This window comes from Tamandua tetradactyla, chromosome 9 (assembly GCF_023851605.1).
Source record: "Tamandua tetradactyla isolate mTamTet1 chromosome 9, mTamTet1.pri, whole genome shotgun sequence".
NCBI classification, from domain to species: domain Eukaryota; kingdom Metazoa; phylum Chordata; class Mammalia; order Pilosa; family Myrmecophagidae; genus Tamandua; species Tamandua tetradactyla.
Window position 1 is genome coordinate 1,026,913 of NC_135335.1, and position 59,283 is coordinate 1,086,195.

At 62.9% G+C, this 59,283-nt stretch overlaps 1 protein-coding gene across 1 annotated transcript; it reads left to right on the forward strand.

The window, feature by feature from the left end:
- The first annotated feature begins 10,268 nt into the window (after nt 1–10,268).
- On the forward strand, nt 10,269–49,148 carry MUC5B (mucin 5B, oligomeric mucus/gel-forming). Its single transcript, XM_077115195.1, has 47 exons — nt 10,269–10,536; nt 10,676–10,937; nt 11,214–11,328; nt 11,538–11,628; nt 11,898–12,004; nt 12,863–13,064; nt 13,264–13,389; nt 13,824–13,941; nt 14,018–14,156; nt 14,387–14,494; nt 14,656–14,725; nt 14,975–15,112; nt 15,225–15,389; nt 15,725–15,819; nt 16,305–16,431; nt 16,633–16,888; nt 17,607–17,662; nt 17,849–17,949; nt 18,162–18,313; nt 18,522–18,660; nt 19,181–19,294; nt 20,334–20,513; nt 20,882–21,121; nt 22,305–22,461; nt 22,931–23,059; nt 23,364–23,508; nt 23,609–23,652; nt 23,728–23,925; nt 24,313–38,403; nt 38,695–38,963; nt 39,354–39,525; nt 40,965–41,218; nt 42,007–42,193; nt 42,485–42,710; nt 42,819–42,997; nt 43,391–43,460; nt 43,931–44,031; nt 44,276–44,307; nt 44,411–44,591; nt 44,923–45,027; nt 45,126–45,163; nt 45,794–45,919; nt 46,498–46,584; nt 46,666–46,791; nt 47,352–47,397; nt 47,563–47,671; nt 48,381–49,148. Exons 1-47 carry the CDS (start codon nt 10,269–10,271, stop codon nt 48,580–48,582), a joined length of 20,643 nt encoding a protein of 6,880 aa, XP_076971310.1. The 3' UTR covers nt 48,583–49,148.
- Nucleotides 49,149–59,283: the final 10,135 nt, after the last annotated feature.

The following is a 59,283-nucleotide window of genomic DNA, read 5'->3' on the forward strand; positions in this document are numbered from 1 at the left end:
GTGCCTGAGGGAGGGTGAGGGCCGCCTTGGCCGCTTACAAAGCACATCTGCCTGGACGCATGCTCTGATCATTGGCTGGGGGCAGGGAGTTGGCATGGATTCTGGACCCCTGCCTGTCACCGTCCTCCAAGTCCAGGCCACAGTGGGTCCCCAGGTGTCACCCCAGGTCTCTCCCTGCCTGCTGTGTCCCCTCCGTCACTGGGCCCTGGGTCAGAGGCTCCCACCAAGGGCAGCTTTGCAGTTCTGTGATCAAAGGTCTAAGGTCAGAGGTGCACCAGCCAGAGGGGATCTGGGGTGCCCGGCCTCTCTGGGGGCCAGCAGAAGTTGCCCCTGGGCCTGCAGGGGTGAGGGGGGTCTGACTCCGTTGGGCAGAGAGAGGCTGGGCGACCGGTGACCCTGTGAGCCCCCTGCCCCCGGGATTCTGGGACTCGGCGTGGCTGGGTGGAGGCTGGGCTCGGAGCTGGGGGGGGGGGTGCGGGGAGCCACGCCCCCCGGGAGCAGGAAGCCAGCCGGTGGGGTGGACAGGCCTGTCCCGCCCGCTGGGCTGTGGCTCTCAGACATGTCTACCCCCCCAGCGGCTCGGGTGTCCAGTGCTGACTAATCCCCACCCCCCGGAGAGAGGGCCAACGTCCGTGTTGCTGCCTGGAATTGGGGCTGAGAGCAGGAAGTAACCGGATCGGGGTCCCGAGGGGGCCAGCCGCCCCCAGCAGCCCGGCGGGTTATGCAAGCCACAGTTCCGGAAAGGGCCAGAAAGCTGGGTGTGGCCCTCAGCCTCCTGGCACCGGCCACTCGGCCCACAAGTGGGCACCTCCATGGCTCCCATGGGTTCCCTGCATGGGGGGAGCAAAGACCAGGCCTTGTCTGATGGGAGGGGTTCTACCTCAGGTTTGCAGACCCCACGTCGAGGGACAGCTGACCCCAGAAAGAGGGAGCTCGGGACCCTGGGGCAGAGATGGGGGTTCTGGGGTGACTTCAGTAGGCGGCTTGGGGTCCCAGACCTCCTACCCCCCACCAGGTGTCCTTGGGGCCGGGAGGAGGCCCAGCCCAGGGAGAAGGCTCCGGGGTAGTCAGGTGGTCCTGGGACACAGGGTCTCAGCTCGGAGCCCTGGGGGTGCAGGGAGCTCCACCTGGAGGCAGCAGGCTGGACACAGTGTCCTCAGGGACTGGAACCTGAGCAGGACAAGTCTAAGAAGACTGCGTGCCCGGCTGGGCCTGGGGACAGCGCTGGGTGCTGGGCTCAGGGCAGGCGCCTGAGATGCCGACCCTGCCGGGGGGTCCTTGCCCTGGGGGTCCCTGCCTGGGGCCCCTGCCCTGGGGTCCTTGCCTGGGGTCCCTGCCCTGGAGGTCCTTGCCCTGGGGGGGTCTCTGCCCTGGGGTCCCTGCCCCAACCCCACGCCGGGCCCTGCCCTCTGCCCCTGCCCTGGGACCTGCACCCTGCCCAGCTGCCATGGCCCGAGTGGGGCTGCTCCCTCCCCACCACAGGAGGGTGGTGACCCCGAGCCTCGTATGGACGTGCTGCCCTGCTTTGACTCGGTTTCCCTGCAATGTGGGAGGGGCTGGGGAGGCTGCCGGGCCCAGCGGCCTCTGCCTTCGACCCCGGGGGAAGGGCTCATAGCAGGGAGACGATGTATCAGGATGCGGTGACAGAGCAGAGGGGCCAGGGACGGTGGGGAGGGGCTGGAATTCAGGGTCTAGGGCCTGAGTGGCAGGAGGGACCCCAGAGACCAGGTGGAGGCCGTGCAGGGGTGCCCAGGAGGGCATGGCTGGAGTGGGGGTCCTGACAGGTGGGGCCCACCTGGCCCTTCACAGGAGCTTCAGGAAGAATAATGGAAAGTGGGGGCTGGGTGCGGGCAGCAGGGCAGCGGAGGGGACACTCCTGGGCCTGGACAGCCAAGGATGGAGCTGCCCTCCGTGACCCGGGGTGGCTGGACAGGCACTCGGCGGGCAGCATGTGTGGCCATTAGACATTAGCTGGGGCGCTGGGGGGTGCCATGAGCACACAGGCTCCTGACTCGGGAGACCCCCAAGGGAGTGTGGCCAGAGAGGTAGAGGAAGGGGAGAGGGGAGGGGAGAATACAACAAGGTGGGGAGAGAGGGGGAGAGGCGGGGAGGGGGAACAGGAAGGGAATGCCCCGTGTGGTCCCCCCATGGCCTGTGACATGCGGCCGGCGGTTGGCCTTGTGTGAACATCCAGGCCGGAAGTGAGGGGAGGAGACTGCAGGGCGCTGTGGGGAGCTGGGGACGCCCGGGCCGACTCTAAGGACAGCGGGTGGAGGGGTTGGCGGTGCGGGAAGCGGCGCCATCGGTTCTCCCCGGGACAGAGCAGAGGGTGGGGGACGTCCGTGAGGCCAGGAGGCCTGCAAAGCCTGTGTGTCCCCGGGGATGAGGGGAGGCGCCAAGGCCCCAGGGCCCCTGCAGGTTGCTGTCCACAAATGGGTGTCCAGTGGGGGAGGGGGATCGAGGGGGGGCAGCGGGCATGGCCACGTGGGCTGCTGGAAGAGTCCTGCCCCAGGACTCCCCCCAGCCAACAAACAGGGACCTCCGCGTGCCCCCCTCCTTTCCCCTCCCCCACCCCGCCTCACACACATTTTCTTGCCGTCCTCTGTGACCCAGTAGTGACTCAGTTTACCTCGCAGTGACTTGCGCCCTACAAGATGGTTCCTGGCCCCACCCCACCTTTATGAAACCAGGTTCCCCCAGAGCCCTCGCCCAGGGTTCAGTCCCCCAGCCTCAGCTGTGAGCATGTGTGGGGCTGGGGGGCCCCCAGCTGACACAGGTAGGGTCATGTCTCTCCAGGGAGAGTGGGGGAGGCACCCCATGGGGTACCGGGGGGCACGACCCATGGGGGGAGAGTGGGGGTCACACCCCCTGGGGAACGGGGGTCTCGCCTGCCCACGGATGCTGCGGCTGAGTCCACGCCCCCAGATGATGTGAGGCCTAGCGCCTGCCACCCGGTGGTACCATGTTCCCCCCACCCCAGCACCACCCTGAACCTCAGACCCTACGAGGCTGGAGAGCGTCAGGCAAGCAGGTGGGGGCAGGCAGGATCAAACACGACCAAGGGGCCTGGGGTCTGGCCACTGCCCTGTCCTCACCCTCACCCCCTGGGGCCCCTCCACCCTCTCCACCGCAGGGCCCCACCCCACCTGCCCCCTCCGCTGAGCACCTGGGGCCCTGCCCGCCTGGCCCCAATCAGGCCTGGGGTCAGCGGGAAGCCAGCACGGGCTCCCTCACTGGGTGGGGGCCACAGTGCAAGGCGGGGGTCCCCCAAGGCCCGTCCAGCGCAGGCAGGCGCAGGACAGGGCACGTCACAGAGCAGGCCCTGGCAGCACCACCCACACCCCAACCCCGGGCGTCGGGGTCGCTGCTCGCGGGACGTTCACGAGTGTGCACGTCCGTGTGTCTGCGTGCCCGTGTGTGCACAGCTATCAGAGCCTGTCCAACCCTACCTGTCAAAGACACTGCCGGGTCCCAGATGGGCCAAGTCTGCGGGTAGAGGCGGGTGGGGGTTCACCCACCGCCCCGGGTGTGGCCTCTGGCCCCACACTGCTCCTGGGAGTGGAGGTTTGGGGGTGGGGGGCGCCGGGCACCCTGGGTGCCTCCTCTTTCTTGTCCCAGTGGTCTCTGGTCTTGCCCCTCCCACCCGGGTCCCTTGCAAGGGTCTGAGCCCAGCGCAGGGGGCTGCCTGCCCGCCCAGCGCCTGTCCTGACCCGGGACCGCGGGGTGTCCCCCCTTTCCTGGGAGGGCCCCAACCCGTGGTCAGATCCCCCACCCTGCCGACCCCTCCAGCCGCGGCCGCACTGGGGGGCGGGGCCAAAAGCAGCCGAGCCCCGAGGAGCGTCCCAGGCCGGGGACCAAACGCGCGGGGCGGAGTCGGGGGTCGCGAGGGCCTGCGCACTCCTCCCCCCGCGAGGCCCTGAGCCTGGGCCCTGGAGGCCCCGCGCCAGCCGGGCGGGTCCTGGAGGGAAGGGAGCGCCTGTTTGCCCGCTGACACTCGCTGACCCCCTCTGTGACCCGGACCGCCACGCCTGTTTGCTCGTGGCCCAGGACCCCGCGCGGCGGAGGCGCCTCTAATCCTCAGCAAACGCGGCTGGGCCGCGGCCCACGCCCTGCCACATCCTCCGCGCCCCACCCGCCACGGGCGCGCTCAGCACCCCGAGACCCCACCCTGGGGGCGCTACGGCCCGGGCTGCCTCTCCAGATCCCGCAGGCATGGGGGGAGGGGGAGGCGTAGGAGTGATGGGGGCCGGGCCAGGGAAACCCCACCTGCCTGAGGATCCTCTCCCCCTCACACATCCAGCAGGGCGTTGGGGGCCCCGACCTGCCTCCTCCAGGCCCCCCTCCCCTCATGGCACCCCACGACTCTCTGTGGAACTGTGTTTTGACACAATTTCAAATTTACAGACTAGTTGAAAAAGCAGTGCAGACGGCTCCCGGGTCCCCTTACCCAGATTTGCCAGCATGCCTGCTTTGTCAGCCTCTTACTGCTGTGGCTCTGCCTCACCCCACCCCACCCCACCCAGCGCCTGCATCTTGGTTCTCTTCTGAAACATCTGCATCTCCGGACGTGTGCCTACTCGTTTAGGGTGGGGGGGGGGGTGCCAGCTGCCACAGCTTTCACTCAGGGAGGGAGGCCCTGCACCCCAAGAGGGAGGAGTGCACCCTAGGAGGAAGGAGTGCTCCCCAGAAGGGAGGAGAGCACCCAGGAAGGAGGAGAGCTCCCAGGAGAAGGAGTGCTCCCCAGGAGGAATAGTGCTCCCCAGGAGGAATAGTGCTCCCCAGGAGGAATAGTGCTCCCCAGGAGGAATAGTGCTCCCCAGTAGGAAAGGTGCTCCCCAGGAGAGGCCCTGCCAATCAGGCCAATGCTGGGATGTGGACTCAGGTCGCCTGACTAAAGGGGTGGCCTCTCCTGGGAAGGGGACTGATACCCCTCGGTTAGTGAGAGAGTGAGGGGGTGGGGGTGTGGGGCGTGCTGTGGCCCCCGGCCACCCCAGCGTGGTAGTGCCCATCGGCGCGCCAACCCCCACGTTTATCTGCTGGGCTCTGCTGCAGGAGGAGACCCTCTTCTCAGGGCTCGGGGACCACCATGGTCCCAGGGGGCCTTTATTAGGGTTGAATCGTGTCCTGTCTTTTCCCTACTTTAAATACTCCAATACGTGACCCCCCACCCAGCTCAGACCCCTCTCATCATCTGAGCCTGCACAACTTCCACCTCCAGCCCCCTCCCCAGTTCTGGTCCACCAGGTGCCCTCGGACCCTCCAATGGGCCAAGTTCGCCCCACCCCAGGCCTTTTGCACCTGCTGCCCGCTCTGCAGAGCTGGTCCCAAGTTTGCAGAAGCCCCCTCCTTTCCAGCTTACAGCACAGACACACCCGGAGCGCTCGTCCCCCAACATGTATTGTCAGTTCCGAAGGGATGGGAGTGAAAGCCCCTCACTCACCTTGTTACTCCTCCCCCGGGGGCATGCACAGCACCAGGCATACGGCTTGAGAGAATTTACTGGAAGGAAGGGGGGAGGGGAGAGGGACGGAGGGATGGAGTCAGGCAGGGAAGGGAGGGAGGCAGAAGGGGGAGGGGAAGGAGGAGAGGGAGAGGGAGGAAGGGAGGGCTGACGGGGGAGAAGGGGGGGAGCCGGCAGAGCTCTTGGTGAAGACGGGGAAACAGGAGGAGGCGTGGGGGGTCACGGTCTTCCGGGGTGCGGCACCCCTCCACCTTGTGCGACAGGGCAGGGTGGTGGCTGGGGTGGCTCAGGGTTCGGGCAGCACAGGTGAGTGACCCGCCTGCCAGGACAGGCCCAGCCCTGCCCCGGCCACCCGCCCCCGCTCGAAGCGAGGCCATTGCGGCCTAAGCTGCCCACCCCACGTCTCCGGAACCCGGCACGGATCACAGGCCAGTGGGCCAGAGCTCAGCCACCTGTTTCGCGTGGACAGTGGCCTGGCCCCTTTGAGTGGGTCAGGAGGGACCCAGTGTCCCAAAACCCAGAAGGAGCGGCTGGGCCCCCAGGCATGGGGCTGGGCCTCCCACTGCCACAGCCCCCTGCACACAGCCCCTGGTCATGTGGGCACAGAGCTGCTGGACCCAGGCCCTCTGAGGACAGGGCGGGGCCGGCGTGGGGGCTCAGCACAAGCACCGCCCCCCTCGCAGGGATGGCCCAGGGCCAGGCTGGAGCCCGTGGGGCGCCCGGTGGTGCCCATGACCAGGACCCTCCATGGAGCCAGATGGGGTACTGGGCAAACAGCTAGCGTTCACTACATGTCTGTGAGCTGGTGACCGGTGCTCCTGTCCCCAGGCCTCCCCGGAGGGTACGAGCGGGAAGGGGCCGGGGGAGGGGGCTAGGAGACCCCAGAGGGAAGGCCCGGGGGTAGGGCTCTATGAGGCCCTGGGGTCCCCACGCGTGGTGCCAGCTTCCCGCACGCAGCTCGGGGCACCTGGCCACCTCTCTGCCAGCTGAGCGAGGGACAGCAATCCGACCGGGAGGCCACTGGGGCGGTGGGGGGGCCACGCAGGCGTTCCTGGCACCGCCATGCGCCCCTCCCGACAGCCCCCCTTCCCAGCAGGAACTGGCCTCCCGCGTCCCTTCCTTTCCCTTCTGTTCTCGGCTCCCTCAACTGTGAAGAGGTAAACGCGCCTGAGCAAACAGGCTGCATCCGGGATGTCCCACAGCCCCTGGCGGCATGGGGGGCCGGCCTGGCGCTGCCCCCACAGATCCCACCTGCGTCCCACCGCCCTTCATCCACTCGCTGTGTGGGCACGTGCCACAGGTGTCCGGAAGCACACAGAGGGGACCTTGCTCAGGAGCCTGGGCCCGGGAAAGACTGCCGGGCGGGCAGCGGCCTGGGTGGGCACTGGGGTATGGGCACTGCACCCAGAGAGGCCCACCAGGACCCCGGAGGCTGAGAAGCACCGGCCATACTCAGGGCGGGAGGACGTGCCAGTGGGGAGGCCTCGGGGCGGGCACTGTCGGGTACCTGCTTCCTTGGATGGAGGGGTCAGCGGGCGAGAGGCCACTGCAGCTGCCCCTGCAGGGGAGAGGGCAAGGCGGGACGGCGGAGGAGAGCAGGGGCCCGGGGAAGAGCCCAGCTCGCGGGCAGGGGTCCAGGCACCCTCCAGACAGGCCCGCGCTCCCTTTGGTCCGGCCCCCTTCGCCCGGGCAGGGTTGGAGGAACTGAGGAAACCCTCACACCTGACCTGGAAACCTGCAACCCGGAAATGCCTGGGGGGAGGCTGTGTTGGGATTCCTGAGTGGGGGGCAGCTCCCGGTTCCGGGGCAGGCTGGGGCGGAGGGGGGGCTGCCCCTCACCCTGCAGAGCCCCTCGGGAGGGAATGAGGCGGGGCAGGCGGAAGACACTCTGGCGCTCTCGGGGAGCCTGGGAGCGCCCCCCACCCTACCTGATGCCTGCCTGGCGGCACCCACGGAACATTCTAGAACACACTCAGAGGCCGCGTGCAGGGACAGTGACCACAGTGAGTGCATGTGGAAAGGACTCGTGTCCTGCCAGCCACACAGGGACATGTGGGGAGCAGCCTGGGCCCTGGAGTGACCCAGGAAAGCACATATGCCAGCCCAGCCCAGACACCTGGCCAGCTGGACGGAGCTGGGCATGGGGCTCCCCTTGGGTGAGCCCTGGAGGGCAGCACCCCCACCCCCACTGGCCTGTGTGCCAGGCAGCTCACGAGTCCTATGGAGTCAAAGCGTCCCGGAGCCCCGGGGGGCAGGGAGCATGCTGGACACATGCCAGCCGACTCAGGGCATCTGCCGCTGGCCTCAGTTTCCCCCTGTCCTTGAACTCAGGGACAGAGAAGAGCCCGGAGATCACAGGCTTCACTGGGGCTCTGGACCCCATGAGCCGCACAGACCAGTCCTGCTGCCCACCCCACGCGTCCACACGGCCAGCCTGCACCCCTGAACTGAGCGGGACCCCACACCCGCCTGCCAGGCCCAGTGAGGACTGGTGAGGAGGGGTCCGGCCTCCCAGCCCCTCCATATGCGCAGAGACCCACTGAGGCCCCGCCCCCTCCCCTCAACCCCACCCCTCCTACAGCGCATCCAAGGAGGGGCGGACGTGGGCCCAGGGAGGGCAGCCCAGCTGACCACCCCCCTGCCTGGGGCTACACGGACCCTTGCTTCCTGGGACCACCTACAGAGGGGCGCCCACATCGCCCGCCCCGGGGGCCGGCCCCTCTCCCCTCTCATTCTCAGCAGCTGCCGGGCAGCGGGGGTCCCTGTAGCCTAAGTCTTCCTCCCCAGTCTCTCCTGCCATGGCTCCTCCCCAAGAGCAAACACACGTGGCTGGGGGGATGGTGCCCGCGAGCCGGGCAGGAGGCACAGAGCCAAAGGCACCTGCTACATAAGCCCGAGGCCCCCGGGGAGCCAGTGCCTTGCCCGCCCGCCTGCGCTGCCAGCCCTGGGATGGGTGCCAGCAGCGGGAGCCGGGCCCTGGCCTGGGTGCTCATGGCGCTGCTTGCGGAGCAGGCAGGTAAGGAGATGCCCCTTCCCAGCCCCTCTGCGCTCCATCTTTGCAGACCCCTTCCTGCGCCCCCCAAGCAGCCCCAGGTGCCCGGTCACCCCGTGGTCCCGGGCTTCCGTCCGCAGATGGCACTGATATGGACACGGGCACCAGGGTGAGGGGCAGCAGAGCTGCTCCAGGGAGGTGGGTGCCATTTCCAGCCGATGGAGAGCCAACCCCTCCCCACCCAGGCCCCCCCGGGCTGCTGTGCAGGCCGCTTTAACCGTGTCTTGGGATGGCGGGAGCCCAGCCCACACCTCAGGGATGCCCTGCTTGGGCCCTCGGCTGCACAGGGTCCCAATCACCTTCTTGGGGATGAGCAGGCTGGGAGGAGGTGGGGTGCTTCCAGCAGCGCCCCCAGCGGAGGTCCAGCTGATGGCCACGGCATCCCTCCCCCGGCTGTGTGGCCCAGGAACTTTCCAGGCAGGGCTAGCCACAGACCACCATGCCCTCCCTGCCCAGTCCACGTCCTTCTCAGGGCAGGTTGGACAGCCCTGGCGGGCAGGTGGGCTTGGGTCCCAGGGGGATGGGTGCACTGTCCGGGGGGGACCCTGGGAAGGGAGGGTCTTCTGTCATTGCCGGACATCGGAAGAAGGGTCACTGCACACACGGGGTGAGGTGTGTGGGTGGGCGGGGGGCTTCTCTCAGCCAAGGGGTAGAGGACCAGCTCACGGGAGGCCACAACCCCTCCACTCCCTGTGTCCTCCCTGCAGAAGGGGCCACGACAGGGCTCCCAGATGTCAGAGGTCACAGGAGAAGGTCAAGCAGCAGCCACACCCCGGGGTGCGGGTGTGAACCGACCGCAGGCCCTGGGGACACCGGGCTCAGGCCCCCCGCCACGGCCTCTCACTGGGCGTCCGGCATGAGACTGGGGCAGATGCTCGGGGGCACTTCTTGGGTAGTGTGCCCGCTGAGCCCAGCAGGGAGGCCCCCGGGGGCTTCTGTGCCGTCCCCCCGGCCACCAAAGCAGCGGGAGGTAGTAGGAGGGTCCCAGGCCATGGGGAGGCCACCTGGGGGTTCGTGCAAGGCCTGAAACGCCCGCGGCGCTGGTCCTGGGCTCAGTCAGGTCGTGGCTGGAAGCGCCACCCCCAACCCCCTGCCACCTTCGCCCCGACAGAGCCGCTTTGTTCTTCTCCAGCACGCAGGACAGGGCGGGATGGGGGGAAGGGGCAGCAGGTTCTCGGACCACACTGGCCCCCGATCGCCTGCCCCCAGCTGGCCGTGGTGACTCCCATCTGCAGAAGAGAAGGGCAGGGTTGGTGCGAGGCTGCACAGCCCAAATGGGGCACAAGGGCAGCGGGGCTCGGCCACCGCTCGGTGCTCTCGGCCACCCTGGAGCTTTGGGGGCTGGCAGAAGCCTTGCTCTGTTGCCCCCAGTGATGGGGAGGTGCTCTGGGCAGGGGCGCTCAGTGACCGCTCACCTGCTTCCACCCCTGTCCCCACAGAGACCCAAAGCAGAGTGGAGCCGAGCTGGGAGAGCAGAGTGGCCACTGTGGACAGCCTAAGGGTGAAGGGCGGTAGGTGGCCAGGGCCCAGTGGGGGGGCTCTCCACCAGGCAGAGAGAGGGGGCGACCAGCAAGCTGGGGGACGAGGCAGGAGGGGTGGGGTCTGGGGTGGGGGCGGTAAGTGGCCCTTTCCAGAGCTGCCTGTCATGAGAGACCTGCTGTGGCCCACAGCCGGGCTCGGCGCTGACACTGGAGGGGCAGGGAGGACACGCGGCAGGCCCAGGGAGGTCCCTTGTGCACACACTCGCCAGGACAAATGCAAGCAGGGGACGGAGGAGGCCCAGTAGGGCCAGACAGTGGGGAAGAGAGATGGCAGGAGCAGAGGAGGGGCAGGACTGCCCAGCTCCCACAGTCGGCTGCTGGGTTCCGGTGCCTCCGCAGTCGGGCCACCAGCAGCCCCTGCTGCCTGACCAGCAGCTTCCAGGGTGACCCGCCACCCCCTCCCCCCGCAGCCCCACGGATACCGGCACCCGGCCGCCGTGTGACCTTCGTCCCGCCCATCACCATGTACCCCAGCGTGAGCCGTAAGTGGAGGGGCCACGGCCGCGGGGGCGGGCAGTCACAAGGCCGGGCGGCCCTGGCCGGGGTCCATTCCGGAGGCCGGGGCGCGGCGGGCGGGGTGGGGGAGGGGCGGCGGGACCCCACGGCGCGTGTCCCCCGCAGCCCTGAACCCCGCGCACAACGGCCGGGTCTGCAGCACGTGGGGCGACTTCCACTACAAGACCTTCGACGGCGCCGTGTTCCGCTTCCCCGGCGTCTGCAACTACGTCTTCTCCGCGCACTGCCGCGCCGCCTACGAGGACTTCAACGTGCAGATCCGCCGCGGCCTGGCCGGGTCCGAGCCCACCATCCGCCGCGTGCTGCTCAAAGCCGCCGGGCTGGTGCTGGAGCTTTCCCGCGGCGCGGTGCTGGTCAACGGGCAGCGGTGAGGGGCGGGGCCGTGCGGGACCCGGGGCGGGACGGAAACGTGCGGGATCCGGGGCGGGCCGGGCCATGCGGGGGGCGGGGCGGGGCAGTGAGGGACCCGGGGCGGGGCGCGGCCGTGCGGGCAGGCACAGAAGCCCCTGGGGCCCCTCTTGGCGTAGGCCCCCAACTGTCCGGTCGCCCACTCTGGGGTTCCATGGTCTGCTGGCCGGTCAGCGCCAGGGCTGGTCGTGGAGTCTAGCTGACGTCCGGGGCCCCGTCCCACCACTCTGCGCAGGGAGGAGCTGCCCTACAGCCGCGCGGGGCTCCTGGTGGAGCGGAGCAGCTCCTATGTCAAGGCCAGCATCCGGCTAGTCCTGACCTTCACCTGGAACGAGGAGGACAGTGCCCTGGTGAGGCCGCCCCGCCCCCCGACGCCCCAACACCCCACACCCCAGACCTCCCTACCCCTTCCAAAACACTGACCCCAGGGCCGGCAGGGAAAGTGGGGACCAAGCCCTAGGATGCCCTGGGCAAGCCGCCTCTGGGTCCCAGGGGTGCTGGGGTGGTGGAGCCAGGCGGGCAGAAGCTGGAGCTGCCTCTCCATACCCCCCCACCCCAGCTGGAGCTGGACCCCAAGTACGCCAATCAGACATGTGGCCTGTGCGGGGACTTCAACGGCCTTCCGGCCGCCAACGAGCTCTACGTCAACAGTGAGGCCTGCTGGGGACAGGGCAGGGGCCGGCCAGTTCCTGAGGCCAGAGGGCAGGGTCCCTGGGACCACAGGCCAGCTGGGGAGGGAGTGTTTGCTGCAGAGGGCAACACAATGCAGGGGGAGAAGGGACACCCCAGCAGGAGTTTTGGGGTGCTGGGCATGGGTAGCAGATCCCCTAGCAGTCAGCTGCAGTGAGCAGGAGTGCCCTCAATGCACATCAAGCTCCCCAGAGTCCTCACGTAGCCTCCTGAGCGCCTCCCTCCACAGACGTCAGGCTGACCCCGCTACAGTTCGGGAACCTGCAGAAGCTCGATGGGCCTACGGAGCAGTGCCAGGACCCGCTGCCCTCCCCGGCCAGCAACTGCACAGATGAGGTGAGCTCAGGGGGGTCGTAGGGTGGGGGAGGGCTGGGCTGAGGCAGAGGGACACAGTTTCCACCCCTGGAACAGGGGCCGAGAGGGCAGGACAAGGGTAGGGCAGGAGCGAGGTGGCGTCTGTGTGGGCCCCCCTCCCCCCGTGCCTGATCTGCTCTAAGTGTGTGGGTGACGCCCATGCCTGCGTGTGCCCCAGGCCCCACGTGCCCTGGCTGCGTGTGTGTGCATGCCACGTGCACCAGGCTGCCTGGAGGGGGCACCTTAGGGAGCTCAGGGCAGGAGCTCCCACTGGTTGAGGGTGGCCAGGAGACTCCAGGGCCCCCCAAAACAGCCAAACCCTGCCCCTTAGGTCACGATGGGTGCAGAAACATCAGCAAAGCCCCTCACCATGCCGGTCTGGGAGGGGGGCAGGGGGATGGGCGCCAACTGGCCTCCTGGGGGTGGGCCAGCGCCTCCACGTGCCCCCCACCCCTGAGGCTCTGAGCACCTTCCGGGGGCAAGGTCCACCCGCACCCAGGGCTCACACCACAGACCGCTGACACCGTGCAGGTGTGTCCTCGGAGCGGGGTGAGGCTCGCTGCCCAGAGCTGTACTGAGCCCCGCGCCCACACGGCCTGTTGGTAGTTGCATGGAACAAGGAAGAAGGGGGAAAGGAGGGGAGAGGGAAGAGGGAGGATGGGGGGGGTGGGGGGAGGCAGCAGCGGATGGAGGGAGCCTCAGGGGAGAAAGGGGGCTCACTGTTCCGGGTAAAGGCTGAGTGGCACGTTTCCCGGCCTGCGTGCCATGGCAATCTCTCGAGTGGACAGAGCGGACCGCGAGCGAGCAGCTCAGGGTGCCCAGCCTTGTTGTGCTCCCCAGGAGGACATCTGCCGCCACACTCTGCTTGGCCCAGCCTTCGCCCAGTGCAACGTGCTGGTGGACACCGACGTCTACGTGGCCGCCTGCACCCAGGACCTTTGCCGCTGCCCCACCTGCCCGTGCGCCACATTTGCCGAGTACTCCCGCCAGTGTGCCCATGCTGGGGGGCAGCCGCAGAACTGGAGGGGCCCCGACCACTGCCGTGAGTGCCCGAGAGCCCCGGGGCCCCGGGAGTCTCCTGGGCAGGACAGTGGCATCTGGGCAGGGAGACTCAGCAGGGGCTGCGAGTCAGAGGGTGGAGGAGGAAGGGGCGTGGCCCAGCACGGGAAAGGGGAAGGGAGGGGGGAGGCGGCCCAGCCCAGGCAAGCGCTTCCCGCGACAGCACTGCCCCTCCCCCGCAGCCCAGACGTGCCCCCCCAGCATGCAACACCAGGAGTGCGGCTCGCCCTGCACGGACACCTGCTCCAACCCCGAGCGCTCCCAGCTCTGCGAGGAGCACTGCGTTGCCGGCTGCTTCTGCCCCCCAGGCAGGTCTCCCATCCACATGGCGGCCTAAGGTCACTGTGGTTCCCACGCAGACCCCGGGAGGGCAGCCTGACCCCAGCGGGTCGGGGAGGCAATGGGCCCAGGGCCCCGGCCCAGCACCTCTGGGGCAGGTGGGGTGTAAGGCCAGAGGAGCGCCCTGCTTGTCCCAGCAGGTGTGGTTCATGGGGTGGGGGAGGGGGCGGCAGGGGGTCACAGATGGACAAACCGAGCTCTGCCCTCGCTGCTTGGCAGTCAGGGCTCCGTGATCCCCCTCCATCCCCTCCATTTTCCTCCGGTCCCACTGGGTCACTGCCTAGGACCACAGGGGCTGGTTTCACCTGGAACCCCATGAAGTGCACGCAGGATTCCCCCCCACTACCCCTCCCACCAGTTCACTGACCCCGTGCTCACCCCCCGCGCCCGCCGCCCACCCCAGGCACGGTGCTGGACGACCTCACACACGCGGGCTGCGTGCTCAGGGAGCACTGCCCCTGCACCCACGGCGGCCGCACCTACGCACCAGGAGCCTCCTTTGCCACCAGCTGCAGCTCCTGGTAGGAGCCCCCACCGGCCTCTTCCTTGGGGTGCACGGACCCTCCGCCCACCCACCAATCACGGCCCCTCCCCCAGCACCTGCTCCGGAGGCCTGTGGCGGTGCCAGGACCTCCCGTGCCCGGGCACGTGCTCCCTCACCGGCGGGTCCCACGTGTCCACCTATGACCAGAGGCTCTACGACGTGCACGGGGACTGCAGCTATGTGCTGACCAAGGTGTGGCCGGGGGCGGCAGGGGGCGTGGGGGGATCATCAGCAGCCGGCCTGGCCCGCTGTCTGTACCAGGGAAGAGTCCTGTGTGGCCCTGGGACCAGGTGCCTGCAGGAGGCTGTGCGGGGCCCCTCCCCAGGCAGTGTGTGGCCGTCTGCTCCCAGCCTGGGCGCCGGGGCCCCCACACAGCCTCCTCTGGGGCCAGCACCCCATGTGTTGGTGGGCTTCCCCGCCAGAAATGCACCGACGGCGGAGGCTTCGCGGTGCTCGCGGAGCTGCGGAAGTGCGGCCTGACGGACAGCGAGAACTGCCTCAAATCAGTGACACTCAGCCTCGGGGACACGGTGAGGGCCGGCCCGGCGGGGCGGGAGGGGCAGCCGAGGCGGGGGGGGGGGGAGGCGGGGAGGGGTGGCACCAGCCTCCCTCCCTAGCCCCGGGCCCCGGCGGCCTGGGCACACTGCTAGCCCCCTTTGTGGTCCTGAACGGCCGTCCCTCCTCTCGCCAGGCCATCCGCATCCAGGCCGGCGGGCAGGTGTTCATGAACTCCATCTACACCCAGCTGCCCGTGTCGGCAGGTATGAGGCACCGAGGCCGGGCGCCACGCAGTGCCCAGCCGAGACCCGGCCGGTTCCTTGTGCAGCCCCCGGGTGTCCAGTCTCTCGCCCGTGAAGAGGAGACTTGGTGTCCAGCACGCAGGGGCAGCCCACCCGGATGGCGCGCACCCCTGCCTGGGGCCCGGGCCCCCCACGGGGCCCCCCCCGGCAGCACGGGTCACGGCTGGCCTCCGGCAGCCTCTGATCGCCTCCCCTCTCCCCACCCCCCAGCCAACGTCACTGTCCTGCAGCCGTCGTCCTTCTTCGTCCTGCTGCACTCGGCCGTCGGCCTGCAGGTGCAGGTGCAGCTGGTGCCGCTGATGCAGGTGTGGGTGCGGCTGGGCCCCTCCTACCATGGCCACGTGTGCGGTGAGCCCTCGCCCGGGGCCGGCGTGGGGGGCAGCTGGGGGGTACTCGGGCCGGCCTGGAGCAGCCGCCCCCCACCAAGCCCCCTGACGTCCGCCCCCCCCCACCCGCCCAGGCCTCTGCGGGAACTTCAACCAGAACCAGGCCGACGACTTCGCGGCCCTCAGCGGGCTGGTGGAGGGCACGGCCGCCGCCTTCGCCAACACCTGGAAGACCCAGGCCGCCTGCCCCAATGCCAAGAGCAGCTTCGAGGACCCCTGCTCCCTCAGCGTGGACAACGGTACAGCCCGCCCCGCCTCTTGGCGCCACTCAGCTCACCCCGGGCCAGTTCTGGGAGCCGCCTCTCGGGCCCAGCCGGCTGCCCTACCTGTCTCCTGGGCTCCAGGGTGGGGGGCCCTGGAGGACCCTGGGTGAGCAGGTGGGTGGGGCAGGGACTGAGGGCCCCCCTTCAGAAAGTGTTTGCCCGCCTGACCCTGTCATTGGCTGCAGGCTCGGGGGTATGACGGGGGCTTCCATGGCAGAGGGCAGGGGCAACAAGACTATAGAAGGCTGCTGGTCCCCAAGCTGCACCGGGGGCCATGGGCAGCACCCCATTTGCCCCCAATCCCCACCCAGAGAACTACGCCCAGCACTGGTGCTCGCGGCTGACGGACTCTGAGGGAGCCTTCTCGCCCTGCCATTCCATCGTCAACCCTGCGCCCTTCCACGCGGTGAGCAGCTGTGGGTCCCCAACACCAGGGGGCAGGGCCAGCATGGTCCAGGAAGGGATGTCCACAATCTCCCTCCCCCAGGCCCCCCAAGGACCACCCACCCACCACCACTTCGCTCTGAGTGGGTGTTTCAGACAAAGCCCCCAGGGCCACGTCTACCGGTGAAGTCCACCTGTCCAAACCCAAGCTGGCCACCCCTCCTGGGCACCCACCCCCCCTGCTCCACCCACGTGCCCCCTCCACTCCGACAAGACTCCTGCCTCCACTAGCCCCCCACCCACCATCCACGTTCCCCAGAAGCGACACAATCGAAAATAGCCAGCTGAGTCCCTCCCGCTGCACCACGGCCCCTGCCAGCCCCCGGGTCTTAGGAGTGCCTCCGGGCAGGGGTGCCGGCCCTGGGCCAGGCCAGATGACGCTGTCAGGGGAGGGGAGGGAGGGCCGCTGGGCCGGGGCTGGGGTCCCTGACGACCCCGCTCGCCCAGAACTGCCTGTTCGACACGTGCAACTGCGAGCGGAGCGAGGACTGTCTGTGCGCCGCGCTGTCTGCCTACGTGCGCGCCTGTGCCGCCAGGGGCGTCCTGCTGCGCGGCTGGAGGGACGGCGTCTGCGGTGAGTGCGCGCCGGTGGGCGGGGCCCGGGCCGGGGGACCACGCCTTACCCCCCTCTGTCGATAGCTTGTGTTTCCTCCACCTGGCCTGACGCAGATGGGGAAACTGAGGTTCTGAAAGCTTAAATAACGGTTGGGAAGCAGTACCGTCGGGGCTGAGGACCCCCCCATTACTGATTTCTCTGTGCCCACCTCTCCCCCAGTCAAGTACATGAACAACTGCCCCAAGTCACAGAGCTACTCGTACATGGTGGACACCTGTCCACCCACCTGCCGCGCCCTGAGCGAGGGCGACGTCACCTGTGGCATCTCCTTTGTGCCTGTGGACGGCTGCACCTGCCCCGTGGGCACCTTCCTGGACGAAGCCGGCACCTGTGTGCCCGCCGAGGAGTGTCCCTGCTACCTCCACGGCTCTGCCGTGGCCCCTGGGGAGGCTGTACACGACAACGGCGTGGTGTGGTGAGGGGCCGCTGGCAGGAGCTGGGGGGGAGGGGGGAGGGGTGTCCTGCAGGGAACTGGGGGGAGCGGGCACCTGCAGGGAGCTCAGGAGGGGGGTGGGCGTCCTGCAGGAAGCTGGGGGGAGCGGGCACCTGCAGGGAGCTCAGGAGGGGGGTGGGCACCTGCAGGGAGCTCAGGATGGGGGTGGGCGTCCTGCAGGAAGCTGGGGGGAACGGGCACCTGCAGGGAGCTCAGGAGGGGGGTGGGCGTCCTGCAGGGAGCTGGGGGGAGCTGGCACCTGCAGAGAGCAGCGGGCGTCCCACGGGGAACTCTTGGCTCCCTCCTCCCCCGAACCCAAGCGAATTTTGTGGGCTGCCTGTGGACCTTTGGTGACCCCCCTCGATGGTGAGGTGGGAACAGGGGACATCACTGGCTATCTATTGCCCACAGTCCTCTGGGGTCAAGACCAGGGGTCAGATGTTTGCGGAGGGACAGCGCCGCAGGGTCTTCCTGCCCAGTGACCCTAAAAGGCCAGCCTGCATCCAGGGCGAGGGGCCCCAGCAACAAAATCGCCCAGGTGTCCTCGTCTTTTGTGGACAGGCGGGCTGCGAGGGGTGCCCGTGGGTGAGCCCAGGCTCGGGCCTTCCCAGCCCCTGCAGGCGTCACCATCAGCACAGCCAGGGTGGGGACCCAGGGGGCAGAGGGGCAGGTCCAGACCGAGGCCACCTATCTTTCCTAGCTCGTGTGTGAGAGGGAAGCTGAGCTGCCTGGGAGCCGTGGAGCAGCCGGAGCCGGGTAAACCGCCCCCCCCGCCCGAGCCCTGGTGGTGGCCCCCAGACCTGCTTCCCCCACAGTGGTGCCCCACGACACGTGGAGAGGCGCCCACGGGCCTGCGGGTCCCTGGCCGGGCGGGAGGGGCCGCTGAGGGCTGGGGGCCTGGGCCCTGTCTCCATCCCCTGCCAGCATGCCCTCCCCCCGCAGGCTGCACCCCCCCCATGGAGTACCTGGACTGCAGGAACCAGTCGGCGGACACGCCCGGGGCTGAGTGCCTACGGAGCTGCCATACGCTGGACGTGGACTGCGTGAGTTTCTGGGGCCTTCCGAGGGCACCGCCATGCACCTCCCCCGTTGTGGGGGCTAGGCAGGGAGAGGGGAGCCCGGGTGCCTGTCCCCGGTGCTGGCACATCTGTGGCCCTTGAGGGGGCCGGCCCCATCCCTAAGCCAGGTGCAGCCCCAGGGCTCGCCAGCCCCCCACCCTGCTCAGTGTCCTGACCGGCGCCCACCTGCCCCCCAGTACAGCACTCACTGTGTCTCTGGCTGCGTGTGCCCCCCGGGGCTGGTGGCTGATGGCCACGGGGGCTGCATCGCCCAGGAGGACTGTCCCTGCGTGCACAACGAGGTCACCTACAGGCCCGGGGAGACCATCCAGGTGGACTGCAACACCTGGTGGGTTGGCGTGCGGGGCCGGGAGGGTGGGTGCCTGCAGGGAGGACGCTGTGAGACCGGGGCCCGGCCGCAGACACGAGGCGGGCACCGAGCTGCGGGCACCGGCCCACTGGCGGGGGAGGGGCAGCGTCTCTGAGAGGTGGTGACACATGGATGGCCAGGCCTGGGGGGACTGGCCGTGGGTGAGCAGCCGCCCCCCCCATTGTAGCACGTGCAGGAACCGCCGCTGGGAGTGCAGCCACAAGCCCTGCATGGGCACGTGCGTGGCCTATGGGGACGGGCACTTCATCACCTTCGATAGCCAGCGCTACAGCTTCGAGGGCAGCTGTGAATACACCTTGGCGCAGGTAGGCTGCCCCCACCCCCTCCTGCGGCCAACCCTGGGCCCCCCCAGGCCCTGCCCCCTCCTGCAGCTGTCCTCAGGCTCCCACCCCCTCTTGCGGCCAGTCCTGGGCCCCTCCCAGCCCCCACCCCCTCCTGCGGCCACCCCTGGGCCCCCACTCCCTCCTTTGGCCACCCCGGGGCCCCTGTCCTCAGGCCTCCGCCCCCTCTTATGGCCACCCCCGGGCCCCCACCCTCAGGCCCCCACCCCCTCCTGCGGCCCCCCTGGGCCCCCACCCCCAGCCCCCAGCCCCTCTGTGGCCACCCCTGGGCCTCCACCCCAAGGCCCCCACCCCCTCCTGCAGCCACCCCTGGCCCCCACCCCCTCCTGCGGCCACCCCCGGCCCCCACCCCCTCCTGCGGCCACCCCCGGGGCCCCACCAGGCCCTGCCCCCTCCTATAGCTGTCCCCAGGTCCCCACCCCCTCTTGTGGCCAGTCCTGGGCGCCCCCCCCGGCCCCCACCTCAGCACTGCTTCCTGCCCCAGGACTACTGCGGGGCCAGTGCCAGCACAAATGGCACCTTCCGGATCGTCACCGAGAACGTCCCCTGTGGGACCACTGGCGTCACCTGCTCCAAGGCCATCAAAGTCTTCCTATGGGTGAGAGGGGGCAGCCAGGGACACCCCCTGCTCTGCAGCCAAGGCCCCCACCCTGCTGGGACGCCCAGCTCCTGGGCCTGCAGGGACGGTGTGTGACGCTGTCTTCAACAACTCCCCTTGGGGGTCACGGGGTCCTCCATTCCCACCCAGCAAAGGGGGTCAGGTTCACGGAGCAGGGAGTGGGGGGCTGGCAGAGATGTGCCCACTGCAGGGGCTGGAGGGGGCGGAGTGGGGGCAGGGTGGGCATAGGGTGGAGGGCAGTGCTCAGGGGAAACGGGGGAGGAGCCCAGCAGTTCAAGCCCTCCTCCGCTGCGGCCTCCTCCACAGCCCCAGGTCCACCCGACTTTCTCCTCAGCTTCTGGGTCGGGGCTCCGTGGTTGGCTAGAAGGAACCCCAGGACTCAGAAAAGCTGTTATGCTCAGGGTTACCGTTTAATAGGGTGAAAGGACACAGGTTAAACTTAGCGAAGGGACAAAGCATACAGGGCAGGGCCCAGGATCCCGGGCGCTGCGTCCAGCTGTCCTCCCCCAGGGAGCCTGTGGACAGCTCAGCCCAGCAGCGACATGCAGCAGCAGCGACCCTGCCAGCCAGGGAGGCTCCCGAGCTGCAATGTCCAGGGTCTTACTGGGGCCCGGCCCGGAGGCACAGCTGACCCTCAAGGCTGACCTGTGTCCAGCCTCTCCCGAGCACAAGCAGATCTAGCGTGAGCCCGGCCCACATGGATCCGACTGTTGGGACTGGGGGGCCCGAGTCCCCAGGCAGACAAGCAGCCTCACAGGCAGGACGCCCAGAGGGCTCCGAGACCACCCCCCAGGAGCCGGTCAGTGCCGGGCCGGGGGACCGTGCGGTGTGCACAGCCTAGGCCTACTTGGCTCTCAGCAGCCGCTGCCGAACCTCTTGCTGAGCGTGTCAGGAGCCAGCCCAGGCTGAGAGACCCTCGCCCCCCGTGGAGACCCTCTCCTGGGTGGGGGCCCCCTTGGCTCTCCAGGGGCCATGGGGTCACCCTGCAGCTGCCCCCTCCCCTCTCCCCCCTTGCCAGGAGTACGAGCTGATCCTCAGTGACGGGCACATCAAGGTGGTGGCCAGGGGGCCCGGTGGAGACCTGCCCTACAGGATTCGCTACCTGGGCATCTACCTGGCCATCGAGACTCGAGGCGGGCTTCTCCTCCTGTGGGACCGCAGGACCAGCCTGCTCATCAAGCTGGGCCAGCAGTACAAGGTACTGCCCGGTGGTGTGGGGCACCCTCGCGGGTGGGGATGGGGCCTCAACTCCCACGCCTGCCGGTGGCCAGTAAGCTGCCCCTGGCCCTGCCCAGACCACAGCCGGCCCCACCTGGAGACCCCAGGGTGGGGGAGGCCACACGTGAAGTCGGGGTTCCATTCAGGGCACAGTGGAGACCAAACCAGCCAGCCGGAGCCCCAGGGGGTGGTCCCCACTGGGACGCTGCCCTGTGAGCTCTGCCCCCCTGCGTGGCAGTGCCACGTCTGCTGGCCGGGGGCAGGCCCCGACATCGCGTGCCTGGTGCCTGCGCGTCTGCGCTGACTGGGGAAACCTGCTCCCGCCTTCATCGGCCTCCATGTCCACAGGGCAAAGTGTGTGGGCTGTGCGGGAACTTCGATGACAACGCGGCCAACGACTTCACCACGCGCAGCCAGTCCGTGGTGGGGGACGCGCTGGAGTTTGGCAACAGCTGGAAGTTCTCCCCGACCTGCCCCGACGCGCTCGCCCCCAGGGACCCCTGCACCGCCAACCCGTACCGCAGGTCCTGGGCCCAGAAGCAGTGCAGCCTCATCCACAGCGCGACCTTCGCCGCCTGCCATGCCCAGGTGGGACTCCGGGCGGGGCAGCTGTGAGCATAGCCTTGACCCTGACCCCTGGCCCTAGCACTGGCACCCGGGACAGGAGGACGCCGTCCTGCTCGTAGGCCAGTCGTCCAGCACACCCCAGGAGGAGCCTCTGCCCTGAGCCCCGGGCAGTCCTTGTCCCCATGGTCCTCGGGCCACGACCACGATGGGAGGGCGCTTTCAGCTCAGCAGGACTCAGACCAGCCTGAGGCAAAAACTCTAAAAAGAGTTCTCTTTTGTCTATGGAGGACTTGAGTGCCCGCTTACAGACACCGAGGTAGCTCAGAACTCTCGGTGGTGATAGGAGGCAGCTTACAAAAGGAACAGCTTGCTGCTAGCTCACCCTCGCTTGTGAGGCGAGCCCCTAAGTTACTCTTGACAGCTTGCCCCTTCAAGCAGGTAACTGACACCCCCTCTGGTTATGCTGTTAACCGGCTCGCAAAGTCCTTTACTAGCACAGCTAGGCCAGTTCCTGCTTCGGAGCTACGTGAGCTGCCCCGGGGGCACGGGCAGGAACCTTGGCCCAGACACAGCAGTGCATGGTGGGCAGCTCACGTACCTGCTCCCCCGGAGCAGCTTCCCCCTGTCGGGACAGGGTGAGCAGGACGCTCCTCAGGGCCAGCCGGCCTGGGCTCCAGGACTCTGCGAGGCTCTGGCACCTCAAAGCCCCTAGCGCGTTCTTTCAGCGCAGGTCTGGGGGTTCCCTGGGGCAGCGGCCTGCCCGCGGTGTAGAGAGTGGAGACACAGCCCCCCTTGCAGAGCTGGCACTCAGGCAGTGATTGTGTGAGCTGGCACCTGGGCAGTGGGCGAGGGGCTGGGGGCCAGAGAAGGCCTCTCTGGGCAGAGCTTGGACACCAGGGCAGCAGCATGTGGCTGCAAGACGCAGCCTCCCGGGGAAGCCGCCACGGAAAGGCTTGAGCTGGGCACATGCTGGGGTGCTGGAGCCAAGAAGGCAGTGCAGAGGGGCCACACTAGGTCTCCCCAAAACCAGGGGGGGGAGCCGGGAATCTCTGGGGGATCTGCTGGAGTGGAGGGCAGCACAGGTTGGCAAGGGCCTGCAGGTACTCCTGCCCAGGTGCAGGGTTCTCATGGCTCCAGCTGCCTGCCGACCTGGGCTAGAGGCTGCCTCCTACCGTTGAAGGGACCCCCTACCCTGTGCTTACAGGTGGAGCCCACAAAGTACTACGAGGCCTGCGTAAGTGACGCGTGTGCCTGCGACTCCGGGGGCGACTGCGAATGCTTCTGCACGGCCGTGGCCGCCTATGCCCAGGCCTGCCACGACGTGGGCGTGTGCGTGTCCTGGCGGACCCCCGACGTCTGCCGTGAGTGCGGGGCTCTGTCCGTGGTGCTGAAGTTCGCGGGCGGGGGGCGGGCGGGGCCAGGGCAGGGCAGTAGGGTCCGGGCTGCAGCCTCTGCTTGCCCTGGGGCTTTCCCCGCCGCTGCACCCCTGGGCGTGAAGTCTGACTGCACACAAATTTGCACATGGACATCTAACACACAAGCACACTTACATGAGTGTGTGCACATCCGTGTGCACAAAGGTAAGCAGGTGAACAAAAAGCATACAAGAAACTCCAAAACGAATCTGGCTCTGCCCGGACAGGAATGCCTGGGGCAGGGTCCAGAGACCCCCACGCCCCACTCTACCCCCTCCACCCCACTGTATCCCACTGCACACAAATGCATGACTGGCCCTGGGATAGGGCACCCGGTACCAGCTGCCCACCTGCGTCGAGGGGCTGAGATGTCCTACTGGCAGCCACACTCTGAGCCTCTGCTTTCTGTGCCCAGCCCTGTTCTGCGACTACTACAACCCCCACGGGGGGTGTGAGTGGCACTACCAGCCCTGCGGGGCACCCTGCCTGAGGACCTGCCGGAACCCAAGTGGACGTTGCCTCGTTGACCTCCCCGGCCTGGAAGGTGAAGGGCAAACTGTGGCGGATGAGCTTCCAGGGGTCTGAGGGAATGGGGGAGAGACGGACAGTCCACTGGCCACTGGGACCCATGGGCCACAGCCTAGAGGGCCACCCCGGAACAAATCTGTCCAATGGTCTTACCCGGCCAGCCAGAGCCGTGGAGCACCGCCTAACACACACACACACACACACCCTCCAGCTGATTGGGGCAGTGTCAGGGGAGCCCTCTGCTCCTGGGCGGGGCCCCGCCTCGGAGAAGATGGGGCTGGAACAGGGAGAGTGAGTCTGCCCCTCGCTCTGCCCACCAGGCTGCTACCCCAAGTGCCCCCCCCACAAGCCTTTCTTCAGCGAGGACGAGATGAAGTGCGTGGCCCAGTGCGGCTGCTATGACCGGGACGGAAACTACCATGACATTGGCATGCGGGTCCCTGCTGAGGAGAACTGCCAGAGCTGGTGGGTGGGGTGGGGCAGGAGGGGGAGCGGGGGCTGGGGGTGGGGGTCCCACTGGCCCTGGGCCACGCTGGGCCACAGCTCCTCTCTCCACCCCGCGCAGTGAGTGCACCGCCGGCGGTATCCAGTGTGCACACAGCCCTGAGGGTAAGGAGGCCCTGGTGGGGGGGTGGGACTGGGGGGCCACATGGGCCGGCACCTGAGCCCTGCACCCCCTCCCAGCCTGCAGGTGCTCCTATGAGGGTAGGACCTTCAGCTACGGGGACGTCATCTACAACACCACCGACGGGCTCGGCGCCTGCCTGCTGGCCATCTGTGGGGAAGGCGGGGCCGTCACCCGGAGTGCGGTGGAATGTGTCGGGGTGACCTCCACCACACCCTTCACCTTCACCTCCACCACAACTCTGCCCTCCACGTCAGGTGAGCCCCGGGCACACAGGGTGGGGGTCTCCTGAGGACCTTCTGTGGGTTTCTGCAGCAGCCTCAGCTCCTCCTGGAACCCGGCCCCATGGGGGTGACACGGTGGAACCCGGTGAGGGCACGGGCAGCCCCAGCCCCTTCCACCCAGCCCCCCTGTGGGCAGGACGCCCCCTACCCTGGGCAGCCAACCTCATGCTGCGCCTCTCCAGGGGCCCAAGCCGGCGGCCCCCCAAGCCCCAAGGCCCAGCCCCTCGTTCAGGAACGGCCCTAACCAAGCCTCGGGGCGGGCCCATGGGGTCCCCTCCAGAAGGGGCAGGCAGGGGGCCAGTGCAGGGGCGAGAGGCAGCCAGGGCTCCCCCCGCCACTCACTCCCACTGTCCCATATAGGCTCGGGCCCCACCGTCTCGGTGGCCTCCACCACCTGCGTGCGAGAAGTCTGTGAATGGTCCGACTGGCTGGACAGCGGCCCCCCAGAACCGGGGATCGAGGGCGGGGACTTTGAGACGCTTGCGAACCTGAGGCTGCGGTTCCCGATCTGCCGGACCCCGGCAGACATCCAGTGCCGGGCACAGCAGGCCCCCCACGTGCCCCTGGACGCACTGGGCCAGAAGGTGGACTGCGACCGGGTGCGGGGGCTGCTGTGCGCCAACTCAGAGCAGAGGCCCCCGCTCTGCCACAACTACGAGCTGCGGGTGCTGTGCTGTGCCCACGTGCCCTGCGGCCCCACCCCTGGCCCTTCACCCAGCCCCACCACAGAGACCGTCGTGTCCACACCTGCAGCGGGCACCACATCCCCCAAATCCCTGCCCACCCCGACTGGGACCACGTCGACGAGAGAAACGACCCTATGGTCGACTCCGAGCTCCAAGGCTACCACCGCCCCCGCCCTGCCGACGCGCTCGCCCTCCACCGCTGTGGCCACCACCTCGTCAGTCAGCACTTCCCGCTGCCAGCCCCTGTGCTGGTGGACACAGTGGTTTGATGAGGATTACCCCAAGTCAGAAGAGGCTGGCGGGGACATCGAGTCCTACGACAAGATCAGGAGCGCGGGAGGGGATGTATGTCGGCAGCCTCGGGCTATCGAGTGCCAGGCCGAGCTGTACCCCAACAGGACCCTTGACCAGATTGGCCAGAAAGTGCACTGTAATGCCAGCTTTGGCCTGGTGTGCAGGAACGAGGAGCAGGAAGGCACATTCAAGATGTGCTATAACTACAGAATCCGCGTTCTGTGCTGTAGCTACAGCAACTGCTGGGCGCAGGGCACCACACTGCCGCCAACCAGGGGGCCGGAGACAGAAACGCCAAGCAGCTGGCCTGGGTCCACTGCCCCAGGGAGCACCCCAAAGTCAGGCCAGACTCCCCCAGTCAGCACAACGGCGGCACTCCCCCCTTTGACACGATCGACGTCCCGACCCACACCTTCCAGTCCCAGCAGCACAAGCCAGGGCACAAGCAGCTGCCAGCCCCGGTGTGAGTGGACGGAGTGGTTCGATGTGGATTTCCCAACCTCCGGCGTCTCGGGCGGGGACATGGAGACGTATGAGAACATCCGGGCCGCGGGTGGTAAAATGTGCCGTGACCCTCAACAGATCGAGTGTAGGGCAGAGAGCTACCCTGAGGTGAGCATCGATCAGATTGGACAGGTGGTGCATTGCAGCCTGCAGGACGGGCTGGTCTGCAGGAACGAGGAACAGAGGGGCCGCTTCAACATGTGCTTCAACTACAACATACGCGTGCTTTGCTGTGATGACTACAGGCACTGTAAGGTCACAACGTCCATGGCTCCATCCACAGTGGCCTTCACAAGGTCAGCCATGGTATCTACTGCCCCATCCACAGTGGCCACCATCACATCATACACAGCCACCACTGCTCCATCCACAGTGGCCACCGCCAGGCCATCTCCAGCCACAACTGCTCCATCCACAGTGTCCACTACTACATCATCCATGGCCACCACTGCTCCATCCACAGTGTCCACAACTACATCATACATGGCCACCACTGCGCCATCCACAGTGTCCACAACTACATCATACATGGCCACCACTGCGCCATCCACAGTGGCCACCACCAGGCCATCCACGGCCGCCACTGCCCCATCCACAGTGGCCATTACCACATCATCCTCGTCTGCCACTGCTCCATCCACAGTGGCCACCACCAGTTCATCCCCAGCCACCACTGCCCCATCCACAGTGGCCACCACCAAGCCATCCACAGCCACCACTGCACCATCCACAGTGGCCATCACCACATCATCCACGGCCGCCACTGCTCCATTCATACAGGCCACGACCAGGCCACCCACAGCCACCACTGCACCAACCACAGCGGCCACCACCAAGCCATCCACAGCTGCCACTGCTTCATCGACAGTGGCCACCACTAGGAAACCCACAGCCACAAATGCTCCATCCACGGTGTCCACCAGTACATCATCCAGGGCCACTACTGCTCCAGGCATGGAAGCCACCACCACATCATCCACAGCCACCACTGCACCATCCACAGCCTCCACCAGACCATCTATGACTTCCACTCCTCCAAAACTGATGACCATCACCACATCATCCATGACAACCACTGCTCCATCCACAGTGGCCACCACCAGGCCATCTCCAGCCACAACTGCTCCATCCACAGTGGCCATCACCACATCATCCATGGCCTCCACTGCTCCATCCACAGTGGCCACCACCACATCATCCACAGCCACCACTGTTCCATCCACAGCCTACACCAGACCACCTATGACTGCCACTTCTCCAATCCTGGTGTCCATCACATCATCCACGGCATCCACTGCTCTGTCTACAGGGGCCATCATCACATCATCCACAGCCGCCACTGCTCCATCCACAGTGGCCATCACCACATCATCCACAACCACCACTGCTCCATCCACAGTGGCCACAACTAGGCCACCCACAGCCACAACTCCTCCATCCAGGGTGTACACCACTACATCATCCACGGCCACCACTGCTCCAGGCATGGAGGCCACCACCACATCATCCACAGTCACCAATGCTCCATCCACAGCCTCCACCAAACCATCTATGAATGCCACTTCTCCAATCCTGGTGGCCATCACATCATCCAGGGCATCCACTGCTCCATCTACAGGGGCCATCATCACATCATCCACAGCCACCACTGCTACATCCACAGTGGCTACCAAAAGCCCATCCACGGCCGCCACTGCTCCATCCACAGTGGTCATCACCACATCATCCACGGCTGCCACTGCCCCATCCACAGTGGCCATCACCACATCATCCACGACCGTCACTGCTCCATCCATAGAGGCCACCACCAGGCCACCCACAGCCACTACTGCTCCATCCACAGTGTCCACCACTATGTTATCCACAGCCGCCACTGCCCCATCCACAGTGGCCATCACCACATCATCCACGGCCACCACTGCTCCATCCACAGTGGCTACCACCAGGCCATCTCCAGCCACAACTGCTCCATCCACTGTGGCTATCACCACATCATCCACAGCCACCACTGCCCCATCAACAGTGGCCATCACATCATCCACGGCTGCCACTGCTCCATCCATAGTGTCCATCACCACATCATCCATGGCCACCACTGCTCCATCCACAGTGGCAATCACCACATCATCCACGGCCGTCACTGCTTCATCCACAGTGGCCACCAGCAGTACATCCACGGCCGCCACTGCCCCATCAACAGTGGCCACCACCAGGCCATCCACGGCCTCCACTGCTCCATCCACAGTGACCACCACCGGGCCATCCACAGCTGCCAGTGCTCCATCCACAATGGCCACCACCAGGCCATCCACAGCCGCTACTGCTCCATCCACAGTGGCCATCAGCACATCATCCACAGCTGCCACTGCACCATCCACAGTGGCCATCACTACATCCTCCAGAGCCTCCACTGCTCCATCCACAGTGGCCACCACTACATCATCCACAGCCGCCACTGCACCATCCACAGTGGCCATCACTACATCATCCACAGCTGCCACTGCACCATCCACAGTGGCCATCACTACATCCTCCAGAGCCTCCACTGCTCCATCCACAGTGGCCACTAAAAGTCCATCCACAGCCACCACTGCTCCATCCACAGTGGCCACCACCACATCAACCACGGCTGCCACTGCCCCATACACAGTGGCCATCACCACATCATCCACAGCTGCCACTGCTTCATCCATAGAGGCCACCACCAGGCCACCCACAGCCACAACTGCTCCATCCACGGTGTCCACCACTGCATCATCCACCGCCGCTACTGCTCCATCCACAGTAGCCACCACCAGGCCATCTTCAGTTCCAACTGCTCCATCCAGAGTGGCCATCACCACATCATCTACGGCCACCACTGCTCCATCCACAGTTGCCACCAAAAGTCCATCCACGGCCACCACTGCTCCATCTACAGTGGCCATCACTACATCCTCCAGAGCCTCCACTGCTCCATCCACAGTGGCCACCAAAAGTCCATCCACAGCCACCACTGCTCCATCCACAGTGGCCATCACCACATCATCTACGGCCACCACTGCTCCATCCACAGTGGCCACCAAAAGTCCATCCACGGCCACCACTGCTACATCCACAGTGGCCATCACTACATCCTCCAGAGCCTCCACTGCTCCATCCACAGTGGCCACCAAAAGTCCATCCACGGCCACCACTGCTCCATCCATAGAGGCCACCACCAGGCCACGCACAACCACAAGTGCTCCATCCACGGTGTCTACCACTACGTCATCCACGGCCGCCACTGCTCCATCCACAGTGGCCATCACCCTATCATCCATGGCCACTACTGCTCCATCCACAGTGGCTACCCCCAGCCCATCCACAGCCACCCCTGCTCGATCCACAGTGGCCATCACCCTATCATCCACAGCCACCACTGCTTCATCCATAGAGGCCACCACCAGGCCACCCACAGCCACTACTGCTCCATCCACGGTGTCCACCACTACATCATCCACAGCTGCCACTGCTCCATCCACAGTGGCCACCACCAGGCCATCCACGGCCGCTACTGCTCCATCCACAGTGGCTACCACCAGGCCGTCTCCAGCCACAACTGCTCCATCTACAGTGGCCAACACCACATCTTCCACGGCCGCCACTGCTCCATCCACAGTGGCTACCACCAGCCCATCCACAGCCGGCACTGCCCCATCCACAGTGGCCATCACCACATCATCTACGGCCACCACTGCTCCATCCACAGTAACCATCACCCTATCATCCACAGGCGCCACTGCTTCATCCATAGAGGCCACCACCAGGCCACCCACAGCCACTACTGCTCCATCCATGGTGTCCGCCACTACATCATCCACAGCTGCCACTGCTCCATCCACAGTGGCCATCACCACATCATCCACGGCCGCTACTGCTCCATCCACAGTGGCCACCACCAGGCCATATCCGACCACAACTGCTCCATCCACAGTGGCCATCACCAAATCATCCACGGCCTCCACTGCTCCATCCAGAGTGGCCATCACCACATCATCCACGAACGTCACTGCTCCATCCATAGAGGCCACCACCAAGCCACCCACAGCCACAACTGCTCCATCCACAGTGTTCACCACTATGTCAGCTACAGCCGCCACTGCCCCATCCACAGTGTCCATCACCACATCATCCACGGCTGCCACTGCACCTTCCACAGTGGCCACCACCAGGCCATCCACGGCTGCTACTTCTCCATCCACAGTGCCCATCACCCTATCATCCACAGCCACCACTGCTCCATCCACAGTGGCTACCACCAGCCCAGCCACAGCCGGCACTGCCCCATCCACAGAGGCCATCACCACACCATCCACGACCACCACTGCCCCATCCACAGTGTCCATCACCACATCATCCACAGCCACCACTGCCCCATCCACAGTGTCCATCACCACATCATCCATGGCCTCCACTGCACTATCCACAGTGGCCACCACCAGGCCATCCATGGCCGCCACTGCTCCATCCACAGTGGCCATCACATCATCCATGGCCACCACTGCTTCATCCACAGAAGCCACCACCAGGCCACGCACAGCCACAACTGCTCCATCCACGGTGTCCATCACTACATCATCCACAGCCACCACTATTCCATCCACAGTGGCCACCACCAGGCCATCCACAGCCGCTACTGCTCCATCCACAGTGGCCACCACCAGGCCATCCACAGCCACAACTGCTCCATCCACAGTGTCCACTACTACATCATCCACAGCCGCCATTGCCCCATCCACAGTGCCCATCACCCTATCATCCACAGCCACCACTGCTCCATCCACAGTGGCTACCACCAGCCCAGCCACAGCCGGCACTGCCCCATCCACAGTGGCCATCACCACACCATCCACGACCACCACTGCCCCATTCACAGTGTCCATCACCACATCATCCACGGCCACCACGGCCCCATCCACAGTGTCCATCACCACATCATCCATGGCCTCCACTGCACCATCCACAGTGGCCACCACCAGGCCATCCATGGCCGCCACTGCTCCATCCACAGTGGCCATCACCACATCATCCATGGCCACCACTGCTTCATCCACAGAAGCCACCACCAGGCCACGCACAGCCACAACTGCTCCATCCACGGTGTCCATCACTACATCATCCACAGCCGCCACTATTCCATCCACAGTGGCCACCACCAGGCCATCCACAGCCGCTACTGCTCCATCCACAGTGGCCACCACCAGGCCATCCACAGCCACAACTGCTCCATCCACAGTGTCCACTACTACGTCATCCACAGCCGCCATTGCCCCATCCACAGTGCCCATCACCCTATCATCCACAGCCACCACTGCTCCATCCACAGTGGCTACCACCAGCCCAGCCACAGCCGGCACTGCCCCATCCACAGTGGCCATCACCACATCATCCACGGCCACCACTGCCCCATCCACAGTGTCCATCACCACATCCTCCATGGCCTCCACTGCACCATCCACAGTGGCCATCACCAGGCCATCCACGGCCGCCACTGCTCCATCCACAGTGGCCATCACCACATCATCCATGGCCACCACTGCTTCATCCACAGAAGCCACCACCAGGCCACCCACAGCCACAACTGCTCCATCCACGGTGTCCATCACTACATCATCCACAGCCGCCACTATTCCATCCACAGTGGCCACCACCAGGCCATCCACAGCCACTACTGCTCCATCCACAGTGGCCACCACCAGGCCATCCACAGCCACAACTGCTCCATCCACAGTGTCCACTACTACGTCATCCACAGCCGCCATTGCCCCATCCACAGTGCCCATCACCCTATCATCCACAGCCACCAATGCTCCATCCACAGTGGCTACCACCAGCCCAGCCACCGCCGGCACTGCCCCATCCACAGTGGCCATCACCACATCATCCACGAACGTCACTGCTCCATCCATAGAGGCCACCACCAAGCCACCCACAGCCACAACTGCTCCATCCACAGTGTCCACTACTACGTCATCCACAGCTGCCACTGCTCCATCCACAGTGCCCTTCACCCTATCATCCACGGCCACCACTGCCCCATCCACAGTAGCTACCACCAGCCTAGCCACGGCCGGCACTGCCCCATCCACAGTGGCCATCACCACACCATCCACGGCCACCACAGCTCCATCCATAGTGGGCACCACCAGGCCATACACGGCCGCTACTGCTCCATCCACAGTGGCCATCACCACATCATCCATGGCCACCACTGCTTCATCCACAGAAGCCACCACCAGGCCACCCACAGCCACAACTGCTCCATCCATGGTGTCCACTGTTACATCATCCAGGGCTGCTACTGTTCCATCCACAGTGGCCACCACCAGGCCATCTTCAGTTCCAACTGCTCCATCCACATTGGCCATCACCACATCATCTATGGCCACCACTGCTCCATCCACAGAGGCCATCAAAAGTCCATCCACGGCCGCCACTGCTCCATCCACAGAGGCCATCATCACATCATCCACGGATACCACGGCTCCATCCACAGTGTCCACCACTACGTCATCTACAGCCGCCACTGCCCCATCCACAGTGTCCATCACCACATCATCCACGGCCGCCACTGCTCCTTCCACAGTGGCCATCACCACATCATCCACGGCCACCACTGCTCCTTCCACAGTGGCCATCACCACATCATCCACAGCCACCACTGCTCCATCTATAGAGGCCACCACCAGGCCACGCAGAGCCACAACTGCTCCATCCACAGTGTCCACCACTACGTCATCTACAGCCACCACTGCCCCATCCACAGTGTCCATCACCACATCATCCATGGCCACCACTGCTCCATTCATAGAGGCCACCACCAGGCCATCCACAGCCGCTACTGCTCCATCCACAGAGGCCATCACCACATCATCCACGGCCACCACTACTCCATCCACAGTGGCCATCACCACATCAACCACGGCTGCCACTGCCCCATACACAGTGACCATCACCACATCATCCACAGCTGCCACTGCTTCATCCATAGAGGCCACCACCAGGCCACCCACAGCCACAACTGCTCCATCCACGGTGTCCACCACTGCATCATCCACCGCCGCTACTGCTCCATCCACAGTAGCCACCACCAGGCCATCTTCAGTTCCAACTGCTCCATCCAGAGTGGCCATCACCACATCATCTACGGCCACCACTGCTCCATCCACAGTTGCCACCAAAAGTCCATCCACGGCCACCACTGCTCCATCCACAGTGGCCATCACTACATCCTCCAGAGCCTCCACTGCTCCATCCACAGTGGCCACCAAAAGTCCATCCACAGCCACCACTGCTCCATCCACAGTGGCCACCACCACATCAACCACGGCTGCCACTGCCCCATACACAGTGGCCATCACCACATCATCCACAGCTGCCACTGCTTCATCCATAGAGGCCACCACCAGGCCACCCACAGCCACAACTGCTCCATCCACGGTGTCCACCACTACATCATCCACCGCCGCTACTGCTCCATCCACAGTAGCCACCACCAGGCCATCTTCAGTTCCAACTGCTCCATCCAGAGTGGCCATCACCACATCATCTACGGCCACCACTGCTCCATCCACAGTGGCCACCAAAAGTCCATCCACAGCCACCACTGCTCCATCCACAGTGGCCATCACTACATCCTCCAGAGCCTCCACTGCTCCATCCACAGCGGCCACCACCAGGCCATCCACGGCCACTACTGCCCCATCCACAGTGGCCACCACCAGGCCATCTCCAGCCACCACTGCTCCATCCACAGTGTCTACCACTACGTCATCTACAGCCACCACTGCCCCATCCACAGTGTCCATCACCACATCATCCACGGCCGCCACTGCTCCATCCATAGAGGCCACCACCAGGCCACGCACAGCCACAACTGCTCCATCCACAGCGGCCACCACCAGGCCATCCACGGCCACTACTGCCCCATCCACAGTGGCCACCACCAGGCCATCTCCAGCCACCACTGCTCCATCCACAGTGTCTACCACTACATCATCTACAGCCACCACTGCCCCATCCACAGTGTCCATCACCACATCATCCACGGCCGCCACTGCTCCATCCATAGAGGCCACCACCAGGCCACGCACAGCCACAACTGCTCCATCCACAGTGTCCACCACTACCTCATCCACAGCTGCCACTGCTCCTTCCACAGCGGCCATCACCACATCATCCACAGCCGCCACTGCACCATCCACAGTGTCCATCACTACGTCATTTACAGCCACCACTGCCCCATCCACAGTGTCCATCACCACATCATCCACGGCCGCCAGTGCTCCATCCATAGAGGCCACCACCAGGCCACACGCAGCCACAACTGCTCCATCCATGGTGTCCACCACTACATCATCCACATCCACCACTGTTCCATCCACAGTGGCCACCACTAGGTCATCTCCAGCCACAACTGCTCCATCCACAGTGGCCATCACCACATCATCCACGGCCCCCAGTGCTTCATCCACAGTGGCTACCACCAGGCCATCTCCAGCCACAGTGGCTGTCACCACATCATCCACGGTCGCCACTGCTCCATCCACAGTGGCCACCACCAGGCCACTCACAGCCACACCTGCTCCATCCACGGTGTCTACCACTATGTCATCCACAGCCGCCACTGCACCATCCACAGTAGCCATCACCAGGCCATCCACGGCCACTACTGCCCCATCCACAGTGGCCACCACCAGGCCATCTCCAGCCACCACTGCTCCATCCACAGTGTCTACCACTACATCATCTACAGCCACCACTGCCCCATCCACAGTGTCCATCACCACATCATCCACGGCCGCCACTGCTCCATCCATAGAGGCCACCACCAGGCCACGCACAGCCACAACTGCTCCATCCACAGTGTCCACCACTACCTCATCCACAGCTGCCACTGCTCCTTCCACAGTGGCCATCACCACATCATCCACAGCCGCCACTGCACCATCCACAGTGTCCATCACTACGTCATTTACAGCCACCACTGCCCCATCCACAGTGTCCATCACCACATCATCCACGGCCACCACTGCTCCATCCATAGAGGCCACCACCAGGCCACACGCAGCCACAACTGCTCCATCCATGGTGTCCACCACTACATCATCCACATCCACCACTGTTCCATCCACAGTGGCCACCACTAGGTCATCTCCAGCCACAACTGCTCTATCCACAGTGGCCATCACCACATCATCCACGGCCCCCAGTGCTTCATCCACAGTGGCTACCACCAGGCCATCTCCAGCCACAGTGGCTGTCACCACATCATCCACGGTCGCCACTGCTCCATCCACAGTGGCCACCACCAGGCCACTCACAGCCACACCTGCTCCATCCACGGTGTCTACCACTATGTCATCCACAGCCGCCACTGCACCATCCACAGTAGCCATCACCAGGCCATCCACGGCCGCCACTGCCCCATCTACAGTGGCCATCACCACATCATCCACGGCCGCCATTGCTCCATCCACAGTGGCCACCGTGCCTTCCATGGCCACTAGTGTCCCACCTACGGCTGCCACCAAGTCATCCACAGCTGCCACAGACAGACTTCATTCATCTTCTATGCCAGGGCCCTCAACGCTGGCCACCACACAGAGGTACCCCACGTCACCTAGTACCACCATGGAAGGCTCCACCCCCAACATGCAGACCAGCTCATTTTTACCGAGGACTACTGAGAAGGTCTCCATCTCCAGTCCATCTGCCCCCCCAGCCTCCCACACCCAGCTTCTTCACACATCTCAGTCCACCCTTGGAACTCCAACACCTACTGCCCAGTCAGCTTTGTCTACGATGTCCTCTAGGCCCTCTCAGGCCAGCTCACCCTTAACCACGACTCAAACATCTCAGGGAAGGAGGACAACCTTTGGTTCCACCCTCTCCTCCAGCCCCCCGAAGCCCAGCACAACCCCGTCCACCTTGGCCTCATCGCCTGGCACAGACTGTGAGCCCCACTGCACATGGACAGACTGGTTCGACGAAGACTACCCCATCCCTGGGCCCAGGGGTGGAGATTATGAGACCTATGCGGTGCTACGCTCGGCTGGCCATGTCTTTTGTGCGCGCCCCATGGACATCCAGTGCCGTTCTGAGAGGGAGCTGGAGCAGCCCGCGGCCGGCGTGGGCCAAGTGGTGCACTGTGACGTGCGCTTCGGGCTGGTGTGCCGCAACCAGGAGCAGCCTGGGCTCAAGTACTGCCACAACTACCACGTGCGCGTGCTCTGCTGCAACTACAGCCACTGCGGGATTGCCACGCCCCCTACCCCCTCCACTGGCCCCTGGGAGACGGCTCTGGTGACCACCCTCCCACCCCCTGAGGTGACCTCCAGGGGTACTGCACACTCTGGCTCCCCGCCCCCAGGCACCGCCCCCACAGGGTCCGTGCCCTCCTCGGGTGCCCCCTGGAACACCTCTGTGAACATGCCCACTCCCACCTTGCCAGCCGAGACCAGCTCCACCCCCCACGTGGCAGCATCCACCACCTGCCAGCCCCGCTGTGCCTGGACAGACTGGCTTGACCAGAGCTACCCTATGCCAGGGGCTGCCGGGGGAGACTTCGAGACCTTTGCCGACCTTCGTGCAGCAGGAGTGGCCATCTGCGAGGAGCCTCTGGACGTGGAGTGCCGAGCCGAGCTCTGGCCCGACACCCCTCTGGGGGAGCTGGGGCAGGTGGTACGGTGCAGCCGGGATGAGGGCCTGGTGTGCCGGAACCAGGACCAGGCTGGGCCCTTCAAGATCTGCCTCAATTTTCACATCCGTGTGTTCTGCTGCAACACCAGCCACTGCCCACACACCACTGCAGTGGCCCCCACAGGGACAAGCCTGGAACAGCACTCCACGCTGGCCACCAGCACCACAGCCCTCCCCTCTTCTACCGTCGGACCCACAGCCCCCGGCACAGGACCCACCCTAGTCCCCCCTGGGTGCCAGCCCACCTGCTACTGGACCGACTGGCTGGACAGCGACCGACCCCAGCCTGGCCGCTTTGAGGGGGACATTGAGACTTACTACAACATTGCAGACGCGGGCGGACGGCTATGTGCGAAGCCTGTGGCCATCGAGTGCGCAGCCACCCTGTTCCCGGGCGTGCCCCTGGCGCAGCTGGGTCAGGTGGTACAGTGCCACGTGAGCTATGGGCTCATATGCAGGAACCACTGGCAAAGGGAGAACCAGACTTGCTACAACTACCACCTGCGCGTGCGCTGCTGTGACCACTACGACCACTGCAGGAGCACGGCTGCCACCACGCCGCCCACTGCCACTGCAGCCAGCACCCGGCCCTCAGCCACGGCCACCCCACAGACCCATCCGACAGCACGTGGAAGCACCGAAGGGGGTTCCGTCCCCACTGAGACCCTCGCCACGTCACCCGGGGCCACCAAGGGTGTCTCCATCTCCACAGAGACCCTCGCCTCGTCAACTGGGCCCACCGAGGGTGGTGTCTCCGTCCCCACTGAGACCCTTGCTGCGTCAACCAGGCCCACCGAGGGTGTCTCCGTCCCCACTGAGACCCTCGTCACGTCACCCAGGACCACTGAGGGTGTCTCCGTCTCCACCCAGACCCTCGCCTCGTCAACTGGACCCACCAAGGGTGGTGTCTCCGTCCCCACTGAGACCCTTGCTGCGTCAACCAGGCCCACCGAGGGTGTCTCCGTCCCCACTGAGACCCTCGTCACGTCACCCAGGACCACTGAGGGTGTCTCCGTCCCCACCCAGACCCTTGCCTCGTCAACTGGGCCCACCGAGGGTGTCTCCGTCCCCACTGAGACCCTTGTCACGTCACCTGGGGCCACCGAGGGTTTCTCCGTCCCTACCCAGACCCTCGCCACGTCACCCAGGACCACCGAGGGTGTCTCCATCCCCACTGAGACCCTTGCCACGTCACCCAGGACCACTGAGGGTGTCTCCGTCCCCACCGAGACCCTCGCCACATCACCCGGGGCTACCAAGAGTGTCTCCGTCCCCACCGAGATCCTCACCATGTCAACTGGGCCCACCGAGGGTGTCTCCATCCCCACCGAGACCCTCATTGCATCAACTGGGCCCACCACGGGTGTCTCCATCCCCACTGAGACCCTTGCCACATCACCCGGGGCCACTGAGGGTCTCTCTGTTCCCACTGAGACCCTTGCCACGTCACCTGGGGCCACTCAAAGGTCCACCATCCCCCAAACAGAAACACACCCCACATCCCCAACTCTCACCGAAGGCCTCACCATCACCACCACACTGACGCACCCCTTGCTGCCCGGAACCACTGAGAAGGTGTCCATCTCCAGCCCCTCTGCGCCCCCAGCATCCCAAACCCAGCTCCTTCACACATCTCCCCAGCCCACCCCTGGAACCCCAGTGACCACTGCCCCATCAGCCTCATCCACAGAGCCCTCTAGGCCCTCTCTGGTTAGCTCACCCCTAACCACGGCTCACACATCTGGGGGCACGAGGCCCACCTTTGGGACCAGCCTCTCCTCCAGTCCCCCAAGGCCTGGCACCACCCTGACCCCCTTGGCCACGTTGCCCACCCAAGGCTGTGCACCCCGCTGTGTGTGGACAGAGTGGCTGGATGAGCATGCCCCCACCTCCGCCCCTGAAGGTGGCGACTTCGAAACCTACACCTTCCTGCGCTCGGCCGGCCACATCTTCTGCACGCGCCCCGTGGACATCCAGTGCCGGTCCGAGACAGAGCCAGACAAGGCCCTGGCCGGCGTGGGCCAAGTGGTGCACTGTGACGTGCACTCCGGGCTGGTGTGCCGCAACCAGGAGCAGCCCGGGCTCCAGTACTGCCACAACTACCAAGTGCGTGTGCTCTGCTGCGACGACTACAGCCACTGCCCCACGCCGCTCCTTCCGACGTTGCAGCCCACCTCACACCCCAGCTCAGCCTTTACCGTGACACCTTGCTTTTGCCAGGCCTTTGGAGAACTGTTCTCTCCAGGTGAGTAAATGGAGCCCCCAATTCACGCTTTCCCACATACCGAGTTCCCCTGGTCATCTGTCCATGTGGGAAACTCTTCAGTTTGTTGAACACAGGACTTTCCCACACTGAATTTCCATGACCTGGGTATAGCTTGTGATCATTCATGGCCCCTGCACTCTTCTAGCCTCTTGCCCCATGGCAGGTGTGTCCTCCTGTTCCAGTTTTCCCCTGAACACTCCCTGTTGCTCTGACTGCTTTGTCAACCCAGGTATGCCTTCCCTCTCTTCATTTGTCTTTTCTCTCTCATAGGGGACATTGTGTACAATCAAACTGACAGAGCCGGCTGCCATTTCTATGCTATTTGCAATGAGCGTTGTGATGTTGACCGCTTCCAGGGTGCCTGCCCCAGTGCGTTCCCAACCATGCCCTCTGTGGCCTCATCCCCTGCGACCACGTCTCCATCTAGCCCGCTCCACCCCAGTGCATCCCCAACCATGTCCTCTGTGGCCTCATCCCCTGTGACCACGTCTCCATCCAGCCCTCTCCCAGGATGCTCTAACACCGTCCCTCCACGCCAGGTGTGTCTCCCCATATCCTCCCTGATTTGTGTCCTGCATCTGTCGCCAGGATGCTTGTCAGGGGCAAAACCCTGCGTGGGTCTTCTGAGGGTTCCTTTCATGGCAGGTTGGGGCAAAGAACAAGAGCCCTCCCCAGTGTCCCTGGCCCTGACCTGTCACCTCTCCATTGGTGGCTCTGGTTCCCAAGGGTCCAGAACCCTGGGTCATTCCTTTGGGCCCTTCTGGAGTTCTCGCAAGGACGTGGGCAGCTCTGGGCAGCCAGCCACCCTGCAGCCCCTGTGTCTCAGGCCTTCTTGAGGACCTGAGGCTTCAAGCAAGAGTGAAGAGGTGAGAGCAGATGGACAGATGACCGCAGGGAGGGGTTACCATGGGCCTGCCCTCTGCCACCAGGTGAACGAGTCCTGGACCCTGGAGAACTGCATGGTGGCCAGGTGTGAAGGTGACAACCACATTGTCCTGCTGGAACCGAAGCCCGTGGCCAACATCACCTGCGTGAACGAGCGTCTTCCCGTCAAAGTGTGGGACACAAGCGAGCCCTGTGACTACCATTATGAGTGTGAATGTGAGCGAACGGGGCTGGTGCTGGAGGAGGGTCCGCGGGTGCTGAGGACGCTAGTGTGGCCTCGTGTTCCACTTCGGGAGGTAGAAGCCCCCTGCGGGTGGCCCGGGTGTGTGCACCTGTCAGTGCAGAAGGACCCACACCCATAGTCCGTAACCTGAGCTGGAAGTGCAAACGTCTCCAGAGGCCCCGTCACGACTGGGCACGGCTGTCCGTGAGACTCAGTGGGCTGAATAGAAAGCTGGGGATTTTGAGACATTAAGGATGAAAATGGGAGCTCAGATGTGCAAGTTTCCTGGGGGCTGCATGTGACCCTCACTGCAGGGGTGATTGTGCTGAGCGCACTGGGCTGCCCAATAATTCACAATAATCAGCTTCCCTTTTCTGCACACCTACTTCACACAGGACACTGCGTGTGCTTCGCTTGCCCCCACCCTAGGAGGGGCGTGTACCACGGTTATCCCTGGTATATTACTTTCTCGTGGCTGCTGTAGCAAATTACCAAACCAGATGGCCTAAAACTACAGGAATGCATTCTCCCCCAGTTCTGGAGGGCAGGGTCTGCAATGACAAGGGAAGATGCTCCCTCACGTCTTCCAGCTTCTGGCGGCTCCTCGTTCCAAAGACCGCCGCCCCTGCACGCTCAGCCTCTGCCTTCATCTTTGCCTGGCCTCTCTGTGTCTCTCAGTGTCTCCTCTTTTCTTCTCAGGACACTTGACTTTGGGCTTGTGGCTTACTCGAAATCAGGGTGCTCTCATCTCGAGACCCTGATTGTACCCACCTCTGCAAAGATCCTTTTTCCAAATGAGGCCGCGTTCTCTCAGTCCCAGGGAAACGTAACTTTGGGAAGACCACCACTGTACCCACTCTCTACACCCACCCATTTCAGGAAGGTGGCCGCTGAGGCCTGTCCGGAGCTGAGCTGAGCTGGGCTGGGTTGGCAGTTATCAAAAGTAGCTGACTGGGACAACAAGCTGAAATGAAAGTAATGGCCAGGTGCTGGTCGCTTGCTGTGGTGCTGTAGGCACGAGACTAAACCGCGGACCGCGCCGGTCGCCCCCCTGCTCCAGTTCCCACCAGGGGACAGCGTTGCTGGGTGCAGCCAGTGTCGTGCCCACGCAGTCAGGAGCAAAGGGCCCCGGGGGGGGGGGGTAGGGGGGAGAAGGGTGCTGAGCACTGAGCCCTGGGCCAGACTCTGCCGCAGCATCTAGGGAGGTGGCAGGGCCTGGGCCAGGAAGGCAGATTTGTGCAAAAGCATCCCAGCAGGACCTGGCTTCATGACAGCCTAGGGTCGCGACCAGAAGTTCAGCTAGGAGCTGGGCTCCTCGGGGCCCAGAGGGGCTGGCCAAGGACCTACAGGGCGGGGCCCGGGGGGCTCTGGAGGACGCTGCCGCTGGGCGTGGGGGCGGCAGACCCCGCAGCGGCCCCCCACTTCTCTGCAGGCTCCTGCAGCGTGTGGGGTGAGTCTCACTACTCCACGTTCGACGGGACCTCCTACTCCTTCTCGGACAACTGCACCCACGTGCTGCTGCGGGAGGTCCGTCCACGCCACGGCAACCTGAGCGTCCTCCTGGACAAGCAGCACTGCGCGGCCGCCGCAGGCTCCGCCCCCTGCCCCCGCGCTGTCCTCATCTTCTACGCGTCCACAGAGATCGTGCTTACCACCACCAACGCCCGCGGGGCCCTGGACGGTCTGGTGGGTCCCAGCAACAGCCGGGGACGGGGTGGGGGCAGGCAGTGGGGAGGAGAGGGGGTGGACACAGGGGGCACAGCTCCGGGCACACCCTGGGTGCCAAGGGAGGCTGGGCTGCAGGGCCCTGCGGGGGTGCAGAGGGAGACCCGGGGGCAAGGAGACTGCACAAGGGAGGAGGGACAGACGGGAGATGGGGGACAGACAGGAGACGGGGGACAGATGGGAGATGGGGGACAGACAGGAGATGGGGGACAGATGGGAGATAGGGGACAGATGGGAGACGGGGGACAGACGGGAGACGGGGTCAGACGCGAGACGGGGGACAGGGCCTTGCAGCTACTGGAGAACAGATTCCCAGAGCAGGGGCCTCCAGCTGCAGGGAGACCCCTCCCCCCCAGCCAAGAGCAGCTCAGGAAGCTCACAAAGCAGCCAAGAAGCCTCGAGCAGGGGCCCAGGGGCGCCTTCTTGGCAGCCCCGCCCACACCACCCCCAGGCTCACCTTCTGGGGATACAGTGTAGGGCTTGTGCCAGCTCGGGTTCAGCTTGACCACAGCGGGGCGCTGGGGACCCCAAGACCAGACCCTCGGAGAGGAGCAAGGAGGGGAGCCCACCAACCACCTGGCGGTCTTGCGCCCAGCTCAGCCGGCTCAGGAGGCGCACCCAGAATGCCCCAGGGCCCTGCTGCGGGCGTGAGTGCGCAGAGACAGCAGGGCGCACCCCACCCCGTGGTGGGGCCAGCGCCCCAGGGCGGCACGCACGCAGTAACGGGTCTCCCCACGATGCTCCCCCAGGTCCTGTTCAACCGAGAGCCCGTGGGCCAGGGCTTCAGCCAGGATGGTGTGACCGTGTCCGTGTCGGCGGGAGCGGCCATGGCTGTGGACATCCCGGCCATCGGCGCCCACGTGTCTTTCAATGGGCACGTCTTCCAGGCCCGGCTGGCCTACAGCTACTTTGGCCACAACACGGAGGGCCAGTGCGGTGAGTGGGGCAGGCCGCGGGCAGGCGGTGGAAGTGGGGAAGGGACCCACGTGCCGCCCTGGACGCCAGCTTCGTCCCACCTGCTGACCCCAGAGGGGTGGGTGTGGCCCCAGCCCCTGCCCGGACCCACATCGTGGCCCAGTGGGGACACAGCCCAGTGGGGACACAGCCTGGTGGGGCTGCCCTCAGCCTCAGGAAGGGGGGCCCTAAGACCCAGTGGCCACAACAGACATCCTGGGGGACTGTCCTGGCCTGACCGGCCCAGCTGTGACCCCCGCACTCCCGCCCCAGGTACCTGCACCAACAACCGGAGGGACGACTGTCGCCGGCCAGATGGCAGCTTGGCCCCCAGCTGCCAGGACATGGCCCAGCACTGGCTGGTCCCCGAGAGCAGCAGGGAGGGCTGCGCCGCCCCAACCCAGCCACCCCCGACGGCCAGCACCCAGCCCTCCACGTCCACCACGCCTGGCACCCCCACTTGCCCCCCCGCACCCATCTGCCAACTGCTTCTGAGCCCGTAAGTCCCTCACCTGTGGGCTTGGTGGGCCTGGGATGCAACCCCCACCGGCGTCCCTGTGAGCCCGGGGCTGGGGCGTGCACCCCTTCTGACAGCCATTGCACCCAGGGTCTTCGCGGAGTGCCACGCCCTCGTCCCCCCTGGTCAGTTCCTCAGCGCCTGCCTCAGCGACAGCTGCCAGGACAGGACCCCCCCAGCACCCTGCCAGAGCCTGGAGGCCTACGCCGCGCTCTGCCGCGCCCGGGGCATCTGCAGCGCCTGGAGGAATGCCACGGAGGGGCTCTGCGGTGAGTGGGGGCCACGGGGGGCTCTGCGGTGAGTGGGGGCCACGGGGGGCTCTGTGGTGAGTGGGGGCCACGGGGGGCTCTGCGGTGAGTGGGGGCCACGGGGGGCTGTGTGGTGAGTGGGGGCCACGGGGGGCTCTGCGGTGAGTGGGGGCCACGGGGGGCTGTGTGGTGAGTGGGGGCCACGGGGGGCTCTGTGGTGAGTGGGGGCCACGGGGGGCTCTGCGGTGAGTGGGGGCCACGGGGGGCTGTGTGGTGAGTGGGGGCCACGAGGGGCTGTGTGGTGAGTGGGAGGGACAGCAGGCTGTGTGGTGTGGGGGGACACGGGGGGCTGTGCGGTGAGGGGGTCTTGGGGGACCCACAGTGGTGGGTCTAAGGCCTGCCCCCTGTACACAGACCTCCCCTGCCCACCCGACAAGGTGTACAAGCCGTGCGGCCCCATGCAGCCTACAACCTGTGACTTCAGGTGAGTGTCAGTGGGGACAGCAGGTGGGGACATCAGGTGCCATGGGCGTTCTCAGGCACCCCAGTACTGCCTGAAGGGCCCTAGAGGAAGGCCTGGGTCCCAGAGCCAGAGGCTGGGAACCCTGAGCTTTCTGGGGTGCCACCTCCCTACCCCCAGCAATTCCCAGGGCCTCTGGGCCAAGGGACTCCCTGATGCGCCCCGGCCAGCAGCAGCGATGAGTAAACAGCCCCAGGGGCTCCTGTTCCCAGGAGCAGCTGCCCTCGCCCACTCTGTTCCCAGAGTGACATGCAGCCAACCCTGGCCAACCACCCCGCTGCCCTCCCCACTCACTCCTGCCGTCCCCACCCCTGCCCTCCTCCCTCCCCCTTGGGGCAGCACAGGCCACCCGGGCCCACGCAGGTCCGGCTGACATGGGCAGCTGGCTGGGAGCCTTTCCGGGGGCTCCCAGGACCGTCCCTCTGGCCTTGCAGGAGCCAGCGCCCGCTGGCGGAGCGGCAGGTGGAAGGCTGCTTCTGCCCCGACAACACGGTGCTGTTCAACTCCTACACGGACGTCTGCGTGCCCCAGTGCCGTAAGCACCGCCCCGCCTGCGTCTCTACCGCGTTCCTGCCTCTGAGCGCGGCGCGCTGCCCACCCCGGCCCCCTCCTCGATGACCCTGCCAGTCCCCAGGGGCTTGTCTGGGGCAGGGGCGGCAGGCGGCCACACCCACGTCCGAGAACGGGTTTGGGGTTTCGGGACGGTTCCACCGGCCTTGGATGGGCCACCAGACCCGAACCCCAGCCTCCTGGGTAACCCTTTTCTCCTCTCCCTACAGCCTGCGTGGGGCCGGACGGGTTCCCCAAATTCGTGAGTGGTTCCGCCGTCTCCTGTCCCCAAGCTCGGAGGCATTCGGGAGGGAAGTGGGCCCCCGGGTGCGGCCGGGACGCGGGACCTGACCTTGTCGTTGCAGGCGGGAGAGCGCTGGGTCAGCGACTGCCAGGCCTGCGTGTGCGACGCGGCCACGGTGTCCGTGCGATGCGAGCCCCTGCAGTGCCCCGACCCCGCCACGCCCCCCGAGTGCGGCCGCCCGGGCTTCGTGAGCATCCGCAGGCCCCGCACCGACAGCCCCTGCTGCCCAGAGACTCTGTGCGGTGAGCCCCGCGCTCCAGGCGGAGGGGACCGAGAGCCGAGGAGGCGCGCCCCGGGCTCCGCGGTGGAGGGTGTGGGGCCTGGGGCGGGGCCGAGGTCAGGGCTGGGGCGGGGCCTGATTGGGGGCGGGGCCTGGATGGAACGGGGGCGGGGCAGCTTCTGCCCGTTCGGCTGGGTGCGCAGGCTGCCACGCACCGCAGGGACTTGGGGTGGAAGAGGAGTTGACAAAGAAAGGGCAGGCACGGGCTGGGGCAGTGCCCATGGAACAGCCTCCGCACCGGGGACCCTCCGGGGTGGGGAGGGCGAGACGAAGGGGACGGCCTCTGTCTGCAGTCTGCAACGTGACCACCTGCGAAGAGGAGCCACCCGAGTGTGAGCCAGAACAGGAGCTGACCCGCACCCAGGAGGAGGGCGCCTGCTGCCCCACCTTCAACTGCAGTGAGTGCGGCTGGGGCGCCCCACGGCTGGGTCTCCTGGGTCTGGGGATCTGCTGGAATAGAGTCGGGTTAGGGGCTCAACCTGCCCTCTCCTTTCAGGACCTAAACTGTGCACATACAACGGGACCGTCTATGGGGTAAGGGCTTGGGGCGCCCCCCACTCCCCGTGGGGCAGCTCTGGGCATCTCCTACCCCCCGGCCCAGGAGCCCAGTCCCAGGGTGGGCACCCTGTGTGGGTATCTGTGGGTCGCCACCTGCCCACGCGGGATAGGGTGGGGGGTAGGGTGGGGGGGTGGAGTGGGGAACATTTGTAGGACCTGGGCCTTCCGCCCCTGAGCCCCCACCCCCACCCCACCCTACAGCCTGGGCACCCCTCCTTCCCCCAGGGGGGCCAGCAGACGGACTTCAAGGCCTTCGAATCCGCCGGGCCCTCAGCTCCACGTGGGGAAACATAGACGGGACACCAGGGTGGGGTACAAGGGGTGGGAAATGAGGTGGGACACATGGGGGCATGGGGGGACACGGGGTGTCACCTTCATTTGGGAACTGTGCAGGGCTGTATCTGTCCCCAGCAGTGTCTTCCCGGCAAGAGCCGAGGAGAAAACGCTCTCAGGGGCCCCTCCTGGTTGCCCCTGGGACCCTGACTCTGGCAGGAACTGTGGTGGGCTGGGAGCATTTCCACAGTCCGTGGAGGAAGGGAGAAGCCACCCTCTGTGGCTGGCCTCCTCGGCCCTGCCCCCCAGTCCCTCAGTGCACCCTCCCCGTAGGTGGGTGCCACCTTCCCGTCCGTTGAACCCTGCCACACCTGCACCTGCCTGCCTGTGCTCAGCGCCGGCACACAGGACCCAACCGTGCAGTGCCAAGAGGACACCTGCAACACCACCTGCCCTCAGGTGGGGCCTTGTGCACCTGCCCAGCGGCAGCGTCTGCTCCTGGGCTGCCGGGGTGGGGGGGTGGTGGTGGTGGTGGCTGGTTTCCGTAAGGAGATGGCGGTCACCACGGCGGGAATACGGGAGGGGCGATCAGACTGCACATGTTGAGGGACTGGCAAGCCCCCAGCGCGGGATTCTTGTTAAATGCCAGCCCAGTGCCCGTCCTGAGCTGCACAGAGCTTGGCATGCGGGCGAGGGGCGGGGCTCCAAGAGGGAGGCGCAGCCCTCGGGGCGCTGGTGGCAGCGAGACCCGGTGACCCCGAGTCCAGGGTCTGAGAGCCCCGGGCTGTAGACGCTGCAGGCCCTGAGACCAAGGAGCGTGAGGGGGGAGGGGCGTACGGGGCCCCCTCGGGCCGCTGGAGGAGGGGGTGGGGCCAGGGGCGGAGGAGAGGATTGGGAGAAAGCGCCGGGAGCCAGGAGCGGTGAGGCCGGCGGGAAGCTGCAGGTCAGGCGAGGTCAGGTGACCACCCAGCCGCGGGCGCTGGGGGGGGCGGGGGCCTGGGGTGGGCACCGAGGCCGCTCCTGTCCTGTCCCCACAGGGCTTCGAGTACGCTAGGGCGCCGGGGCGGTGCTGCGGGGAGTGCGCGCCCACCTCCTGCCTGGCGCCCGACGGCCAGCGCGTCCAGGTGAGTGGGAGACCCCACCCCGGCCCCCTCGGGCCTACGCGTTGATCCCAGAGCAGCCTCGACTTCCCGCTTACCTTTCAGCCCAACGACACCTGGGGCGGGGGCCACCGCGGGGACAACTGCACCGAGTACCGCTGCGAGGTCGCCTCCGGGCTCCACGTGCTGATCCCACAACCCCCGTCTTGCCCGGATGTGTCGGGCTGCCGGGTGAGCGCCCCCTGCTCGGCCCCCGCCTGCCCCCCGCCCCTCCTCGTGTGCGGTCCCCGGAGCCCCGCCCCCGACCCGCCCTCTCAGCTCGCCCCCGCCCCTCCTCGCGTGCGGTCCCCGGAGGCCCCGCCCCGCCCTCTCAGCCCGCCCCGCCCCTCCTCGGGTTCGGTACCCGGAGGCCCCGCCCCCCGCCCCGCCCTCTCAGCCCGCTCCCGCCCCTCCTCGTGTGCTGTCCCCGGAGCCCCGCCCCCTCCCCGCCCCCTCAACCAGCCCCCGCCCCTCCTCGGGTTCGGTCCCCGGAGGCCCCGCCCCTTCCCCGCCCTCTCAGCCCGCCCCGCCCCTCCTCGGGTTCGGTACCCGGAGGCCCCGCCCCCGCCCCGCCCTCTCAGCCCGCCCCCCGCCCCTCCTCGGGTTCGGTCCCCGGAGGCCCCGCCCCTGCCCCGCCCTCTCAGCCCGCCCCCGCCCCTCCTCGGGTTCGGTCCCCGGAGCCCCGCCCCCGCCCCGCCCCCTCAGCCCGCCCCGGCCCGCCTGACCCCGGCCCCTCGTCCTGGCCGCTGCAGGGAATCCTCACGAAAACCGGATGCTGCTACTCCTGTGAGGAAGTAGGTAAGTCGAGGCCGGCCAGGACGGTCGCCCCCAGCACTTCTCCGCAACGGGGGTGGGTCTAGGCAGCAGGGAGACCCCAGCCCCCCATAGAACCGCTCTGGGCGGGCAGCAGGGCTCCGCGGGGGCGTGACGGGGTGGCCTCTGCATCCGCCTCTGCCCCCCCAGACGACTGCCAGGTCCACGTCAGCAGAATCGTCCTGCGGCGCCGTGGCTGTGCCACCGAGGGCCCGGTCAACGTGACCTTCTGTGAAGGCTCCTGCCCCGGAGTGGCCAGGTGCGTGGGGGTGCCCTGCCCCTCCCCTGGGCGGCCACTGCTGAGGCTCCTCTCTCTGGGCAGGGCGGCCAGCCACCTCAGGCGGAGGGTCAGCAGCCAAAGTCCTGCCCAGCCCCACCTCCCGCAGGCCTGCAGTGCCCACTGGACCAGAAGCCTCCTCCTGCTCCTGCAGGAAGGGGAAGGGGCACCCGGCAGGGGTCGGCTCTCCTGCTGTGCGTAGGGCTAGGAGCTCCCAGTGACCAGAGCTGGCCGGGGACATGGCAGCCAGGCACCCACGTCTAGAGCCCCGGAGTGGGGGCAGTGTCCCCTGTGTGAGGGCACGTGGGCTCTTCGGGGGCAGACCGCGGCCTGAGACCCCAGCCCACCCACAGTGCCCAAGCTGAGCCAGCTGTGAGCAGGAGCTGCAGGAGACCAAGAGCCCGTGGGCGGGGAGGGCTGGCCTGGGCCCAGGGCAGACCCGCAGGGCTGTGAGGGGCAAAGGTCAGCGAGACTGGTGGGGGGAGTGGGGCTTGGGGCCCGGGAGGGTGGGCCATAGAGGACAGGGCAGGCTCCAGAGCGTGCCTGACCCCAGAGAGCCGATGGAGCCCAGGAGGGGGCTGCCCGCTCCCCAGGCCCGAGGTCCTAGCATGGTGAGTGACCACTGCCGCTCAAGGAGAAGCCCCCGCAGGGGCAGAAGCCACCCCTGAGGCCTCCTGCTCTGCGCCGGCAGGTACTCCATGGAGGCCCAGACCATGCAGCGCCACTGCACCTGCTGCCGGGAGACACGGGCCCACGAGGAGGCAGTGATGATGCGGTGCCCAGACGGCACGCAGCTGCAGCACACCTACACCCATGTGGACGAGTGTGCCTGCGAGGCCTCCTGCGCTCCCACCCCTGCCGCACCCCAAGACACCCTGCAGTTCCTCGTGTAGCAGGCATCGCTGACTGAGGGCCTCCTATCCCCCATCCTGTGCGCCCTCCTGAACTAGAACCAGAACCTGCCTTTGCCATCACAAAGCCTGAGGCGGGCCTGCTCCATGAGTGGTCCTTAACTTTCCATGGCTCCCACTGTCCTGCCCCCCTCTGCCGGCCATGTTGGTGAAGCTGGTTTCCAGGAGGGTGGGCTTGAGGGGGCTCCAGGCAGGGCCTCGCCCTCCCCCGAGATGTCACAGCCCCTCCTGTCCCACCTTGCCCCCTCCTGCTGTTGGAGGGACACCTCCAGGCAAACCTGAGCATGTGCCCCTGCACCCCTGTGCCTGCTGCAGGCTTGGGTGCCCTGGCTGACCGCCAAGCGCCGTGGAGCAGACTGAGGCCTGTCCACACTGGTGGCTGTCACCCAGGAACTGTGTCTCCGTAAGGTGGCTGCCCTAAACCCGTCTGGGCCAGTGCCTGCTGTAGGGGAGCCTGGGGCCAGGTGGCCAAGGGCTGGGCCAGAGAGGTTGCACACCAGCACCCCTCTTCTCACCAGCCCTGATTTTGCAAATAAAGTCTCAGCATCGTGGATACTTCCTGGTCCTGTGTCTTTCCTGCCAGCTGTGGCCCACCCAGGGCCCTGCTCCCCCCAGGTGGTCCGGCACCTCTGGGGCCTCATGTGGGCCCAGCAGGGACTGAGGCTGTAGAGGACCCCCCGGGAGAGACAGAGTTGGGACAGGGAGGCCGCTCATGTGGGCCAAGCCCTTGGGGCTCTGGGGTGGACTGGGGCCCTGGGTGGACACCCAGGGTGTGGCTATCAGGGACCAGAAGCCACCCCGGGAGTTGTTTCCTAAGGAAATGGTTCCGAGGCAGAGCAGCTGGGCAGACAAATGGGACGTGGGGGAGCCCAGTTGTTGGTGCCAGGAACAGCTACCGCTGCAGGGCTTGGGGGGCCAGCCAGGAAGAAGGGGCTGTCCTGGTGTTGATCTGACTCCGAGGTCACAGTTAGCAGGTGCTGGGACCCCCGAGGGGCTACAGCTTCACCCCCACCTGCCCCGCCCATCCTGTTATCACTGCTTCTGGCACTTCTCACATGTCACAGCTGCATGTTTGGTCATCTCCACCTAGCCACGAGCAGGGATTTTTTCTTCCCATCCCTTTATCCAAAGAGCAGAGAACAACCTGCCCATAGTAAGGGGATCCGAGGGGCTGGCAGGTCTTGGGGTGCTGGGCAGCTGCATGTACAGGCCTGGCATACCCATGTTCACTACCCCCCCGAGGTGGGGGCACCCCAGCAGCAGAAAGAGGAGGAATGTCCTCCCAAGGGGAGGGGGCAGGGACAGGCCAGGCTACAGGCTCTGAGGCGTCTGCCCTCAGGCGCAGGCCCGTTCTACCTGGGGAACAGCAGCAAGAACCCCAGTCCGTTCCCGGGTACCCCCTCCCCTGCTGCCCCGCGGGCCTGGGGTGCAGGGGCAGGGCCTGCATTCGCCCTGGGGCCACCTCCAGGGCTCCAGTCAGGGCAGCCTGCATCAGGGCTGGCCCCAACCTGGATGGGCCATGGGGGCTCGGCCTCTGTAAGCTGACCCTGCGTCTCAGCGTCCCGTTTTCTGTAGCTGTGGCCAGGCCCCACCTGGACCTGGGCCTTTGTTAGCTCACATGGAAGATGGCAGGGCTTCCATGACCCCTGCCGCCCTCCCAGCACGGCCATTCACTTCACCCGTTCGCCACTTGCAGAGTTTCAGTGGATTTCCACCGTGTATGGACCATGAGTATCCCGTGGGCACAGGCTAGAGCTCACAGATGTGGTGTACCAGTCCTGACAACAACCCAATGCAATGTGCGCTATTATTTCCCCCAGTTTACAGAAGAGAAAACTGAGGCACAAGGAGATGAACAGACCTCCTGGGTCATACAGTTAGTGCAAAGCTGGGACTCGGGTTCACCTTTCAAACCAAACTCCACCAGTGTCCTAGAGAAGATAACTACAAAATAAACGCAATGGATGGAAGAAAACAATGTTACTAAAACTTTAAATGCTTCTTAAAAAGGATTTCTGGCTTCCAGATGGAAAATTGTACTTATCTTTCCCCACAAACACAAAATCCATGACAATGACAGAAAGAAAATTTGAAATAGCAGCAACTGAAAACAAGGAAGTGAGTTATCCATAAACTGACAGACATCCTGAGAAGAAGGGTGTGAGAGGGGGCTGTGACCCCCAGAGCTTTCCTTACAGACAGGGAACATGCAGTGACAAAAATCACCAAACATCATGAAAAAGCTCAACAAAACAAAGAACATGCATCCAAGTGAACAGAAATAAAACAATTATTATTATTATTTTAATATTTAAGGGTAGGGAGGATGGATTCAGAAAATTCAACATTTTTCTAACATGAGCTCCAAAAGGAAAAAATAGAGAGAGCGGGAGAGGGGCAATCTTTGAATAGATAATAATAATTTTCCAGGACTGAAGACACAGACCAAAAGTACCCACTGCACACCAAGAAAGAGAAAGAAAAACAAATTCATTTCTAGATATTTGGTAGTGAGATTTTGGAATATCAAGGAAAATGAGAAAACTTCAAAGCTACCAGAAAGAAAAGGCAGTTAACTTACAAATAAGCAGTAAAGAGATCATTTGAGACCAAGATTGATATCAGGCTTCTCATCCACAATATTGAATGTAAAATGGTTATGGTATAACAGTTTCAAAGTGCTGATGGAAATTAACTTTGAGCATAGAATTCCATACCCAGCTAAACTATCATTAAAAGTAACAGTGAGGGGGCAAGCCACGGTGGCTCAGCAGGCAGAGTGTTCGCCTGCTATGCCAGAGGACCAGGGTTCGATTCCCAGTGCCTGCCCATGTAAAAAAAAGAAAAAAAATAAAATAAAAGTAACAGTGAGGAAAAGACATTTTCAACACACAGGACGAGAAATACCTCCTTCAAGCCCCTTCTGAAAGAGCCACTAAAGGAGTGTGAGGTCCAGGGAGAAGAAAAATAAACTCTATAGTAGCATGTAGCAGAAAGCAAACATCAACGCTAAGCTGAGAAATGGTAAATAGAGCATTATATCCGCATAAGAAACACACCTCTCAGAAGTCAACAGAGCAAGTACAGAAGTTCCTCATTTGAACGAGTCAAGTGTATCTGTATTTTCTTTCATGCTTAATGCTTTCTGGTCTTTTTTACAAGACGAAGAGTGTCTTCCAGGTTATTTTCTAAAAACTCCATAGTTTTGCCTTCCACCTTGAAATTCTGAACCAGCCTGGAGTGACGTTTGGATGTGGCATGACGCAGGGGTCTGATTCCATTTTATTTCACACGTTGGGCCCGTTTCCCAGTGTCCTGTACTGAAAGTCGGAGTGACCCTCTCACGGGTCAGTGCTCTGGGTCTCCGCCGCACTCCACTGAACTCATTTTGTCTTCTAACGACGAGAATAGTCTTCACAGTTTTGGTATGTGTTCTAGTTTGCTAGCTGCTGGAATGCAACACACCAGAGACGGATTGGCTTTTAATAAAAGGGGATTTATTTTGTTGGTTCTTCAGAGGAAAGGCAGCTAACTTTCCACTGAGGTTCTTTCTTACGTGGAAGGCACAGGATGGTCTCTGCTGGTCTTCTCTCCAGGCCCCTGGGTTCCAACAACTTTCCCTAGGGTGACTTCTTTCTGCATCTCCAAAGGCCTGGGCTGAGCTGCGAGTGCTGAGATGAGGAATGCCAAGCTGCTAGGCTGTGCTACGTTGCGATCTCTCATTTAAGCATCAGCCAATTAAGTCAAACGTCACGCATTGCAGCAGACACACCTCCTAGCCGACTGCAGATGTAATTGGCAACAGATGAGGTTCACGTACCATTGGCTTATGTCCGCAGCAACAAGACTAGGTATGCTCACCTGGCCAAGTTGACAACTGAATCTAACTAACACAGTATGTTTGGATAAATCTTCACACTTCTTTAACAAGAATACCTTGACTCTGTTTAGCGTTCTGGACTTCCATATAGCATTGAGAACAAACCTATCAAGTTTTACAAACCACCACCACCACCACAAAAACAGGACTTGTTGGATTTGTATTGGATTGCGTTGACTCTGTAAGTTAACTGGAGAGAAATCAACTATTTAGTGGATATTTCAACCTACGAACATTCTCCACTTATCCTGACGCCCTTCATTCCCCATCCCTCCATAGGAAAATCTGAACTAAAGCTCAAATTTGCCAGAATCACCTCTTTCCCTTATTATCTTTTCAGAAATTTTAGAGGAATTTTTTTTAACACATGCTAAAAACAAAACGAAACATATTTTAGCAGACGTTAATTTTTTAACACATGAGATCCAGCATTTTTGGTTTTTCCGGCGGGAGGGTATCAGTAGCCCTAACTGGGCATATTCCTGGAGAAAGATGAGAGGGCCCATCGGCCCTGAGATGCTGACTGTGACAACCTCTGCGCATCCCTGGAAGGAGCGCGTGGCACTGGTCTGGCCACACCGAGAGGCTCTGGAGTCTCCTCTAAGAGGCTGCGCCCCTGCAGGGTCCCTGTGGAGGACATGCCCAGCCAGGACAGCACGGCTGACCTCTGTGTGGGTCTGGGGAGAGCCGTCAGGAGTCCCCAGCCCCAGCAGGCGTGTCCACACACCTGGACCGACTTCCCTGCTGGACCGAAAGCCTGGCAAGGGCACAGGATGACGCTTCCTCTCTTGCACGGAGAGGCCCCCTGCACCAGCGTGCTCTCTCTTCCCAAGGCCGTGGACCGCGTTGCTAATGCCCACAGGCAGGATCCAGAGCAGGTGCTTTCAGACCAAAGCGTCTGCTGACCCCCAGCCCAGCCCCACCAAGACTCACTGCCCAGCACGGGCCCCAGGGACTCCACTCCCCTCACACTCCAGACATGTTCACCCTCACCCCCCAGCCCGGCCAGGCTCCAAGCCCCTGTCCCGTCCAGGTGGACTCCTGGCCCCTCGGCCTGGGCTCCCTCGGGCCTCCTCTGCTCTGTCACAGCCTGCCCTTGACCATCTGCTGACCCCTTGCTAGGGCCACAAGGCTGGGGGAAGGGGCCTTGTCCCGACCAAGAGCAGGAGAAGCCTCAGCGGCCACGGGCAGGACCTTCCCATTGGCCCCGAAGGAGCAGGCGGCTGGCCTGGGCTCCCTCCACTCTCACACTCCTCTCTCGAGGGCAGCTGCGGCTCACCCTGTTCCATCAGCTTCCTCTCACCCTGCCCCCAGGTCCCACCCACTGCCAGATCAGCACCGCGGTCACCCAGACAGCCACTCACCCAGATGGCCACAGGAGCACTCAGAAGCCAGGTGCGTACATCAAGGCAGAGAAGAAGTGACAGGATTTCCACGCTGAGTGAATGACTTTCCCATGATAACTTTTATAATTTTTCACTTTTCCATTTTCTCCTAGATAAGGGTTATTTGCTTTCATTTTGGCAACGCCTCAGTCAATGGGTGCTGAAGGTAATTTTCTCTCAATGACAATATTCTATAAGTAAGAAAAAAATAGGAGGATGCTTTGTATTGTGCTAATTTAGTGCTCTCCCCAAAATGCCTGCTGGCCAGGAGCTGATTTGGAGCAAGTGTGAGATCCTAATGAATTGGCTGTTTTTCATGTTATTGACTTAAGAAAACTTTAATGGAAAAAAACTAATCAATAAACGTATCACAATTAAAGCCTACAGACGCTGATTCACTTCGCTGTTGTTCTCACATCCTGGTACGACCTGCTCCCCTGCTCCGGCCGCCAGGAAATGCAGAGCTGCATTCTCTTCAGCCCAGCACTGGGGGAAGCCACACTTCTCCAGGTGTTACTCCCGTCTCCATACCTGGGTGCTTTACATTGGGAATATAAATTCATGGTTTCCTTCCACAAAAACAACAAACTTGCCACAGAAATCAACAATTTGAATAAATGCTTTGAAAATTATTTTCAAAAGTAAAAATTGAGAAGTTCGATCAATTGTTCAAAGATAACGATAATAAATCGGCTTCCGCCTTTCCAGGGGTGCACCCTGGGGCCCCAGGGCTCAGACTAGCAGAACCCTGACCCCAAGCTTTGGGGAAGGAGCCCCCTCCCTGGGCGCCCCCTCGGCATTTCCCAGGGTGATGTCAGCTGACCTGTGGTGCCGCCCCAGAGGTGGCAGTTCCCGGGTCCCACAGCCGTCACTGACCATCCATTTGCTCACTTAATACATGTGTACTGAGCATCTCTTACGCTGTGGGGATACAGGGGACCCCTGCTCTCGTGAGCTGATGTCCCACAGGCACCTGGGGCGGACAACTGGCGAGAACCCGGCAGTGTGGGCAGAGTGGGCCCAACAGGGAACAAAGCGGGGTGCAGGGCGGGATGCGGGGCGCAGGTGGCCCTGAGCGGGACGAGGCACGAGGCATGGGCGCGGGGCCAGCAGCTCGGGATACCAGGGGGCCCACACTCATCCTCTGGCCCTGCTCCCTCCTGGTGGCTGCTTTCAACCCGAGAGGCCTGAGAGTTACCAGCACCGGGCAGAAAGCGCCGAGGCATCTGTTCTCAGACGGTACAATCATGTCCACGGGGAACAGAACAGAACCCATGGAAAACCATCACAGACAAGACGAAAGCTAGGAAAGGAGGCAACGGGGCAGGTGGGAACCCCCCACAGAAGGCAGGGGCAGTGAGAAGATATGAGGGGCTAAAATGCCCACGACAGAGCAAAACAACAAAGCCTGGGCACAAACTTGGCTACACAAGACCTGAGCCTATATGAGGATTCATTCTTCAAAGACCCAGAGGCAGATGGGAATAAATGGAAAGACATAGAATTGTCTGGAAGGGAAGACTTGACATTGCAAACTGTCAAATTCCCCTAAGTTAACTTATAAATTAATTCCAATCATACTACCATCGGCTTTTTTTCCCCCAGTGCTAAACCAATCTATTGTACCCTTCTAAATTCAAACAAGGGACAGCAGCCAGAAGAGTGCCAGCCCTGCCCCTACAAACAGGGTGAAGGAGGCACACAGTTGACAGACTGACCAGTGCAAGAGGTCAGATGTCCAGTTACAGGCAGGAAGTCAGTATACAATGAAGGTGCTTCTTCTCTACAGGAATATGTTTCAAAAGGGCAAGTCCCAAGATCAAGGGCTCAGCCTATTAAATCGGTCGTCCCCACTGCTTGCAAGAATATCTAGAATTCCTCATGTTTTAATCCTTATTTTTGTTTGAGCCTTCATTCTAGACATTTCCCTGTACCTAGAGAGCCCTGGTGGTGAGCTGTGAGTTGGACAGAGGTTATGCTCAAACACCTCAAGCCCACAAGGCTTCCACATGAGAGTGGGTTGGAAACATTCCAAGCTTCAGCCAGTTTTCAAATCTGCCTTGGCTTTTACCTCCCATTTGGCTCTCCAGCCATCATGTATATACACATAGCTTCCCACGAGGCCAGGGGTGTGCGATGTGTGGAGAGCCTGTCTAGCCTTTCAATGACTCTTCCATTTCCAGGGTATCTTATTGAATTTCTGGCTGATGCACTCCTCATCCGAGCTGAGACTGCAACCTCAGCCTAGAAAAGATGAAAGTTTTCCTTGTTTCCTTCAAATTTGCCAATTGTAGCTGATATATCCATGGCTCTTCAAATCTCAAATTAAGTCCACACACGGCACTAGCAGAGCTACTGGTTTCCTCAGCTAGCCCCATACTGGTAAAACTCTCTCCAACCCAGCTAGGTGGGGGCAGAGAATAGCGGGGAGCAAGGATGGGGAGCAGCTCTTGGCAAGAGGACTCAGTCACTGCTGTTCTCACCCAAAACTGTAGCAAGTTTTCAGGAATAAATGCATCTCAAAGTGTTAAAAAAAAAAAAAAAGAATACTTAGCATTCCCCAGGTGGGGAAGTTTAATATTTTCCTATTTTCCCCAGTCCCTCAAGGAGGCTTTGAAAATGCTTTTTATTCTCTTCACCAATTACTCTAGGATACACTGATTAACACTAAAAATATAAATAAGTTCTTGCATGAGCTACTTCAAAGGTATGACTCTTGTACAGTGTATAATAGCAGGGTATGGGGGGAACTGCTATTGCATGCTATGGGCTGCTTTTTTTTCTTCTTATTTGAAATTTAAACATATATATATATATATATATATATATGCAGACATAGATGCATAAATGCTAGCAATTCTCTTCTTTAATTTTTTTTTATTGTACAGTGTAACACATATACAAAGCAAAGAAAGAAAAAAGGAATAGTTTTCAAAGCGCTCTTCAGCAAGTAGTTACGGGACAGATCCCACAGTTGCCGTGGGCTACCATACCATCCTCTCAGATCTTTCTTTCTAGCTGCTCCAGAACATTGGAGGCTAGAGGGAATAAATATTTCTTTACCACCACAATCGACTTTTTCTTTGTGAAAAATGACATATATACAAAAAAAAAAACCACAATAAATTTCAAAGCACATCAGAACAATTAGTTGTAGAACAGATTTCAGAGTTTGGTATGGGTTACAATTCTGCAATTTTAGGTTTTTACTTCTAGCTGTTCCAAGATATTGGATACTAAAAGAAATATCAATATAATGACTCAGTAGTCATACTTGTTAAACCCCACCTTCTCTGTATAACTCCACCATCACCTATGATCCTTCTCTCACTCTTTAGGGGAATTTGGGCTATGCCCATTCTAACTTTTTCATGTTGGAAAGGCCTATCGATGATATGAGGTAGGGGTATGAAACTAGCTGATGTTCTGGAGAGACTGGCCCCGCTAGGTTTAAGCACTTACCTGGTCCAGGGATCCATCTGGAGGTTGTAGGTTTCTGGAAAGTTTCCCTAGTGCATGGAACCTTTGTAGAATCTTATATATTGCCCTAGGTATGGGCTATGTTTAACAAGAAAACATCAACAGTACCACAGCAACACAAAGGGTAAATAATGGGGGGAGGGACAAGACTTATAGGGAGGTTTAGATTTTCTCTTTGGTGAAGGTATATTTATCAATTATTTTTCTCTTGAGAACAATGAAATTGTCTAAAATTGAGAGGGTTGACGCACTGTGGATTTTGGGCATTATGCATGATGCCTAATGAATGCAGGTGGCTGAAGGCTGCACTTACTGAGAAGTAGATTGGTAAACAGTGGTGTATACATATGAACAAATATTGTGCTGTTATAAAAAGGAATGCAGTTGTGAGGCATTGTGAATGAACCTATGGGACACTTTATGAGGCAAAATAAGCCAGAAACAAAAGAGCAAATATTGTATGATCTCATTTAGAAGATACTTCTAAGAATATTGGGGCCTAGATTGTAAGCTCTTATAGCAGCCACACTTAGTCCAGAGTGGTAATTGTTATTCTGGATCCTGAGAGGGTGTTTTATACATGCCTAGTATTTCGAGATAAGAATGAAGCCAATCAGGTTGGGATTAAGGTAATTCAGAATTCAGGGATAAGGAAGACACTGTATTTTAGAACTTCACCTACTCTATAAGACCAAAGGAAGAAAGGTCCATTTTGTCCAGGTTTCAATAGCACATAACCTAACTCAACCCATCTGGATAGGGCATTTAAACCACCAAACCCAGGGAGCCCAGAATAAGAAAGAGGTCCTTTACTCCTGTGTAGCTTAATGTAATGCCTGGATACATCACAAAGTATATTAAGTAGATAATCAAAAAGTATTGGCAAAGTCCCTTGAGGAAGGGGAGAAAAAATATGGAATTATTGCACTTTGCCACTGGGGAATCCCCTGATACTGTGTCCAACATTAGGGACACTCAGATCAATAGGATTTGCTCTTGATTTTGAGACTCACTTGTGTGAAGCTTATGTAGGTAGTGGAGGGTTAGCCTACCTCTAGGTATGCATAAGAGTTACTTCCAGGAAACCTCTGTTGTTGCTCAGATGTGGCTTCTCTCTCTCTCCCAGCCCAACTCTGCAAGTGAAACCATTGCCCTCCCTCCTACATGGGACGTGACGTCCAGGGGTGAAAGTCTCTCTGGCGGTGTGGGAGATGACTCCCAGGATGAGCCCTGGTACCATGGGATCAACAACACCATTCTGACCAAAAGGGGGAAAAATGTGTAACAAATAAGGTGTCAGTGGCTGAGAGAGTTCAAATAGAGTCAAGAGGTTACTCTTACACAAGCTTCAGCTAGACATTGCTACCTATCATAGTTTACCAAACCCCAACCAAAACCATTCCTGCTAACCCTAAAGAACACCTGGGGCCTTATCTGAGATTCTACAAAGGTTCCATGCACAATGATTACTTTCCAGAAACCTACAACCTCCAGATGGGTTCCTGGGCCAGATAAATCCTGAAACCCACAGGGGCCAGCCTTTCCAGAAAATCAGCTAGTTCCATCCCCTTATTCTATATTGTTGACAGTTCCTTCCAACATGAAAAAGTTAGAATGGGCATAGCCCAAATAACCCTAAAGAGTGGGAGAAAGTTCAAAGGAGATGGTGGAATTATACAGAGAAGGTCGGGTTTAACAAATGAGTATAATCGCTAAATCACTATATTGATATTTCTTTTAGTCTCCACTACCTTAGAGTAGCTAGCAGTAAAAACCTAAAATTGTAGAATTGTAACTCATACCAATCTGTTCTACAACTAACTGTTGTGGTATATTTTGAAATGTATTGCTTTTTTGTATATATGTTATTTTTCACAAAAAAGAAAAAAAAGTCGATTGTGAGGATGAATGCACAGCTGTATGATACTGTGAAAAACT

What these genes read in the sequence shown, in the direction of transcription:
- MUC5B (XM_077115195.1), top strand. Translation starts at nt 10,269, where the DNA reads ATGCAAGCAGGGGACGGAGGAGGCCCAGTAGGGCCAGACAGTGGGGAA. An exon ending in CACGACAACGGCGTGGTGTG is followed by an intron (nt 16,889 to 17,606) that starts GTGAGGGGCCGC and finishes TATCTTTCCTAG; the next exon opens with CTCGTGTGTGAGAGGGAAGC. An exon ending in TCGCCGCCTGCCATGCCCAG is followed by an intron (nt 21,122 to 22,304) that starts GTGGGACTCCGG and finishes CTGTGCTTACAG; the next exon opens with GTGGAGCCCACAAAGTACTA.